The sequence below is a fragment of the Diabrotica undecimpunctata genome, chromosome 5 (assembly GCF_040954645.1).
Source record: "Diabrotica undecimpunctata isolate CICGRU chromosome 5, icDiaUnde3, whole genome shotgun sequence".
Classification (NCBI taxonomy): Eukaryota; Metazoa; Arthropoda; class Insecta; order Coleoptera; family Chrysomelidae; genus Diabrotica; species Diabrotica undecimpunctata.
In genome coordinates this window covers 73,715,192-73,787,280 of record NC_092807.1, presented here as the reverse complement: position 1 = coordinate 73,787,280, position 72,089 = coordinate 73,715,192, and the positions used below count along the sequence as shown (strand labels likewise).

The following is a 72,089-nucleotide window of genomic DNA, read 5'->3' as shown; positions in this document are numbered from 1 at the left end:
ATTAGTTATTGATCTTACCTGGTCATTGTAATAGACTATTTTGACTTGTTATTTCGATATAAACGATTAAATAATTTTATTATTTTTTCTTTTAGTTTCATTTTCATATTTTTGAGTATTGAAATTTCTGTTATTGAATTTTAATAAATAGTACAAACTTACGGCTAAATAAAGTTGTACAATATTTGAGAGGACTTTGTTCAAAAGGTGACTAAAAGTTATGGTACTAAATCGAAAAACATGTTTTAATAATATTCGCCTGTACAGCTAATATGTCAAAATTCTTTTGAAATAGAATGTTGAGTATACCTACTTATAAAGTCAACAGAATCACCAGTAGGGATTTTTAGATTACCAAATGTGTCACCGGTTCTATTTTTATATACATTAACATATGAATATACAGTTTTATCCGACAAATTAGTTACACTTTTTGAGTAGCTGTCTGGTATATTATTTTTAAATAATATATTAGGGCTGGTTAAATAAAATTTGCTACACAAAACATTTTTGTAAAACTTTTGGCCCCTTGAAGTACATTAAGAGACATCCTGTTTAAACTGATTACTGAATCTTCTACCTCTTGCCTTTTTTCTAGACTGTAAAATTTGAACATTTATGAAATAAGCTAAATTTAACGAAGGACAAAATTTAGATGTAAGTGCCATATAGTATTCAATTGTCACATTATCGACACATTTCTTTTCTGTAGAATGTAACGTCTGAATGAATTTTTTATTTAAATAATGGTTTTCCTTCCATAATTTCATAACTGTACTTCATAACACAATTTTTCTTTAAGTTTTTTCTTACAATCCTTGTTGATGTACATTAGACGTCTAACGGAATCGTACAAAGTGCTAAAAGTAGCGTCATCCTGTTAATGTTAAGAATGTATTTGTGGAAATAAAAATGTTAAGAATGTATTTGTCGAAATAAAAAATAAATTTTTAAATGAACATTATTTATTATTACATATTACATTAAATATTACATTTATTTATTTATTAATAACAAAGGTAACAGACCCACTGTCAAAATTATACAAAAATACATTGTAGATAAATAAAATTACAGATAAAAATCAAATATACATGTATAAAATAAGTACACATTAAGTTTACAAAGTATCATTTTGTAGTTTAAAATTTCAGAAGTTAAACACATTATATCTCATGATCACTGATTTGCATGTATGAGAAGTCAGATCGTTCTCAAAGTAGTTGCAGTGGCAGAAGCAATGCTAATAAAAAGCCTTCAGGAATAACGTTTTACAGGTTAGTGTACAAATATGTAAACAAAGTAATGGCCCGTAATTCAGAGAATAAATTAATAGTATTTGACTGTATTAATTTATCTTTATGTATATTATATCGTATTTTTAGTGTTTACCGCGGGATAAATAAATCATAGTTTATTAAAAATGTATTGCACTTTGTAGATTATAATTAAATCTTCTGAATAACTAGTCATATTTTTATAGTAGTTTTAATATTATTGAGTCCGGTCATGATCCCACCACCATATTGGTATCACCGTTAGCCACTCCTATCTATGCCGTTTTTAATACACACGTTAATATGCTCATAGCTTCTCCCATCGGGTTAGAATCTATGGAGAAGCTATGAGCATATTAACGTGTGAGCTTGTGTTGTAATAAAGTTGCTATGAAAGACACCATAGCGTGAAAAGTATTCCTATATTATGTAATCCCTTGTTGGTTCTAAATATTTACTTGAAATTGCTTAGGGCATTGAATGGAACGAATGAATGTATGGTTTTTTGTCAATCTACTGATTCTTGTGATACTGATGTTTGTAATGTTTTATTGAGACAACTATTGTTAGTTTAATCTTTATTATTTAGACTTCTACATATCTTTTACAATGTCCGTTCTCTAGTGACAAGTGACAGACGTAACACCGACAGGTGAACTAACTCATGTTAAGGTTGGTTCACACTAAGCTGTTTATGTTACATCTCCCTCTTTTACAAAACTCAAAAACAACTGAAAACACTAAACTAAAAAATACAATATTTAAAATATGATTATTCTCTATATCTAGTTGGTTTTATAATGCAACGACCAGAGCGGGTTTTGTTAGGGCCTGTTACTGGTATAATTGTTTTGAGTTTTATCTGATTTTTCATTACTAATAGATGTTTCTGTTTGAATCTCAAATTTTGATTTAGAGACATCAGTTTTGCACATAGGTAATAAATCCTCATTATTGGATTCCAGAGACACCGGATTTGGATTAGGTCTCAAGAACGATGAATTCCGTCTTAGAACCTTATCCCTATCCTCCCTCACCAAATATGATCTAGGAGTACTATGTTCTTGAACCACTTCACCTGGTACCCAATGATTGCCTTTCTTTATCATTACACTCTGCCCTTCTACAAATGAAGGTCTTTCGTGAGCTTGCTTGTTATATAAAGTTTTCGTTTTAATCCTCTTTTCTTTAATTTTTTCAAAGTCAAAATCAGCTGTTTCTGTTAATAACATCCTAGTACCCCTCTGATGGGGAAATATTTAGACCAGAGAGGGGGGATGTTCTATATTCTAATAAGGCTTTATGAATGTCATTACCTGAATCATAACATTTTTAAGGATATTTTTACAAATACTAACAGCTTTTTCACTTAGTCCATTTGATTTTGGGTATTTTGGACTGGAGGTTATCAAATTTATTTCCCAACTTTTAGCAAAGTCTTTAAATTTCTTACTGTTAAATGGTTGGTTATCAGACATAAATTTAGTTGGTATGCCATGAGTAGAGAAAACAACTTTAAGCTTGTCAATTACTTCCTCTGCAGTTTTATTTTTTAAGGGAATAAGTTCTATCCAATTACTAAAGTAATCAACCAAAGTCAAATAATCTTGACCTGCATAAGTTAAAATATCAGCCCCCACTTCTTCAAAGGGAATATTTGATCTTTCATGCTGAATGAGTGGTTCTCTAAGAATTTTCCGACTGTATTTTAAGCATGTTTTACATTTCGATGCAAAATTCTGTACATCTTGTGATATACCAGGCCAATAAAATATTTTCCTGGCTCTAGCTTTGGACTTTTCTATTCCAAAATGCCCTACATGTAATTTATTTAACATTCGCTGTCTTATTAATTTAGGAATGACCAATTTAAATTTATGAAAAATTAGATCATTGTTAATATGTATGTCCTCCTTAATATTGTAAAATGCTTTGATATCACGTTCTAAAATCGATTTTCTATTTGGCCATCTGTTTGACAAAACTTTTTTATCTGTGACAAAATCTGATCATTGTTGGTTGCAGCTCTGATTTCTTGAATTCTCTCCACAGACATGGGTAGATCAAACTCAACTGAGTGAACAATTTCTCTCATCTCTTTATCATCTTTAACTGGGGTCTTTATAAATGATCTTGATAGGAGATCTGCTATGTACATATGTGTTCCAGGCAAGTATTGTACTTCAAAATCATATTTAAGCATTTTTAATTTTAATCTTTGTAAACAAGAACTTATTTTACAAATGTCTTTTTTGTTAATTGCCACCAATGGTTTGTGATCAGATTTTATTATTACTTTTCTACCATGCACAAACTGATGGAACTTATTTAAACTATAGCAAATTGCCAGATACTCCTTTTCAATCTGAGCCCATCTAGTTTCTGTGTCAGTCAGGCCTCTAGAAGCAAATGCTACTAGCCTACCTTCCTGTAGCAAACAGCAGCCAATACCATGCTGGCTTTTTTTTAATATAGGTATTTTAGAGACTATATTTTTAATTTTTTGGAAGACTGCCAAGTGATCTTCTGTCCACTTATATTCTACATTATTTTTAATCAAATTTCTTAACGGTGACAACAATTCAGAGAGATTCGGTAAGTATTTAGACAAGTCATTAAACATACCTAATACTTAACAATTCTTTTTTATTTTTAGGTTCTTGAAGCATCAGAACAGCTTTTATATATTCAGTGTCAGGTTTAACACCTTCAGAGGAAAAAACCTGACCAAGATAACTAACTTCAGAGACTTTGTATTGAATTTTATTTTTATTAAATCTTATACCAGACCTCTCTGCTCTCTTAATTACATCTTTAATGATTTCATCATGTTCTTCTTCTGTTGAAGCACTTATGATGAAGTCATCAAAGTAGATCCCAATCGGCAAATCCCCAAATATTTTCTCATTCATGCGCTGAAATACCTCAGGACTAACATTTAAACCGAAAGTCAATCGATTAAAGCAAAATTTTCCAACATTGATGATCTTATACCTAAACTAACTTAAACTACTACAAACATAATCTGTTAAATGAACCGGTTTCTTCACAAGTCTTTTTGGCCTGCTAGGCTTTACGCACTCAAAGTCCGATACACTATCAGTGTCACTATCACTTTTATCCTGACCCGATAGAGGTAAAACATGATTTCCACTTTGTTCGATTTTGTCGAAGTGTCGAAGTGTCCATTAAAATGGGAACAAGAATCATAGGAGACTTCACCACAACAAAAGGGCTCCTGCAGGGTTGTTCCACATCTCCAACCCTATTCAAAATATACTTAGAAAAAGCCTTGACTACATGGAAAAGAAAATGCGAAGACATGGGAGTACCGGTACGGAACGAATACCTATATACGTTAAGCTTTGCAGACGATCAGGTAGTGATTGCACAAGACCAAGACGACCTCAGCTACATGATGAAGAAACTACAAGAAGAATATACCAAGGCTGGCCTAGATATTAACCTAGCGAAAACAGAGTACCTATCTACAAGTGAAGAAGACATAGAAGATCTACAGATTGATGACAACGTAACAATCAAAGGAAAGGATAAATTCAAATACCTGGGGTTTATAATCACGAAAAAGGCAACAACAGAGGAAGAAATTACACAAAGATTAGGACAAACAAGAACAGCAATCCGACAACTTAACTCAGTATGGTGGGATAGACACCTAAATATGAAGACAAAAACGCAGATTTATAAAACATTAGTGCGAAGTTTTATGACATATGGGGCTGAAAATTGGATCATAAACAAGAAAAACAGCAGTAAGATAGTAGCAACAGAGATGGAATGCCTGCGAAGATGCTGCAGAGTAACAAAAATGGATAGGAGAAGTAATGACGAAATAAAGCAAAGAACATCAATAGAAACAGACATACTAACATATATAGAACAAAAAAGATTAAAGTGGTATGGACATGTAAGAAGAACTAGCGACAGCAGATGAATAAAGAGAATAACCGAATGGAGCCCCATAGGAAGAAGGAAAAGAGGACGACCCCGAAAATCCTGGAGGAACGAAGTAGACGACGCCATGAGTAAGAGAGGACTAAACGATGGAGAATGGAACAACAGAGAGAGATGGAAACGGTTGAGCGAGGGAAGGCAGTGAATACTGTAGAATCCCTATATATATATATATATATATATATATATATATATATATATATATATATATATCGATTTTGTCCGGAAATACACTGGGTTCCCCCCTACTACTTTCCTCCATAATTTTACCCTGTATGTCACCATTGCTTTGATTAGAGCAAGGCATTAGCTTTGTGTTACTAGAAATTGGCGGAACATAATCATTTGAGGATTCTGGTTGGGTGCCCAATACAGGGAAACAGTGGGGTGCATGAATCAAATGCCATCTATTTCTTCTAAATTTCCCAGTTTCAGTTTCAATTATATAGGACCTGGGTTCCTGACAGATCGCAACAACTTGCCCATATTTCCTGATATCAACCACCCACACAGAATCACCAACCTTAAGAGGATCTAAATCCTTGGCATTGTGTCGCTTATTGTAGTTTTTCACTTGTTTATCCTTTATTTCGTTCTTTTTATTTTCAGTGTTTGGTTCTTTTGAAAAGTTTATTAAGCTTGGAAGCTGGGGCAAGTTAGATCTTAATTTTCTATTCATTAATAATTCAGAAGGTGAAACACCACATTCTAGGGGTGTACATCTGTATGCTAACAATGCCAAACTTAGGTCCTCTTTTTTATTTTTCTGAATTAATCTTTTTGCAATTTGTACAGTGCGTTCCACTCCACCGTTGTTCTCTAGCCAGTGTGGACTGCTCGTCTTATGAACAAAATTATATTCTTTTGAAAACTTTATAAATTTTGATGAAAATTGAGTACCACAGTCGGATCTAACTTCCTCTGGGATACCATAACGAGAGAAAATATCTTTAAGTTTAGGAATAATGGCATCTTCCGTCATATTGGTTAAAGTAAAAATTTCAAACCAATGGGAAAAGTAGTCAGTGGCAATCAAGTACCACTTATCATAACATTTAAACAAATCAACCCCCAGTTTTTGCCACGGCCTTTGTACAGTATTGTCTTTATGAAATGTTTCTCTATGATTTACTCTGTGTTCAACACATTGGGGACAATGTGTGACAAGGTTATTAATCTGTTTTTGACTTGAAAGGTACTCACTTCTGCTATTCTGCATTGATTTTCGGCTTCTGCAGCAGTTAGGTTTGGAATTCTTAAAAGTCTTTTTTGCAAAGCTTGGTCTCGAATCCCACTAACTAGTCTATTTCTTCAAGGAGTCTTCAAGAGAATCAAAATTGCAATTTTTTGCCAGCAATTTTACATCCTTCATAAAGTTATCAAACTCTTCGTCTTCTTCCTGTACCCTAGTGAAGAAGAGGAACCTATCGTAAGTTTCATTTTTCAGTGGTGAGCAGTATGTTTTAAACGCATTTATTACAACATTATACTGTTTCCTCTTCTCATCACTGAGCTTAAATGTTTTAAATATGTCTTGGGCTTCTTCCCCTGCTAGATTTAAAAATATTGCAATCTTTCTGCTCTCTTGTTTACTGCCCAAATCCGCTGCTTCCATGTATATTTTAAAGCTATCTAGAAACTTCTCAAAATTTTGACTTGCATTTTGATCAAAACGGATCCCGTTAGGCGGTTTAAAATTAGAATCCATTGTATTTAACTACGGGTTCAGACACCTGACACCATGTAATGTTTTATTGAGACAACTATTGTTAGTTTAATCTTTATTATTTAGACTTCTACATTCTACATCATCGAGTTAGAATCTATGGAGAAGCTATGAGCATATTAACGTATGTACTAAAAACGGCGTAGGTAGGCGTGGCTAACTGTGATATCAATATGGCGGTGGGATCATGGCCAGACTCAATAGTATTAAAACTACTATAAAAATATGACTAGTTATTCAGAAGATTTAATCATAATCTAAAAAAGTGCAATACATTTTTAATAAACTATGATTTATTTATCCCGCGGTAAATACTAAGAACACGATATATTATACATAAAGATAAATTAATACAGTCAAATACTATTCATTTATTCTCTGAAGTACGGGCCATTACTTTGTTTACATATTTGTATTATACTATCCTGTAGAACGTTATTCCTGAAGATTTTTTATTAACATTGCTTCTGCCACTTCAACTATGTTGAGAACAAGAAACCATTATTATGCACTATCACAATATATTATTACAGTTTCTATAAAAGTATTATAAAACTAAAAATATTCGAAAAACAACAAACGTAAATAAACATATACGATCTGTCAAAAGTGGCAAAACAATATGGCCGAAGTGAGATCGTTTTTAGTTACGTGATGCCCTCTCCATAGATTCTAACTCGATGTTCTACATATCTTTTACAATGTCTGTTCTCTAGTGACAAGTGACAGACGTAACACCGACAGGTGAACTAACTCATGTTAAGGTTGGTTCACACTAAGCTGTTTATGTTACAATGTTTTCATTATATTTTAATTTACCTATATGTGAAGTACTATTTTGTTAACAAATGCGATAGGTCAATACATCATTAACATAATATATTCAAGTAGTCAAATACATTATCGTGGCTGAATGGATCAAGTTATCCAAAGCCATTAATTAAATAAAAAAATAAATAAATAAATAAAAACTGTTTTAGGTGTGGGTCTGAGCAACACTTAGCAAATAAATGCCCTAAAAAAGAGTTACAATGCAATAGATGTAAGAGGAAGGGACATTTGAGCAAGGTATGCATGAGGAGGAACGATACTAGTCAGGTAAATGAGGTAGATAAAGGTCAATTTGATGAAATTTTATATATTTTAAGCGAACAGTCCCAATACAGAGAAAAATTTATCATAAAATTACAGCTAAATAATGTTAATTTAAATTTTGAAGTTGATTCAGGAACAGCAGTTACATTAAAAAATAATACAGATTACCAATATTATTTTCCAAATTTGCAGCTATACAATACAAATTTAAAATTATTTTCTTATGGAGGTCAGCCACTAAATATTTTAGGCATGGCGGGGGCACAGGTCAAGTACAGGAAAATAATTAAAAACTTAAACATTTATGTAGTAGAGTCAAATAAACATCCACTGCTAGGCAGGGAGTGGATTAGGCAATTACAGTTGAATTTACAAAATGAAATCTTTAGTGCAGATTTAAATGTGCAATTAAAATTACATAGTTTATTTAAAAAATACAGTAGAATTTTCAAAAAAGATATAGGAAAGTTTGTAGGCCTACAGGCAAAACTTCAGGTAAAATCCAATATTCAACATTTTTTTATTAAAGCAAAAAAGGTACCACATGCATTACTACCAGAAGTAGAAAAAGAGATACAACATTTACAAGATGAAGGTGTATTTAAAAAAGTAAATAGCTCTGAGTTTGCAACACCAATTGTACCAGTGATTAAAGCAAATGGGTCTGTTAGGATATGTGGAGATTTTAAGAGTACATTAAACCAATACATAGTAGTTGATGAGTACCCATTGCCCACAATTGAGGAGTTATTTTCTTCCATGGCGGGTGGTGAAAAATTCACAAACATTGATCTTAAACAGGCTTATTTAAGTGGAAGTAAGAGAAGAGGATCAAAAATATTTGACATTGAGTACTCCAAAAGACTTTTCCAAAGTACACGATTAATGTATGGATTAGCCAGTGCCCCAGCAATTTGGCAAAAGGAGATTAAAAACTTACTTAAAGATATACAGAAGGTATCGGTATTCCTGGATGATATCAAGATTAGGGGCCAGATAACATTACACACCTTCAGAGGTTGGAACTAGTCCTGAGCAGACTACACGAACATAATGTACGGGTAAATTTTGAAAAATGTCAATTTTTAACTAATTCAATTGAATACTGTGGCTATGATATCGATAAAACCGGTATACATAAAACGAAAGAGAAAGTGGATGCAATAGCCAATGCAAGAGCACCTACAAATAAAAAGGAAGTTAGAGCTTTTGTTGGTCTGTTAAACTATTATGGACGGTTTTTAAGAAATATAAGTCACATATTACATCCAATATATAATCTCCTTAAAGATGTTGTAACATTTAGATGGAGTAGGGACTACCAAAAAGCATTTGAGAGGGCAAAAGAAGAGATTCTCTCAGAAAGAGTTCTTGCTCATTTTGACCCAACTTTACCTCTAGTATTAGCTACAGATGCTAGTCCATATGCTGTGGGGGCAGTACTTTCTCACATCTACCCTGATGGGACCGAGCGCTCTATTCAATTTGCTTCCCAGATGCTGAGTGAGGTACAACAAAAATATGCGCAAATTGACAAAGAGGCTTATGGTATTGTTAAGATAATTATGGCGTATAAAACTGTAAATATATTATGACTAATTCTTTTTTTGTTCTAGTCCTTTCGCCGAAAGACCTGAATTATGATGAGTCACCCGCGACTCGAAATTTTCAGGCGGGCCGATAAAACCAGCATGGGTAACTTTCTCGGCGCATTGACTCATCGCCAGAACTTCGAAGAATAACGGCATTTTATATTTAATAAAGGAATCCTGTTGTAGGGGAATAGTTAGTTTCTGAAGATTCGCGCCGCGTTTTAAATTGTAACGCATGAATTATAATAAATTATATAAGTGTAAAATAAATTAGTTCAAATAAAGACTTTAATAAACTTTTAAGTGTTATAAGTGTAGAACCTTGAATAATAAATAAAAACAATAAAATAGACTTATAATAACATAATAAATGGTGTCAGAAGTAAAATAATAGGCAATAAAAGTGGAGGTCGGCAATCATCATAGCTATTCGGACTTTTGAGACGGCTGCTCTGAAAAGTTCATTTGATGTACATCCGTACCACTCTCTCAGGTTGCGCAGCCATGACATTCTACGCCTCCCTATGCTTCTCTTTCCTTGGATCTTTCCCTGCATAATAGGTTGGAGCAAGGTGTATTTCTCTCTACGTGTAATATGTCCGAGATATTCAAATTTTCTTGTTTTTATTGTATTTAACATTTCCATTTCTTTGTTCATCCTTCCCAGAACCTCTTTGTTCTGTCCATGATATTTTCAGAATTCTTCTGTACACCCACAGCTCAAATGATACCAGTTTTTTCATTGATGTCGCATTCAAGGTCCAAGATTCCATTCCATAAAATAAAGTCGAAAAAACATAGCACCTCGCCAACCTAACTCTTAGTTCCAGTTTTAAATCCCTGGTACATAGCACTCTTCTCATTTTGTTGAAATTTGCTCTAGACTTTTCTATTCTTATTTTGATCTCCTGATTGTAATCATTTGTGGAGTTAATCATTGTTCCCAGGTATGTATATTTGTCCACTTGTTCGATGTTGGTTCCGTTTATTACCCTAATAGCACACGTACGTCCATAGTACGTCCCTTACGGAGTTTAAGGACGTCCGCTTTGGTCCCAATTACGTCCATTTAACGTCCTATATTGGTCCGAATGTCGCTGCGCCGAACGTTCTATGGACGTCCATTTTACGTCCCGAGCGGACGTAAAATGGACGTACCGGGACGTTAATTGGACCTTAATCGAACGTCCATAATACGTCCGGAGGACTTACTGGATGGACTTTTGTGATGTTTTCGGACGTCTATTTTAGCGCTGAGGATGTAAATTAGACGTCAACTCCACTGTATAAAGTACTAAAAGTGGCGTCATCACGTGCATATTAGGAATGTATTTTGGGAAATAAAACGTAAATGTTTAATGGAACATACATTTATTATTACATTTATTTATATTTATTTATTATTAACAAACGGGACAAATCCACTGTCAAAATTATACAAAAATGCAATATTATAGGAGTATAAAATCATTTTGAGTAATAAAACATACACATGTTTAAAGGACCTTACATTTATTATTACATATATTTATATTTATTTATTAATAACAAATGGAATGAAATGGAACAAATTCACTGTCAAAATTATACAAAAATGCAACATTATAGAAATATACACAAAATTACAGATAAAAATAAAATATACATGAATAAAACAAATAAGTACACATTTATAAAAAGTATCATTTTGCATTTTAGTGCTTCAAATAGTACCTAAAGCTATTGATACAGAAGATTCAGACCATACCTATACTTGAACCGTAATTAGTTCTGCGGTAAGAAACATGGAAATGTGAATTCTAACGCAGTGAATGAGGAGGAATATGAAAACTAGATGAAGCAATTCAGGAGATTGATTATTTTATAAAAAACCTTAAAAATAAAGATTGAAAGGTAACTCTTCTGGTAAGAGAATCCAGATTCAAGAAATTGATTATACCAGAATAAGAATATGGTCTACATAATTTAGAGAAACAGTAGATGCGTGTAGACAAGTAGTATAAATCTAATCGACATAAAAAATGTTTTTTAATGCAATTATAACATAATCAGTGTAAATTAGTAGAAGTTGAACGACTAGACAGTAAACCATGCTGACCAATATGAAGCCGATTCTTCAATTTACTGTCAAAAAATCAATCAGTAAAGCCTCAAAAATTTTAGGAATAGCAGAAAGAATTATAATGGAACGATAATTAAGAATCAATGAGTTAAGGATAAAATCAATAAATAAATTGTGATGAAAAGTGACCCTTAGTCAGAGATATATTAAAAATAAGCCATAGAGGCCTACATAAAAAGAATGCACAACTCCTTAAAAATAAGTTAAGATATTCCGTCTAGACCAAGACCTTTATTGGTATCAAGACACTGTAAGCATGCTAGAATGTCACAAATTTTAATAGTTAAAGAGTGAATATGGCTGTGACTGATATGGGATCTTTGATTACACTTGTTTACACAGGAGAAAGAAGGATTGCAAGTACTGCTAAAGAAATTGGTAAAATCGTTGAAACTGTGGCTCACTAAAAACAGAACCATTCAACTTCCCTTATCCTTTCCCATTCTGATTTCCCTTACAATTGTGTAGTAGGCAATTAAAATCAGACAAGTCAGTCAATTGTTGAGTTTTAAAGTTGAAATCATAAGTATGAAAAAGATCAATACTTAATATGGAACTTTGTCTATTTTATTTCAGCAGTAGATAAATTTTTAGGTACCTATTTTTAATAAATAAAAATGTCTCAAAAACTGACTGTCCCTTTCTGTTCACCAACCACACAATTTAACCATTACAAAATTATCGTATTTGCTAATACAACATACAAATTAAATTTTATCTGCCCTCTCTTCAGATCTCCTCAAATATTTCATTATCAAGTTTCAATTGCCTTGCAACGCTGGTTTTGGAGTTTTTCCAAGCAGCATCTGAAAACAAAATTAATGTACATTCATAAATTGAACAAACTAATTTCAGATGTAGTTCATTATACTTTGCTTATTGTGAATAAATCATCATTCAAAGGCGTAAAATTAAACACATGAATTTCAAGTGCTGTGGTTTTAATGAATCTCACCTGAACTAGAAGAATACCAACCCAACCATTGGTATTTATTTCTAATGACCAAATGAGCAGTAATTACACTTTGATACTTAAAAAACAAAAATAACAGTGTATAAATAAAATATAAGGCCAACAAAAAACCTTCATCTCATATAGCTAGCTGTTGTTCTTAAAGCAATCTCATAGCCAGACCTGAACATTTGTGAGTTGGTAAATTTTGCCATCTAAATTACATATTGTCCAATATCAAATCTTCAGAATTCATATCCGAATTTGGACAGTATAATTTTATTACCCAGTAGACCGAATGAATTTATTTGTTATTAAATACACACACGTAGTTAATTAGGTTACATACACATTTGGTCAATTATCAATAATATAATTTGGACATCAGTCAAAAGTGCTGACAAAGTTAAACAATTTACATAAATTAGATACACATATCACGCGAGGTCCGCGAAAATATTGACCCAATTAAAAAAACTTATATAAAACTAAGATCTCTTGCCTAGAGAAGCATTCAATCAATATTCACTCAACAAACTTGATAGTCTTCAACGATCAACTTCATCAGTCTCTACTCAAAGTAATCCCGGGTCAACACCCATAGTGTACGTCTCATCAATAAACTCTGCTACTATTATTTGGTGTTTCCATTACAACTGAACGAACATCTTCACTGAGCCAACGAAGGGAATTTGTTCATGGTCCTTATCATTATAAGAGTGTGCTGATTACATCTCGACCTACCTCAGTACAAAGAATAGCACAGCAGGCAAGGTCAAACTCATATTTCGCTAAATTGCACATTCCGATAGAAAAGAAAGTGTAATAGTACAGGTATATTTAATAAATAACGTACATTTCGTATTGTCTAATATATTTACCGCTGAATGTAAAAATTTATAAAAATAATCATGGACAGTGTATACGTTAAGCAAGCGGAAATAGGAGCAGAAATAGCGAAACTCGTTTCAAATACAAAAAAGGATTCCCAATCTCAGAGAAATCAACAATACATCCGGGATAGACAGGAAAAATTAGAAGAATATTGGGCAAAATTTTTGAATAACCACGAAAAGCTGCTAGAAGGGGGTATAACGAAAGAAAAATATTTTGAAACAAAATATTATGATCAGGTATTTAAGACATACATTGAGGGGAAAACCCTTTTGGAAGAATATGGAAGGGTGCCGAAAAGAGGAAAAGCACCGAAAGTAAAGGAGATACAGATAAGAAAACAAAGAATCGAGGAATTATTACGGCCAGAAAATGAACAAGACTTGCAGGAGGATGAAGAATTGCAGTCAGAGTTAAGAGAATACATGGAAAAGGTGAATACACTAATGATTGAAGCAGCAGTAAATGGGGAACTAGACGCTACAGATAATGGAGAAGTAGAGAGAATAAATCATCTTAAGAGGAAAGTCAGGGAAGTTTTAAAGAAAATAAGGCCAGGAATGCAACGGCCAGAAAGCACACAGAGGAGGGACGGTGTGACATTACCGCAGGTAAAAATCCCTGTGTATGAAGGCAGATATGAAACGTGGAGAACTTTCCACGATCTGTTTACTAAAGTAATACATGAAAACGACCAGTTATCAAACGCAGAAAAAATGCAGTACCTAAAAACTCAAGTAAGAGGGGAAGCCAACAGAATGATACAACACTTAAACATATCCGAGGCCAACTACGAAGTGGCCTGGAACATGCTAAAAGATAGGTATAAGAACCCAAGGATGATATTGTTTAAATTAATAGACAGGATGCTACTAGCGCAGGAAGTAAAGGAATCTTCTGCTAGAGCATTGAAATCACTACATGACACCTTCCACGAAAGTCTGGAAGCCATAGGAGGGTTAGGAACAGACACGAAAGCGTGGAGCCCATTGATAGCCCGAATTATCATAACGAAATGGGACAATGAAACTAGGAGGCTGTACGAAAACCTCATTGGAGACAGTAGAGAGATACCGACGTACAAATCGACACAAACATTCTTACAGCGAAGATTTCAGACACTGGAACTGCTGGAGTCAGAAAAAAGACAAGAGAAGCAAGGAGGATCTCTTAGGAAACCAGGAACATGTTGCGTAATATGCAACGGAGATCACGGAGTACCGAACTGCGGAGAATTTCAGGAACTCAATGTAAGAGACCGGAATGACAGGACAGGATGATAAAAGAAAAAGGATTGTGTACAAACTGCCTAGCACATAAAAAAGAAAAACAATGTTATTCACAATATAGGTACAGACACTGTGGCGGAGACCACCACCATATGTTGCATTATGAAAAAGGAAACACAAGCAACAAAAGAAACTCCAATGAAACGAAAGGAGAACAAACACAAGAAAGAAATGGAAGAGATTCGAACAATAGAAGAAACGGGTACTAAGCTGATAGGTACAGAAGAGGAAATAATAATCCATACAACGCCAGAGAACAAAATAACGGAAGGCAAGAAAATACAGAAGATACCAATGGGCATAGGAATAGCAACGACCAACAAAGAGGGCAGAATTCAGTAAACTGTGCAAGCCATAAGGAAGGTGAAGCATTACTAGCGACAGCTGTGGTACGCATAAGAGATGCGAAAGGAGATTCACACATAATGAGAGCACTAATCGACCAAGGGTCACAATGCGCATTTATAACGGAACAAGCTGCGACGACGCTAGGAACAACAAGGAAACCCATACAGGCGACCATATCCGGGATAGGCTCGTCAGGAGAAAAAACAGCCAACTGGAGTATGAAACTTTTAATCGGAACTCATTACGAAAGTGACTTCGAGATGGAAATAGAAGCACTAGTACTACCGAAGATAACAAGGAATTTACCGGAACAGGATATAATTCTACGGGACTATAACGAGAAAAATGCAATACTGGCAGATCCAAGATATTACAAGGTAGGGAAGATAGACTTACTACTAGGAGTAAAAGAATACAGTTACATATTGACAGAAGGGATGCACAGAATAAGTAATGGACTCCTGAGTCAAAACACCAAACTAGGATGGATAGTTTCGGGAATAGCACGAGAAAGGGAGAATATAAAAGCAGAAGTATGCTGTATGATATCAAGACAAGAAATGGACGTACAAATAAAGAACTTCTGGGAATTAGAAGAAGTAAATCAGGACACAAGTTTCTCAGTGGAAGAACAAGAATGTGAAGAACTGTATCGACAGACTGTAAAAAGGAATGAAGAAGGGAGATACGAAGTAAAAATTCCATTTAGGGAAGACGTCGCAAAGTTAGGAGAATCTAAACAGCAAGCATTCGCCAGATTGATGCAACTAGAAAGGAAGTTTGCAAAAGACAAACAGAAGCGAATTACAGACAATTCATGGAAGATTATGAAAACCAAGGTCATATGGTAATAGCAGAAAACCAGGGAGATGGGTACTACTTACCTCATCATCCAGTGAGAAAAGAGGACAGTACTACAACGAAAATAAGAGCCGTGTTTGATGCATCAAGCAAAAGCTCATCGGCAGTAAGCCTGAATGATATTATGCACACAGGGCCGAAATTACAACAAGATTTGACAAATATACTATTACGATGGAGATCCAATAAGATAGCATACTCAGCGGATCTTGAAAAAATGTTTAGACAAATCAGAATGGCAGAAGAAGACCAAAAATATCAAAAAATTTTGTGGAGAAAGGACACAAAGGACCACATACAAGAGTATAACTTAACGACGGTGACATACGGCACGGCCGCAGCACCCTTTTTAGCGTTAAGAACAATACAACAATGACAAGAAGACGAAGGAGCGAGGTTCCCGTTGGCATCGAAAATTGTAAAAGAAAACATGTATGTAGACGATATACTAGGAGCAGCTGAGACAGTGCAGGAAGCAGAAACAGCCCAAAAGGAATTAATACAACTGTTCAGAAAAGGAGGTTTCATTCTTAGAAAATGGTTGAGCAACGAAGAAAAAATAATGGAGAACGTACCGGAGGATATGAGGAACGTAGACTCCAAGGCATTCAAACAAGAAGAAGTACGGAAAACGTTAGGAATACACTGGTCCCCTAAAGAGGATATAATCACATTCAAAATAGGGATAACGACGGCAAAGAAAATAACGAAAAGACACGTACTGTCAGAAGTAGCAAAACTATACGACCCACTGGGATGGATAGCACCTGTAGTAATTCAGGCGTAAATGTTCATACAGGAATTATGGGAGCAAAAGACCAGTTGGGATAAAGAATTAACTAGCAACCAACAAAGCAGGTGGAATACATACCAGGCGCAATTAGTAAATCTGGAGAAAATGACATTGCCCAGGTGGAACAACTTAAGCAAGATAAACAGAGTAGAACTACATGGATTTGCAGATGCGTCTATGAAAGGATATGGAGCGGTAATCTACTCAAGGGTATTAGGCCCAGAAATCAAAACGAATCTAATGATAGCAAAATCGAAAGTCGCACCATTGAAAGGGAAAACGACGTTACTGAGGCTCGAGCTGTGTGCCGCGGTACTACTAGCAAATTTAATGAAGAAAACCCTACAAGCATTGAACAGGGAAAACATTGAGGTATATGCATGGTCGGACTCAACGATAACCCTGGCTTGGATAAGGGGATCATCAAAAGGGTGGAAAATGTTCGTCGCCAACAGAGTAGAGGAAATAAGAAGCGTTATAGGACCGAAAAAATTGGCATACGGTAGATACAAAGGAAAATCCAGCGGACATCCTCTCACGTGGAAGTACCGCATCAGAATTATTAGAAGCAGAGTTATGGTGGAAGAGACCAACTTGGCTGACTAGTAACAACACTTTAACGCAGGAATCAGAAGAAATACCAGAGACAAATGAGGAGGAAGTCAAAACGAAAATAACGGTGCACACGACAACGATAAAGGAGGACATATGCGAGAGATTCTCAAATTTAGAAAAAATGAGAAGAGTACTTTCATACTGTAGGAGATTTGCAGACAAATGCAAAAAAAAGAAGGACAATGGACAAAGTCAGCTTACAGTCCAAGAATTAGAGGAAACACTAATAAAGGTGATAAAGCACACACAGCACGCCTACTTCAAACAAGAAATAAATAAGCTGGAGAAGAAACAGCAATTAGACAAGAAAAATAAATTAGCGTCATTGGTACCATTCCAGGATAGACAAGGAATTCTAAGAGTCATCGGAAGACTGAGACACACGAATCTAAAGTACGGAGAAAAACATCCGATATTTTGCCAAAGGATAGTGCATTAACAAAGTTACTTATAGCAGATAGTCACGCAAGAAATCTACATAGCGGATTACAACAAACACTACAGTACATAAAAAGGAAATACTGGATAATCAACGGCAGAAGAACCGTGAAAGATCATCTAGCAAAATGTTTAAGGTGCAGGAGGTATAAAAGCCAAGCAGCACAACAATTAATGGGAGATCTACCGAAAGACAGAGTGAACCCGAGTCATCCCTTTACTAACACAGGGATAGATTATGCCGGGCCAATAAAAATAAGTACCACGAGAGGCAGAGGACAGAGGAGCTATAAGGGCTACATCTCAGTATTTGTGTGTCTGTCAACGAAGGCAGTACACCTTGAGGTAGTAAGCGATATGTCTACGGATGCATTCATCGCAGCGTTCAAGAGATTTACGGCACGCAGAGGACAGTGAAACAACGTATACAGCGATAACGGAACCACATTCGTAGGAACAGCAAATTTGTAAAGAAAATCAAAAAATAGATGACGAGATAAAACAAGGATTACTGGCACTAGGTACCCAGTGGCATGTCATACCTGCATATGCACCACATTTCGGAGAATTATGGGAGAGCGCAGTGCTAATAATGAAATATCACTTGAAAAGAATGATCGGGGAAACAGTTCTAACATATGAAGAATTGAGTACGGTGCTGACACAAATAGAAGCATGTGTGAACTCGAGACCATTATGTGGGTCATCAGAAGACCCTGAAGGGAAAATAGCCCTGACACCAGCTCACTTCCTTATAGGGAGAGAAATTATATCACCAAATCGGGAAGAAGAGCTTACGACTTATTTGAAGATGCCGACGAGGTGGAGATTATTGGAGAAAATAAAAAGAGACTTCTGGAAAATTTGGAAACAGGAATAGCTGCGCCAACTACAACAGAGAAATAGATGGCATAAGGCGCACCCTAACATTAAAGAAGAAGAAATAGTTATAATTAAAGAAGAGGATACACCTAAAGGCAGATGGCCATTAGCGAGGGTAACAGAAACACAATCTGGAGCGGAGGGATTAACCAGAGTAGTAACAGTGAGAAAGGCAAACGGGAAACTGACTAAGAGACCCATACATAAGCTAATACGACTGGAAAAAGAGAAACAGGAAAAGCCGAAGAAGGCAGCAGCACTAAGATGGAAGAAAATACTAGTAGCTATAATGTTTTTAACGATGTTAAAACCCATAAAGGCAGAACAGTATAAAATATATAATCCGGTACCAGGATTTTTCACAGAAGACCTTGGAGAGGTCGTCATAGATCGGGGAACATTTCGAATAAAGGTGTTACTCGAAAAAGGAAGAATTCGAACAGAGCACCAACTAATAGGAAATATGATACAAGGCGTACGAGAACTGTGTCATGAGATAAAAATCGTGAATTGTAAGGATATAATAGGGAAGTTAGAGGAAGGACAAAGAAAGGCGGAGTCAGTAAGCGAGGGGTTGACAGTAGAAATAAAAGGAAGGAAAAGAAGAGGAATATTAGGAACAACATTAATCTCAGTATTTGGAGTCAATGACGAAGCCTACAGTAACATTGAAGCATTAGATAATAACCAAAAGAAGCTAATAAAGGGATCACAGCACCAGGCGAAGATAATGTTAGAAACAATAACATCAATCAATCACACAGAGAACAGGATAAACGAGCAAATGAACAAGTTTGACAAAGCACTAATCACAGGTCTACAAGAAATATCTAAAGGACTTAACGAAGTAGAAGACAGAGCACAAAGACTAGAAACCGAATATAGCACGTTACGAATACAAACGATAGCATTACAAGTTATGGACTTCATATACGAATATACTCAATTTTACGAGGGAATATTAAACCTTCACTATAACCACGGACACTTCATTGATATAGTGAAACCGGGTGAAATAAACAAATTAATAGGGAAAGCAGGGCAGATACTGCCTCAAGGGGTCGAAATACGATGAAAACCCATTATAGAAACAGAAGTCAGTCATGACGACAGATATATAACAGTCATCGGCTACTTCATAGTGACAGGGAAAAATAAGTACAGCATGCTCAAAGTCACGGCCATACCACTTAACGTTGAGGGGTCGGTGTTGCGCACTTTTGTCGCCCCAAGGAATCTACTGGTCGTAGATTATAACACACTGCACTATTTCTAAATGACCGCGAAAGATAGAGAAAGGTGCTTACTGTTGACAAAGGCGCAGATAGCGTGCTCACCAACGGCTATAAGAAACATGGATACCCAACCAAACTGCATACTTGAAGAAATTTATGAGCGATCTAAGAATAGCACATGTCCACTGGTAGCCAGGACAATACAGACAGCTCAATGGAGTAAGATGGGTACTCCCAACCTCTGGCTAGTTATCACGCCAGTCACGATACACATATCCATTATTTGCGATGGAAATCGGAGCGAAAGAGTACTGGAACGAGTCACATTCCTGAAGCTTTCACCCAAATGTATCGCCCAAACGAAAAATATTACATTACTCCCCACTAGCAGTGGGGTGGACAGAGCAGTGACGAGTTACCTGAAGTCGCCAATCACTCCCGTGGTCCAACTGGTGGCGAGGACACCCCGCAGGTTTAACACGCCTCTAAACACCCACCTTGACATACCAGGAGGAGAGCTACGTCATGTGTTACTTGAGGAGGAGAGTCTGGAACAAGAAATGACGCATACGCAGTGGAGATCGATCCACGAATCTAATTGGCATTATTTTGTGCCCACCGGGACCATTACTATAATGGTAATAATTGGGATACTCACGATATGGAAGTACCGTCCTGTTGCACGACTATGTCGTTCAGGGAATCCACAAACTCAGACCAACGAACAGGAAGTACCTGTATTAGTTAGCAATCGGCACAACAATGTACCGTCGACGTCCCAAGCTGACATCCCACTCTCCACTTTTCATCCAATTGCCCTAATTTTAATCTAGAGATAGAGTCGGACATTGATAGCTAGGGTACGGTTGGAAGATTATTGATTATTCTTAAACTATTTATAATTTATCATGTTTGAATTTTACTGTTATGTAATACTTATATGTAAACTTTGAGTATTGACACTTGGGCCAGATTGCCCGATTCCGCAGTATGTCCAATATCAAATCTTCAGAATTCATATCCGAAATTGGACAGTATAATTTTATCACCCAGTAGACCGAATGAATTTATTTGTTATTAAATACACACACGTAGTTAATTAGGTTACATACACATTTGGTCAATTATCAATAATATAATTTGGACATCAGTCAAAAGTGCTGACAAAGTTAAACAATTTACATAAATTAGATACACATATCACGCGAGGTCCGCGAAAATATTGACCCAATTAAAACTTATATAAAACTAAGATCTCTTGAGTAGAGAAGCATTCAATCAATATTCACTCAACAAACTTGATAGTCTTCAACGATCAACTTCATCAGTCTCTACTCAAAGTAATCCCGGGTCAACACCCATAGTGTACGTCTCATCAATAAACTCTGCTACTATTATTTGGTGTTTCCATTATAACTGAACGAACATATTCACTGAGCCAACGAAGGGGAATTTGTTCAGGACGGTACTTCCATATCGTGAGTATCCCAATTATTACCATTATAGTAATGATACCGGTGGCCACAAAATAATGCCAATTAGATTCGTGAATCGATCGCCACTGCGTATGCGTTATTTCTTGTTCCTGACTCTCCTCCTCAAGTAACACATAACGTAGCTCTCCTCCTGGTATGTCAAGGTAGGTGTTTAGAGGCGTGTTAAACCTGCGGGGTGTCCTCGCCACCAGTTGGGCCACGGGAGTGATTGGCGACTTCAGGTAACTCGTCACTGCTCTGTCCACCCCACTGCTAGTGGGGAGTAATGTAATATTTTTCGTTTGGGCGATACATTTGGGTGAAAGCTTCAGGAATGTGACTCGTTCCAGTACTCTTTCGCTCCGATTTCCATCGCAAATAATGGATATGTGTATCGTGACTGGCGTGATAACTAGCCAGAGGTTAGGAGTACCCATCTTACTCCATTGAGCTGTCTGTATTGTCCTGGCTACCAGTGGACATGTGCTATTCTTAGATCGCTCATAAATTTCTTCAAGTATGCAGTTTGGTTGGGTATCCATGTTTCTTATAGCCGTTGGTGAGCACGCTATCTGCGCCTTTGTCAACAGTAAGCACCTTCCTCTATCTTCCGCGATCAATTCGAAGTAGTGCAGTGTGTTATAATCTACGACCAGTAGATTCCTTGGGGCGACAAATGTGCGCAACACCGACCCCTCAACGTTAAGTGGTATGGCCGTGACTTTGAGCATGCTGTACTTATTTTTCCCTGTCACTATGAAGTAGCCGATGACTGTTATATATCTGTCGTCATGACTGACTTCTGTTTCTATAATGGGTTGTCGTCGTATTTCGACCCCTTGAGGCAGTATCTGCCCTGCTTGCCCTATTAATTTGGTTATTTCACCCGGTTTCACTATATCAATGAAGTGTCCGTGGTTATAGTGAAGGTTTAATATTCCCTCGTAAAATTGAGTATATTCGTTTATGAAGTCCATAACTTGTAATGCTATCGTTTGTATTCGTAACGTGCTATATTCGGTTTCTAGTCTTTGTGCTTTGTCTTCTACTTCGTTAAGTCCTTTAGATATTTCTTGTAGACCTGTGATTAGTGCTTTGTTAAACTTGTTCATTTGCTCGTTTATCCTGTTCTCTGTGTGATTGATTGATGTTATTGTTTCTAACATTATCTTCGCCTGGTGCTGTGATCCCTTTATTAACTCCTTTTGGTTATTATCTAATGCTTCAAGGTTACTGTAGGCTTCGTCATTGACTCCAAATACTGAGGTTAATATTGTTCCTAATCTTCCTCTTCTTTCCCTTCCTTTTATTTCTACTGTCAACCCCTCGCTTACTGACTCCGCCTTTCTTTGTCCTTCCTCTAACTTCCCTATTATATCCTTACAATCCACGATTTTTATCTCATGACACAGTTCTCGTACGCCTTGTATCATATTTCCTATTAGTTGGTGCTCTGTTCGAATTCTTCCTTTTTCGAGTAACACCTTTATTCGAAATGTTCCCCGATCTATGACGACCTCTTCAAGGTCTTCTGTGAAAAATCCTGGTACCGGATTATATATTTTATACGGTTCTGCCTTTATGGGTTTTAACATCGTTAAAAACATTATAGCTACTAGTATTTTCTTCCATCTTAGTGCTGCTGCCTTCTTCGCCTTTCCCTGTTTCTCTTGTTCCAGTCGTATTAGCTTATGTATGGGTCTTTTAGTCAGTTTCCCGTTTGCCTTTCTCACTGTTACTACTCTGGTTAATCCCTCCGCTCCAGGGTGTGTTTCTGTTACCCTCGCTAATGGCCATCTGCCTGGAGGTGTATCCTCTTCTTTAATTATAACTATTTCTTCTTCTTTTATGTTAGGGTGCGCCTTATGCCATCTATTTCTCTGTTGTAATTGGTGCAGCTATTCCTGTTTCCAAATTTTCCAGAAGTCTCTTTTTATTTTCTCCAATAATCTCCACCTCGTCGGCATCTTCAAATAAGTCGTAAGCTCTTCTTCCCGATTTGGTAATATAATTTCTCTCCCTATAAGGAAGTGAGCTGGTGTCAGGGCTATTTTCCCTTCAGGGTCTTCTGATGACCCACATAATGGTCTCGAGTTCACACATGCTTCTATTTGTGTCAGCACCGTACTCAATTCTTCATATGTTAGAACTGTTTCCCCGATGATTCTTTTCAAGTGATATTTCATTATTAGCACTGCGCTCTCCCATAATTCTCCAAAATGTGGTGCATATGCAGGTATGACATGCCACTGGGTACCTAGTGCCAGTAATCCTTGTTTTATCTCGTCATCTATTTTTTGATTTTCTTTACAAATTTGCTGTTCCTACGAATGTGGTTCTGTTATCGCTGTATACGTTGTTTCACTGTCCTCTGCGTGCCGTAAATCTCTTGAACGCTGCGATGAATGCATCCGTAGACATATCGCTTACTACCTCAAGGTGTACTGCCTTCGTTGACAGACACACAAATACTGAGATGTAGCCCTTATAGCTCCTCTGTCCTCTGCCTCTCGTGGAACTTATTTTTATTGGCCCGGCATAATCTATCCCTGTGTTAGTAAAGGGATGACTCGGGTTCACTCTGTCTTTCGGTAGATCTCCCATTAATTGTTGTACTGCTTGGCTTTTATACCTCCTGCACCTTAAACATTTTGCTAGATGATCTTTCACGGTTCTTCTGCCGTTGATTATCCAGTATTTCCTTTTTATGTACTGTAGTGTTTGTTGTAATCCGCTATGTAGATTTCTTGCGTGACTATCTGCTATAAGTAACTTTGTTAATGCACTATCCTTTGGCAAAATTATCGGATGTTTTTCTCCGTACTTTAGATTCGTGTGTCTCAGTCTTCCGGTGACTCTTAGAATTCCTTGTCTATCCAGGAATGGTACCAATGACGCTAATTTATTTTTCTTGTCTAATTGCTGTTTCTTCTCCAGCTTATTTATTTCTTGTTTGAAGTAGGCGTGCTGTGTGTGCTTTATCACCTTTAATAGCGTTTGCTCTAATTCTTGGACTGTAAGCTGACTTTGTCCATTGTCCTTCTTTTTTTTGCATTTGTCTGCAAATCTCCTACAGTATGAAAGTACTCTTCTCATTCTTTCTAAATTTGAGAATCTCTCGCATATGTCCTCCTTTATCGTTGTCGTGTGCACCGTTATTTTCGTTTTGACTTCCTCCTCATTTGTCTCTGGTATTTCTTCTGATTCCTGCGTTAAAGTTTTGTTACTAGTCAGCCAAGTTGGTCCCTTCCACCATAGCTGTGCTTCTAATAATTCTGATGCGGTACTTTCACGTGAGAGGATGTCCGCTGGATTTTCCTTTGTATTTACCTTATGCCAATTTTTTCGGTCCTATAACGCCTCTTATTTCCTCTACTCTGTTGGCGACGAACATTTTCCACCTTTTTGATGATCCCCTTATCCAAGCCAGGGTTATCGTTGAGTCCGACCATGCATATACCTCAATGTTTTCCCTGTTCAATGCTTGTAGGGTTTTCTTAATTAAATTTGCTAGTAGTACCGCGGCACACAGCTCGAGCCTCGGTAACGTCGTTAACCCTTTCAATGGTGCGACTTTCGATTTTGCTATCATTAGATTCGTTTTGATTTCTGGGCCTAATACCCTTGAGTAGATTACCGCTCCATATCCTTTCATAGACGCATCTGCAAATCCATGTAGTTCTACTCTGTTTATCTTGCTTAAGTTGTTCCACCTGGGCAATGTTATTTTCTCCAGATTTACTAATTGCGCCTGGTATGTATTCCACCTGCTTTGTTGGTTGCTAGTTAATTCTTTATCCCAACTGGTCTTTTGCTCCCATAATTCCTGTATGAACATTTTCGCCTGAATTACTACAGGTGCTATCCATCCCAGTGGGTCGTATAGTCTTGCTACTTCTGACAGTACGTGTCTTTTCGTTATTTTCTTTGCCGTCGTTATCCCTATTTTGAATGTGATTATATCCTCTTTAGGTGACCAGTGTATTCCTAACGTTTTCCGTACTTCTTCTTGTTTTAATGCCTTGGAGTCTACGTTCCTCATATCCTCCGGTACGTTCTCCATTATTTTTTCTTCGTTGCTCAACCATTTTCTAAGAATGAAACCTCCTTTTCTGAACAGTTGTATTAATTCCTTTTGGGCTGTTTCTGCTTCCTGCACTGTCTCAGCTCCTCCTAGTATATCGTCTACATTCATGTTTTCTTTTACAATTTTTGATGCCAACGGGAACCTCGCTCCTTCGTCTTCTTGTAATTGTTGTATTGTTCTTAACGCTAAAAAGGGTGCTGCGGCCGTGCCGTATGTCACCGTCGTTAAGTTATACTCTTGTATGTGATCCTTTGTGTCCTTTTTCCACAAAATTTTTTGATATTTTTGGTCTTCTTCTGCCATTCTGATTTGTCTAAACATTTTTTCCAGATCCGCTGAGTATGCTATCTTATTGGATCTCCATCGTAATAGTATATTTGTCAAATCTTGTTGTAATTTCGGCCCTGTGTGCATAATATCATTCAGGCTTACTGCCGATGAGCTTTTGCTTGATGCATCAAACACGGCTCTTAATTTCGTTGTAGTACTGTCCTCTTTTCTCACTGGATGATGAGGTAAGTAGTACCCATCTCCCTGGTTTTCTGCTATTACCATATGACCTTGGTTTTCATAATCTTCCATGAATTGTCTGTAATTCGCTTCTGTTTGTCTTTTGCAAACTTCCTTTCTAGTTGCATCAATCTGGCGAATGCTTGCTGTTTAGATTCTCCTAACTTTGCGACGTCTTCCCTAAACGGAATTTTTACTTCGTATCTCCCTTCTTCATTCCTTTTTACAGTCTGTCGATACAGTTCTTCACATTCTTGTTCTTCCACTGAGAAACTTGTGTCCTGATTTACTTCTTCTAATTCCCAGAAGTTCTTTATTTGTATGTCCATTTCTTGTCTTGATATCATACAGCATACTTATGCTTTTATATTCTTCCTTTCTTGTGCTATTCCCAAAACTATCCATCCTAGTTTGGTGTTTTGACTCAGGAGTCCATTACTTATTCTGTGCATCCCTTCTGTCAATATGTAACTGTATTCTTTTACTCCTAGTAGTAAGTCTATCTTCCCTACCTTGTAATATCTTGGATCTGCCAGTATTGCATTTTTCTCGTTATAGTCCCGTAGAATTATATCCTGTTCCGGTAAATTTCTTGTTATCTTCGGTAGTACTAGTGCTTCTATTTCCATCTCGAAGTCACTTTCGTAATGAGTTCCGATTAAAAGTTTCATACTCCAGTTGGCTGTTTTTTCTCCTGACGAGCCTATCCCGGATATGGTCGCCTGTATGGGCTTCCTTGTTGTTCCTAGCGTCGTCACAGCTTGTTCCGTTATAAATGCGCATTGTGACCCTTGGTCGATTAGTGCTCTCATTATGTGTGAATCTCCTTTCGCATCTCTTATGCGTAGCACAGCTGTCGCTAGTAATGCTTCACCTTCCTTATGGGTTGCACAGTTTACTGAATTCTGCCCTCTTTGTTGGTCGTTGCTATTCCTATGCCCATTGGTATCTTGTGTATTTTCTCGCCTTTTGTTATTTTGTTCTCTGGCGTTGTATGGATTATTATTTCCTCTTCTCTACCTATCAGCTTAGTACCCGTTTCTTCTATTGTTCGAATCTCTTCCATTTCTTTCTTGTGTTTGTTCTCCTTTCGTTTCATTGGAGTTTCTTTTGTTGCTTGTGTTTCCTTTTTCATAATGCAACATATGGTGGTGGTCTCCGCCACAGTGTCTGTACCTATATTGTGAATAACATTGTTTTTCTTTTTTATGTGCTAGGCAGTTTGTACACAATCCTATTTCTTTTATCATCCTGTTCCGGTCTCTTACATTGAGTTCCTGAAATTCTCTGCAGTTCGGTACTCCGTGATCTCCGTTGCATATCACGCAACGTGTTCTTGGTTTCCTAAGAGATCCTCCTTGCTTCTCTTGTCTTTTTTCTGACTCCAGTAGTTCCAGTGTCTGAAATCTTCGCTGTAAGAATGTTTGTGTCGATTTGTACGTCGGTATCTCTCTACTGTCTCCAATGAGGTTTTCGTACAGCCTCCTAGTTTCATTGTCCCATTTCGTTATGATAATTCGGGCTATCAATGGGCTCCACGCTTTCGTGTCTGTTCCTAACCCTCCTATGGCTTCCAGACTTTCGTGGAAGGTGTCATGTAGTGATTTCTGCTCTAGCAGAAGATTCCTTTACTTCCTGCGCTAGTAGCATCCTGTCTATTAATTTAAACAATATCATCCTTGGGTTCTCATACCTATCTTTTAGCATGTTCCAGGCCACTTCGTAGTTGGCCTCGGATATGTTTAAGTGTTGTATCATTCTGTTGGCTTCCCCTCTTACTTGAGTTTTTAGGTACTGCATTTTTTCTGCGTTTGATAACTGGTCGTTTTCATGTATTACTTTAGTAAACAGATCGTGGAAAGTTCTCCACGTTTCATATCTGCCTTCATACACAGGGATTTTTACCTGCGGTAATGTCACACCGTCCCTCCTCTGTGTGCTTTCTGGCCGTTGCATTCCTGGCCTTATTTTCTTTAAAACTTCCCTGACTTTCCTCTTTAGATGATTTATTCTCTCTACTTCTCCATTATCTGTAGCGTCTAGTTCCTCATTTACTGCTACTTCAATCATTAGTGTATTCATCTTTTCCATGTATTCTCTTAACTCTGACTGCAATTCTTCATCCTCCTGCAAGTCTTGTTCATTTTCTGGCCGGAATAATTCCTCGATTCTTTGTTTTCTTATCTGTATCTCCTTTACTTTCGGTGCTTTTCCTCTTTTCGGCACCCTTCCATATTCTTCCAACAGGGTTTTCCCCTCAATGTATGTCTTAAATACCTGATCATAATATTTTGTTTCAAAATATTTTTCTTTCGTTATACCCCCTTCTAGCAGCTTTTCGTGGTTATTCAAAAATTTTCCCCAATATTCTTCTAATTTTTCCTGTCTATCCCGGATGTATTGTTGATTTCTCCGAGATTGGGAATCCTTTTTTGTATTTGAAACGAGTTTCGCTATTTCTGCTCCTATTTCCGCTTGCTTAACGTATACACTTTCCATGATTATTTTTATAAATTTTTACATTCAGCGGTAAATATATTAGACAATACGAAATGTACATTATTTATTAAATAAGTATACCTGTACTATTACACTTTCTTTTCTATCGGAATGTGCAATTTAGCGAAATATGAGTTTGACCTTGCCTGCTGTGCTATTCTTTGTACTGAGGTAGGTCGAGATGTAATCAACACACTCTTATAATGATATATATATATATATATATATATATATATATATATATATATATATATATATATATATATATATATATATATATATATATATATATATATATATATATAGAAAAGGATAATGCGAGTGAATAATAAAAGTAAAAAGTAATGGCATGTCTCGCAAAACAGAAAACCAAAAATGGTATATCGATGGAAGGCAACCGTATATACGTATTTCTGACTATTGGTCGTCTTCAGTACGGTGCAGCCAAGTTAGAAAAGGAGCATATTAACTTGGGAAAGGATCAATACAGGAACAATGCAACCAATTTGTGGCATTAGAGTTAGAAGACCCTGATGGTTTCCAGGGCAACAACTAACACCAACCACGGAGGAAGCTACAGCTACCTGAGGAAAGGAATGCCAAACGTTGAAACGTTTAAAACAAATGGAAAAGGATAATGCGAGTGAATAATAAAAGTAAAAAGTAATGGCATGTCTCGCAAAAAAGAAAACCAAAAATGGTATATCGATGGAAGGCAACCGTATATACGTATTTCTGACTATTGGTCGTCTTCAGTACGATGCATCCAAGTTAGAAAAGGAGCATATTAACTTGGGAAAGGATCAATACAGCAACAATGCAACCAATTTGTGGCATTAGAGTTAGAAGTCCCTGATGGTTTCCAGGGCAACAACTAACACCAACCACGGAGGAAGCTACAGCTACCTGAGGAAAGAGATGCCAAACGTTGAAACGTTTAAAACAAATGGAAAAGGATAATGCGAGTGAATAATAAAAGTAAAAAGTAATGGCATGTCTCGCAAAACAGAAAACCAAAAATGGTATATCGATGGAAGGCAACCGTATATACGTATTTCTGACTATTGGTCGTCTTCAGTACGGTGCAGCCAAGTTAGAAAAGGAGCATATTAACTTGGGAAAGGATCAATACAGGAACAATGCAACCAATTTGTGGCATTAGAGTTAGAAGACCCTGATGGTTTCCAGGGCAACAACTAACACCAACCACGGAGGAAGCTACAGCTACCTGAGGAAAGGAATGCCAAACGTTGAAACGATTAAAACAAATGGAAAAGGATAATGCGAGTGAATAATAAAAGTAAAAAGTATTGGCATGTCTCGCAAAACAGAAAACCAAAAATGGTATATCGATGGAAGGCAACCGTATATACGTATTTCTGACTATTGGTCGTCTTCAGTACGGTGCGTGCAGCCAAGTTAAAAAAGGAGCATATTAACTTGGGAAAGGATCAATACAGGAACAATGCAACCAATTTGTGGCATTAGAGTTAAAAGACCCTGATGGTTTCCAGGGCAACAACTAACACCAACCACGGAGGAAGCTACAGCTACCTGAGGAAAGGAATGCCAAACGTTGAAACGTTTAAAACAAATGGAAAAGGATAATGCGAGTGAATAATAAAAGTAAAAAAGTAATGGCATGTCTCGCAAAACAGAAAACCAAAAATGGTATATCGATGGAAGGCAACCGTATATACGTATTTCTGACTATTGGTCGTCTTCAGTACGGTGCAGCCAAGTTAGAAAAGGAGCATATTAACTTGGGAAAGGATCAATACAGGAACAATGCAACCAATTTGTGGCATTAGAGTTAGAAGACTCTGATGGTTTCCAGGGCAACAACTAACACCAACCACGGAGGAAGCTACAGCTACCTGAGGAAAGGAATGCCAAATGTTGAAACGTTTAAAACAAATGGAAAAGGATAATGCGAGTGAATAATAAAAGTAAAAAGTAATGGCATGTCTCGCAAAACAGAAAACCACAAATGGTATAGCGATGGAAGGCAAACGTATATAAGTATTTCTGACTATTGGTCGTCTTCAGTACGGTGCAGCCAAGTTAGAAAAGGAGCATATTAACTTGGGAAAGGATCAATACAGGAACAATGCAACCAATTTGTGGCATTAGAGTTAGAAGACCCTCATGGTTTCCAGGGCAACAACTAACACCAACCACGCAGGAAGATACAGCTACCTGAGGAAAGGAATGAAAAACGTTGAAACGTTTAAAACAAATGGAAAAGGATAATGCGAGTGAATAAAAGTAAAAAGTAATTGCATGTCTCGCAAAACAGAAAACCAAAAATGGTATATCGATGGAAGGCAACCGTATATACGTATTTCTGACTATTGGTCATCTTCAGTACGGTGCAGCCAAGTTAGAAAAGTAGCATATTAACTTGGGAAAGGGTCAATACAGGAACAATGCAACCAATTTGTGGCATTAGAGTTAGAAGACCCTGATGGTTTCCAGGGCAACAACTAACACCAACCACGGAGGAAGCTACAGCTACCTGAGGAAAGGAATGCCAAACGTTGAAACGTTTAAAACAAATGGAAAAGGATTTCCATCAGGTTCTTCTAACTCTAATGCCACAAATTGGTTGCATTGTTCCTGTATTGATCCTTTCCCAAGTTAATATGCTCCTTTTCTAACTTGGCTGCACCGTACTGAAGACGACCAATAGTCAGAAATACGTATATACGGTTGCCTTCCATCGATATACCATTTTTGGTTTTCTGTTTTGCGAGACATGCCATTACTTTTTACTTTTATTATTCACTCGCATTATCCTTTTCCATTTGTTTTAAACGTTTCAACGGTTGGCATCTCTTTCCTCAGGTAGCTGTAGCTTCCTCCGTGGTTGGTGTTAGTTGTTGCCCTGGAAACCATCAGGGACTTCTAACTCTAATGCCACAAATTGGTTGCATTGTTCCTGTATTGATCCTTTTCCAAGTTAATATGCTCCTTTTCTAACTTGGCTGCACCGTACTGAAGACGACCAATAGTCAGAAATACGTATATACGGTTGCCTTCCATCGATATACCATTTTTGGTTTTCTGTTTTGCGAGACATGCCAATACTTTTTACTTTTATTATTCACTCGCATTATCCTTTTCCATTTGCTTTAAACGTTTCAACGTTTGGCATTCCTTTCCTCAGGTAGCTGCAGCTTCCTCCGTGGTTGGTGTTAGTTACACGAAATATTTAGGTGGTAGATGTGTTCTTTTTTAGAATCACTTTGCCGAGTACACTGGCATTACAGCCACTATACATATTTTATTATATACGTATTTTATTATATATTTTATTATATAAATATTATTTAAAGATTTTTGTTAATGTTAACTTAAAGAAATACACAATAATATGTTTCATTTAATTTGTATAAATGCATTATAAAGCGTTTTTATGAAAAACATTTGTTCGGAACACACTGTAACTGTAATCGAACGAAGGTGATATTTTGGCATAAATTGGTAACACTTATTTGACAGTTGCAGTGTTGACACTTTAGTTTTGTTTTTATTATTTACTATTTATTAAACTATGTTGTTTTTTAAACAAGCGGCTCAAATTGATTTTAACAAGATTATTTTTTAACTCTTATTTTGTTTCTATTTATATTCATTAAATATTAATTTATTTTGTTGTATAATCCACTGTTGCAATAATTATGTGACCTATTTGATTTAAAATAGATTCAGGAATTTTTTATACTTTGGCAACTATGTCAACTTCAATCTCTGACGTAGATAATGACGTGCAACGGTATGTAAATTAGATGGACTGTATAAGACACAGTTAACAATATGCTTCATCGGCTATATGTGGCCACTTAAATGTACCTTAAATTGATTTATGTTTACAAGTTACAAACCTTTTAAAATCAGAGCTATATGTGTGTCTTCAAAAGCTTTATATTGATTTTTCCCTAGCCAACTAGATTTTCGTTGAATTTTATTGATCAGCTTCTTATGGCTTCTCCTAACAAATTCGTCTCATCAATTTTGGAAAGCTCATTATCCTAAAATATAAATCAACATGTAATAGTAATCTAACTACTCCACAAACTTGATCATCCATGCTTAATTATTTTAGCTTAAACTATCTAATAAAAAAACAGCCTCTGTTACAAAATCAATAAAACATTCATTTGCAAATTTTGGTTTCTCATAACCATGGTAAATGCCTATTAAACCTATAATTTTAGGATATATAAAAAATTGCACAAACTAGGATAAAAATGACTACTAAAACTCTTTTTAAGTGGGATTGCATCAAAATTTACATAAATATAACATTGTTTTTTGCCAAGATAAAAATACCTTTGAAATTTGAATCATGTGGATCAGAGTATTTGTTCTCTGGGTGAAGCAAGAAGGGTTCTAGCATCTGAAGGCAAATGAGAAAGATCAGGAACTTCTTTATGAATTTTTAATAAATCACCTAGTATTAAAATCAAAGTCCAGTTGCACAACTTATTGGAAAAATTGAAAACATCTCGATAAGGTTCTCCAGAATTCTCGTTACAACCATATTTAGACCCTTCTTCTCGATAAGGTTCTCCAGAATTCTCGTTACAATCATATTTAGACCCTTCTTCAGTTTCATTGAAAGAAAAGCTTTGTAAATGATCACCAGAATGGTCGTCCACGTGGTAATTTGGATTATTTTAGGTACTTAAAATGTTAATAAAAAGTTTAAATCGAAAGTATTGTAACCTGAACTATTTGAACTGAAACTCTCATCAAAATGATCAGTTAAGGATTCCGAAGAAAGGTTTGAAGGAGATGGAATATCGGGGCTACTAATAATTTCAACAATATTATCTACGTTTTTCGTACCCATTCTCTGTTGATGACGCTTAGAAACAAATCGTTTTCTTTTAAACATAACTAATTTTAGAAAAAATTACACTTACCTTTTTGTAATGAAATAAAAACCAAACTCGGAAGTAACCTAACTAATGGTACCAAACCTTTAACGATATACCAATGCTATAACCAAAACAAGCATCAAAGAAGGTTGCTAATTCACACCATTTGCACTTTATACTGCTTTAATAGAATTCTTTTAAGCATTAATAATATTATAATTAAACTGCGCCATTTGTTTAAATACTTCATCGAGTTAGAATCTATGGAGAGGGCATCACGTGACTAAAAACGACCTCACTTCGGCCATATTGTTTTGAAACTTTTGACAGATCGTATATGTTTGTTTACGTTTCTTATTTTTCGAATATTTTTAGTTTTATAATACTTTTATAGAAACTGTAATATTATATTGTGATAGTGCATAATAATGGTTTCTTGTTCTCAACGTAGTTGCAGTGGCAGAAGCAAAAATCTTCAGGAATAACGTTCTACAGGCTAGTATAAAAATATGTAAACAAAGTAATGGCCCGTACTTCAGAGAATAAATGAATAGTATTTGACTGTATTAATTTATCTTTATGTATAATATATCGTGTTCTTAGTATTTACCGCGGGATAAATAAATCATAGTTTATTAAAAATGTATTGCACTTTTTTAGATTATGATTAAATCTTCTGAATAACTAGTCATATTTTTATAGTAGTTTTAATACTATTGAGTCTGGCCATGATCCTACCACCATATTGGTATCACCGTTAGCCACGCCTACCTACGCCGTTTTTAATGCACACGTTAATATGCTCATAGCTTCTCCATAGATTTCTAACTCGATGAAATACTTAAATAGGTATGACATGACAATGACAATTAATAGAAAATATAATCACCATTCATTACTTTGCCCAGCCAGAGTATATACAACCACTTGTTCATCTTTTCAAAGATGATTTCAAGATTCATTTTGTTGATAAAAATCATATTTTTACTCATTAGAATTAGCAAACATATATCATCGTGATAACTAGAATAATAAAACAATTGTAACGAATTATCTAGAAATAAAAGGTTTTTACAATTTACCTAAAAACAAAAACATGTTTTGAATATATTAAACTATACAATTTTTAATTAATCATGATATAACCTTTTCGCTTTTAATTATTTTATTAACGTAAATAATTTATTATTCTATTGAAATATTTGTCATTTAATCTCATAATTGGTAAATGTCGGATGTCCAGAAAACGTCCGAGTTCGGACGTCCAGGGAACGTCCGAGTACGGATGTCCAGGGAACATCCATATTTAGTCCACCCAAAGTACGTCCCACTTCGCACGTCCAAAGTACGTCCATTTTACGTCCAGGGACGTCCGGACCAAAACTGGACATATATTGGACGTCCATAGGACGTCGTGTGTTACTAGGGTAGAAGATTCTCGATATTTCTTTGACTTTTCGATATTCTCATAAATTTCGTCTTCTTGACATTCATTGTTAGACCATACTCTTTTCCATACTCTGCTGTTCTGGTCACCAGTTTCTGAAGATATTCAATGTTTTCGGCTAAGATCACAGTGTCGTCCGCATATTTAATGTTGTTAATGGGAACTCCATTTACCTTTATCCCAGCTGTTTCACCCTCAAGAGTTTTTTTAGGACCTCTTCGGAGTAGGCATTAAAAAGAATTGGCGACAATACGCATCCCTGTCTTACTCCATATCTAATTTAAATTTCTTCTGACAGCTGTTCGTTAACACGTACTTTTGCTCGCTGTTTATAGTATAAATTTGATATGATCCTGAGGTCGTTCTAGTCAATCTTCACGTGTTCCTAGGCCTTTGCGAAAACCAAATTGTGTATTATTAACGTCTATGTCCAGTTTGTGATATATTCGGTTATGGATGACTTTAAGTAGTAACTTTAGCATATGAGACATGAAGCTAATGGTGCGGTAATCGCTCTTGCTTTTTTCTTTTTAGGGGACAAATAAAAATAGATGTTAACCACTCTTTGGGTAATACGCCTGAACTATAAATTTGGTTCAAGAGTGTCACTAAAACATCAATGTAGACAACAACAACAACAACATCTAGAATTTTTAGGATTTCTATAGGAAGCATATCAGGTCCAGGGCTTTTCCCACTCTTCATTGTTTTTAATGCGTGTAATATTTCTTCTTTTGTAATATATGGACCTATTTCTTCTGACGTAAGTTCTATGTGCTCCAGATCTCCTCTTTCATCATCGAACAATTCGTCGATATATTCTGCCCATCTTTGTATTTTCTCGTCCGTATGTGTTATAGCAGTACCGTGTCTATCCAGAATTGCACAAGTGGGATTTTGTTTTCTTAGTCCTGCCAGTTCTTTGACTTTCTTATGTAGGTTAAACAGATCATATTTATTTTGAAGGTCTTCGATCTCTTTGCATTGCACTTCAAAGTATTTTTCTTTTGCCTGCTTTATCGTCTTCCTAATCTCGTGGTTTATCTCTCTGTATTTATTGTTATCCCTGTTTTTAAATTATCTCCGTTGTTCCATCATATTGAGTATCTCGTCATTCATCCATTCCTCTTTTCTCCTTGCCGAAGTCTTTAGTATTTCTTTACAGGGTTCCAGTAGACAATCTTTTAGTCGATTCCAGTACTCGTCAATATCATTGGTGTTTGTGTTCAATTTGTTGCAGTTCACATGCAGTTCATGTTGGAGGCATTCTTTTACTTTAGGTTCTTTAAGTTTTCTTGTGTCTATTCTAGGGATTCTTTGATGTCTTTTAATATTTTTAAGGGTGAGTGTAATTTTGGCTATAAGTGGATTGTGATCTGAGGCCACGTCTGATCCAGGATATGCTTTCACGGCTTTAACAGCATTACGGTATCTTTCATTGATCATAATGTAGTCTATCTGGTTCCTGACTACTTTCTCCGATGTATCTGCGGGCGATCGCCATGTATATAGTCGTCTGTTTGGTAACATGAAAAATGTGTTTGTAATAATAAAGTTCTGCTCTTGACAGAATTGTAACAGACGGTCTCCTCTCTCGTTTCGATTTCCCAGACCATAGTTTCCTATACACTTTCCGCTTTGTCCCTTTCCAATCTTTGCATTGAGATCACCTAGGACTATCGTGATTTCTCTTGTTTTCGTTATTCTAAGTGCCTCTTCGATATCCCGGTAAAATAATTCTACTACTTCTTCTTCATCGGCATTCGCCGTAGGAGCATAAACCTGTATCAAATTCAGTTTGGCATGAGATGTCACTAACTTCAGTAGGTACCATTACTCTTTCTGAGATAGGGAAATAGCATTCCACCGCTCTATTATATTTTTTATTAACTATTACTGCCACGCCGTGTCTGTGTTGGTTATTCTCGCTACCGGAATAATATATTGTGGCTTCGTCTGTTGAAAAACAACCTGAGTTGGGCCACCTAACTTCACTGATACCCAGTACATCGATATTCAACCTGTTCATTTCTTGAATAACATTGTGCATTTTACCAGGCTGAAACATGCTCTGAACATTCCAGGTTCCTATTCTAGTGTTGGACAGTCTTATTTTTTCATCTGCGTTCTTTTGACAAGGAATTCGCTGATTAACGACCTGAAAGTCCTTGTCTTCTTCTCCCCTGCCGAATCTTGGCTTCCGAGGGCCATGATCAGTAACGCCGTTATTAATTTCTAAAACCATGATGATTTTACTAGGGATATCCATGGGGATCTTTAATGTAGTGGTTTCCCCTTGCCTTCTACATCCTTATGCTGTTGACCAGTACATCGCATCATTAGAGAACAAAGTTTCTGGTGACATCGCATCATTGGAGAACAAAGTATCCGGCGACATCGCTTCATTAGAAAACAAAGTTTCTAACGAGATGTCTGCCCTCGACGATAGAATGTCTTCGTTAAAAGACCAAGTTGCTGCCGATATGTTGGCCTTCAAAGAAAAGATATGGAAAGAGATGGAAGGAAGATGGAGGAAACAGGGACAGCAGAGAGAGGAAACAATCCAATTACGGTAGAGACAAAAGAAGAAGAGACGAAATGTAAGTTGGAAACACGGCCGAAATTTGAAGGAAGTGGAGGTTCTGTTCATGTGAAAGTCCCAACTTTCGATGGAAAATCGTCATGGAACAACTACATAAAACAGTTCGAATCAGCTGCAAGAGCAAATGGATGGTCTGAAAAAGAAAAGGCTGTAAACCTGACTATCGCTCTTCGGGGAGATGCCTTAGATGTGCTTGAGACCATAGTCGTAGAGGAGACGGATGATTTCGAACAACTAAAGAAGAGGTTAAATATGCGATATGGTCACGTACATTTGGAGCATGTATATCAGTTGCAGCTTAAAAATCGAAGACAGAAGAAAAATGAGGCTCTTCAAGAATATGAGGTAGATATTACCAGATTAGTACGATATGCTTATCCAACAGCTCCCTAAGACATAATGGAAAAATTGGCCGTTCAAACGTTTATTGATGGTCTTCGTGATCATGAAATGCAGAGAACACTGCGATTAGCTCGTCACAAGACGCTGATTGATGTCTTATCAGCCGCCCTCAAATACCAGTCAGCTACACAGGCCTCTGGCGGTTAGAGTAAAGTTCTGTAAAAGGACTGTAAAAGAGGAAGGAGATGAAGATAAACTTGACCAGCTCGTTAATATGATGAAAAGTATTACATGCAAGAAAACGAAGACCATAAAATCAAGAAACTTACCATCAGGAAAACCAGAACGAGTCGGCCTTAGGGGCGCAGCTTCGACCCGGAACTTTTCCAAAGCCCCTTTTATACTAATAGCTTCTTTGAAATGTCGTGAAGATAGTGTATATGTAGATGGAGAAATAAATGGTAGAAGGCATACATTGTTGGTAGATACCGGAGCGACCAGAACCATTATACGCCCGACAGTTATAAACATAAAAATGTTGGTGAAATGCAATTCGGATTCCGCAATTCCATGGGTACACGTGAAGCACTTTTCACCTTACAAGTCCTACTTCAGAGATGCCGCGATGTCAGTTGTAATGTCTATATTTGTTTTATTGACTACGCCAAGGCATTTGACCGTTGTCAGCACCAGAAGATGGTCACCGCACTACAAAGAGTAGGATTGGATAAGAAGGACATTCGGATCATCATGAATTTATACTGGAACCAGCGTGCTCAAGTCAAGGTCGAAGACCAGCTGACCGACCAAGTGAAGATCATGCGAGGAGTAAGGCAAGGATGTGTGCTATCGCAGACTCTTTTCAATATATACTCTGAGGAGATTTTTAATGAAGCCCTCACAAACCTAGACATGAGAATCCGAGTAAACTGTACCTCAATATTAAGAAAACTAAATTCATGGTTGTCAGCCGTACAAATTTAGATCCCGGGGCACTAATGGCAGGTAGCGAAGAGATCCAGAGAGTCGACAGATTCACTTATCTCGGAACTACCCTCAACGTACAATGGGACTACGCTCAAGAGATTAGATCCAGAATTGAAATGGCACGGTCTACATTTATTAAGTTAAGATCCTTGCTGTGCTGCAGTGATCTCAGTTTGGGAACCAAGATGCGGATAGTGAGGTGCTACGTTCTTTCAGTGTTACTATATGGAGTTGAAGCCTGGAGTGTTACTATATGGAGTTGACACTGACGCAAGCCACTGAAAAACGAATTGAAGCCTTCGAGATGTGGATATACAGAAGGATACTAAAAATATCTTATGTGGACCATGTCACCAACGTTGAGGCCCTACAGCGCATGACAAAAGAAAAAGAAGTGCTTAATTTAATTAAATAACGTAAGCTTGAGTACCTCGGCCACATGATGCGGAACGAAGAAAAATATCGAATTCTTCAACTTGTTATGCAGGGTAAAGTATTTGACAGAAGAGGACCGAGACCTCTCAAGGTCCGGATTGGATTCGACGTATATCCGAGCGATATATAAATTGTACGAAAATGCAGTTAGTTGTGTAAAAATTGGAACCAGAACCTCAAATGAATTTAAAGTCACTAAAGGCCTAAAGCAAGGATGCTGTTTGTCACCGACACTCTTTAAAATATACGTCCAAGAAGCATTGAGGAATTGGAGAAATAAATGTAGATTTATGGGCATCGAAGTGGGACAAGAAACTCTGTATACATTGTTGTTTGCAGATGATCAGGTGGTGGTTGCAACCGATGAGGAAGATATAAATTATATGAATCGAAAATTATTTGAGGAATATGCCAAATGGGGGCTTACTGTAAATATAAGCAAAACAGAATATTTAAAAATTGGAGGAAATACCACAGATCTGAGGCTTGAAAACGCAGTCATAAAAGGCTGCAACCAGTATAAATATCTAGGAAGCATCATATCAGCAGATGGCAGAGTTAAGATAGATGTACAAAACCGAATAACCCAAGGGAAAAAATGCATCCGAATACTGAATTCATTACTGTGGTCTAATAAAATAAAGATGCATACCAAACTTCGCGTATACAGAGCAATTGTAGAACCAATTACCACATATGGTGCCGAATGTTGGACGATGACAAAGAATGAACGAGATAAAGTAGACGTTGTGGAAATGGATTATCTTAGAAGGTCATGTCAAGTATCGAGAATGGAAAGAATCAGGAATGAGGAAATACGAAACCGTACAGGAATTAGAGATACTCTTTCAGGTAGAATACAAAGAAGGCAATTACAATGGTATGGTCACGTGATGAGAATGGAGGAGGAGCGGTGGCCAAAGAAAGCCTTAATGTATGTTCCGCCAGAAAGAAGGAAAAGGGGAAGACCACCAAATTCCTGGAGAAGAGAAATTACAAAAACAATGCAATCTAGAGGCTTAGAAGAGGGAGATTGGAGAGATAGGAAAAGATGGAGGCTGAAATGCGGGAAGCGGCAATCGCCGTAGGACCCCCGTTATATGATGATGATGATGAGGACCGAGACGCCGTCGTATCTCGTGGTTGAAAAATCTCCGACAATGGTTTGGGATGACCTCAGCGGAGCTGTTTCGCAGAGCAGTCAACAAAACCATGATAGCCTTGATGATCGCCAACATCCGGACCGGATAAGGCACTGAAGAAGAAGTTATAAACAGCCGTAAAAAACTGTTACCAACGAGGTTGCGACTTCGGACCACTACAGGTGAAAATGCCAACATTCATGGAGAAATCCAGGTACAATTGGGAATTGGAGCAGAAAAGTTCGTCCATACTGTTATAGTTGCTGACATCGAAGAGGATGTTATATTAGGAATGGACGTAATTAATATGCATGGATTCCAATTGGATTTTAAGAATAAAGTAATCAAAGTTGGCAACGAGGAGGTATTTCTTTATCCACATAATGACAACACTATGCAAGCAGCCATTAAAGAAGATACAGTCGTGCCTGCGAGGAGCGAAACGATCATAATAGCGCGGCTACAGGGAATTGTAGACGAAGGGACACCTGTTATAATGGAGCCTTGGAACCATGACGACGAGGTTGGCAGTGGAATCATAATTGGAAAGGAATTGGTGACTTCGGCTAAAGAAATTCCTGTAAGACTTATCAATGTCAATGACTACCCAGTGACCATCAAGAAAAAGACAAAAGTAGGAACTTGTGTACCTGTGACATCCATAATCCGTCGGGCGACAACATCTGATAATTCCAACGACAAATTCGACCAAATGGTTGTAGTTGCAGAACAGTCTCTAAATCAGATGGAAAAAAGGAAATTAAGAGAATTTCTTCGGCAGTAGGAAGAACTACCACTGTTAAGCATAAAATTGATACTGGTAATGCTAAGCCAATTCGTCAAACAGCTCGACGATTACCACAGGCGAAAAGAGAGGAAGCCGAAACGATTGTTCAGGAAATGAAGAAAGACGGGGTGATAGAACCTTCTAAGAGCCCATGGGTCTCTCCGGTGGTCCTGGTTAAGAGGAAAGACGGAACGACGAGGTTCTGTGTGGATTACCGTTTGCTGAACAACGTTACCAAGAAAGATAGTTATCCTCTGCCTCGGATCGACGATACATTGGACACACTGAAATCTAGATACTGGCAGGTAGAAATGGACCCAGTAGATAAAGAGAAGACAGTCTTCACCACAGGATCTGGATTGTGGCAATTCAACGTTATGCCATTTGGACTCTGTAATGCTCCTGCGACATTTGAGATGCTTATGGAAAATGTGTTGAGAGGGTTATCTTGAAAAACATGTCTGGTTTACCTAGATGACATAATCGTCTTGGGGGAGACATTTGAAGATCATCTGAAGAATTTAGAAAACGTTTTTAATCGACTTAAAGCTGTCCGATTGATGTTAAACCCCAAGAAGTGCCAGCTATTTCAAGATAAAGTCAATTATTTGGGTCATATAGTCAGTAAAGAAGGAGTGGCCGTGGATAAGGGAAAAATCGATTCCATTAAGGAATGGCCAGTACCAACGGACAAACATCAAGTGAAAAGTTTTCTTGGACTATGTACTTACTACCGAAGGTTTATTAAGAAGTTTGTAGATAACGCTAAGCCATTCACGCGACTTACAGATGAAGCAAGAGACTACCGCTGGGATACAAACTGCCAAAATGCTTTTGAGACCTTAAAAAAAACATTTAATCACAGCACCAATTTTAGGGTATCCACTGCCAGAAGGATAGTTCATCTTAGATACAGATGCAAGTAATGTGGGAATTGGAGGAATGCTGTCTCAGATTCGAGGAGGACAGGAACAAGTCCTCGGATATTTTAGTAAAGTTCTCTCAAAACCTGAGCGGAATTATTGCGTCACGAGAAGAGAACTTCTAGCAGTAGTGAAATCAGTAGAGCACTTTTATCAATACCTCTATGGAAGGAAGTTTTTAATCCCAACCGACCATGCCGCCCTTAAGTGGTTGATGCAGTTTAAGAATCCAGAGTTTCAGATAGCCACATGGATCGAACTACTCCAAGAATACGATTTCAAGATTAAGCACCGGGCCGGAGTTAGCCACAGAAACGCTGATTCTCTTTCCAGAAGGCCATGCCCAGCAGAGTGTTCCCACTGCAACAAAACGGAATCCAAGAAAGCAGCAGTGCTAAGAACAACGATGGTCAACGACGACTGGACGCCTACTAAGATCAGAGAAGAACAAGAAGGAGATCCAGTTATACAGAAAATTCGAAAATGGAAAGAGGTTAACCGTCGACCACCTTGGCAAGAAATATCAAACCTATGCTCAGTAGTTAGGACGTATTGGGCCCAGTGGGACTCATTTATCATTAAAGATGGCTTACTCAAACGAGTACTGGAAAATGATGACGGTTCAGAGAAGAGAAGACAGTTGGTGATCCCAAAGAGCAGAATAGCCGAAGTACTTCGTCAGTTACACGACAGTCCATCAGGAGGGCATTTTGGTGTAAAGAAAACCCTTCAGCGAATTCAAGAATGGTTTTATTGGATGAACAGTTCCGACGACGTAAAAGACTGGTGTATGAAATGTACTATTTGTGCTACGAGTAACGGGTCTTACCGAAAGAGGAGAGCTCCTATGAGACAATATAATGTTGGAAGCCCGTTTGAAAGAATAGCTTTGGACATCACTGGGCCATTTCCAGAAAGTGAAAATGGAGGCAAGTACATGTTGGTAGTAATGGATTACTTTCCCAAGTGGGTCGAGATTTACGCACTTCCAGACCAGAAGGCCGCCACCATTGCAGATAAGTTGATCCAAGAATATATCAGCCGATTTGGAGTGCCTTTGGAGATCCATAGTGACCAAGGCAGGAACTTCGAAAGCGATCTATTCCAAGGAATATGTGATTCACTAGGCATGAAGAAAACAAGAACTACAGCATATCATCCGCAATCGGATGGTATGAGAGAACGGATGAATCGGACAGTTGGCAAGTATTTGACAAAGATGGTGTCCGATCATCAGCGAGACTGGGACCAATATCTTCCGTTCTTCACAATGGCCTACAGATCTGCTGTTAACGAATCAACAGGCCAGACACAAGCCAGAGTCCTATTCGGACGCGAAATGCGACTACCTTGTGATCTAGAGTTTGATTGTCGACCTGGATAAGATGTAGCAGGCGAAGATTATGTGATCGAATTACGAAGAAGAATGGACGATGGACACGAGTTAGTCCGTTTCCACCATCAAAAGGGTTGCTTTAAAAAGAACGACAAAGTCTGGCTCTATAATCCCAAGAAGCGAAAAGGTTGTTCTCCCAAATTGCAGCAGTTTTGGGAAGGTCCATACCTCATTATGGAGAAGATCAACGATGTCATCTACCGAATAAGCAAGATTCCGAGGGGAAAGCCGATGATAGTACACCATAACCGGCCGGCGTCTTTCGAATGTGACCACGACGTAGATGAAGAAGTGGAAGTAAACCAAGTCCAAGATGTGTCTGACCTCACGTTTGAGGAATTCATGGGTGCCTATGGAGGTACCGGTAAAGCAAGACATGGTGTTACCACTGAAGAAAAGCAAGATCTACTTGCGCTTCCCGATAACTACTCGCTGGCCCTTACCATCCCGGCCAGTATCAAAGACGCACCAGGGTTGGCATCCGTATTTCGTAGGAAGTTTGGTCGAGTTGCAGAACTTCAATGCCAAGTGCCAGCTCCCGGGAAAACTTTGAAACTCCAAGAAGCGTCACGTTACCTTTTCTACCTGGTAACAAAAGACACTGCCCGTGACCAACCTACCTACCGAGATGTATGGGAAGCCTTACTTCAATTGAGAGAGCACGTACCAGAGTCCGACGTGCAAAAGTTAGCCATGCCAAAGTTAAAGTGCCGCCAATTAGATTGGAGGGTTATCCGAAGTATGGTGCGCATAGTTACTGGTTCTGAGAGAAAACCGTCCCTTGTCATTTTTATAGAACTGGAAGTTGTAAAAGAGGGTCCAGTTGCCGATATCAGCATACCGTTCCAGTTCCGGTAACCAGCATGGGTAACTTTCTCGGCGCATCGACTCATCGCCAGAACTTTGAAGAATAACGGCATTTTATATTTAATGAAGGAATCCTGTTATAGGGGAACAGTTAGTTTCTGAAGATTCGCGCCGCGTTTTAAATTGTAACGCACGAATTATAATAAATTATATAAGTGTAAAATAAATTAGTACAAATAAAAACTTTAATAAACTTTTAAGTGTTGTAAGTGTAGAACCTTGAATAATAAATAAAAACAATAAATTAGACTTATAATAAGATAACAGTATAACTTATGGAGTAAAAAAATTCTACTATTATCTATTTGGCAGACCTTTTACATTTCTGGTTGATAATCAACCACTAATACAAATCTTGTCACTTTCAAAAAGTTTGCCTACACGACAAGAATGCAACATTATGCATTATTTTTGCAAAGTTTTCAATACAAGATAAAATACAAAAATACTAAAGCACATGGACAGTGTAGTTAAGCCGACTCTGTATGCGGCATCTACGCGCCGACCGACTCGTAGCAAGATGTCAAGAGAGACAGAACCAAGATGGAAACAAGAACTGACAGTTTTTACGTTTTTTAGTTTTACATATAAGTTTTAAGTTGTAATATGTATTTTTAAAATAATAAAAACCAAATATACAGTCCACTTAAGTCGTACGGATTTATCATACCCAACTACGGCTATCCACACAAAACATGGTCTTCGAGACGAATTAATGGATTTTTACACACAATTGGAGCCATTTTCGTCCAAAAAAACATTTTAGAAGTTATAAAGGAAATATACTATCACACATTGGGAATCGAAGAAAGTCGATATTCACACATACACAATTATAGAAGTAAAAGCAAAATTCATGATTTAGGGCAAAGGTAACCAGAAACCAACATACATACATAAAAACACCACGTGAGTACACAGTATCCTTTTTTAAACAAATCATTTCCATACCTATTATTGAAACAAATTTACATGATCAGTCCGTGTCAGTTTCTTGTTTCTTTATTATTAAGTTATTAAAACATCTCTGGGTCATATACTACTTGTAATAGATAGTATAAAAAGGTAATAAATTCAATAACAACTATGGCAGAACTCGCAAATTTAAAAAAAAAGAGGAGCACAATTAAGGCTCAAATGACACAATTTCAAACATTCTTAAATAATTATTCAGATGCTAGTGCATCACAGCTACCAAGTAGAATTGAAAAATGTAGAGAGTGGTGGAGGGATTTTAATATTGTACAAGAAAACATTGAAAAATTTGCATCTGGCGAGGGCATTGATATTGACTAAGATTTTGATTCACAGATAAATGAAAGATTAGATTTTCAGGATTTATATTTCGAATTAATTGGCATAGCAGAAGGATTTTTGAATAAAACTGACTCTGTTTCAAACCAATCAGATACACAATCTGATACAATGAAAGCCTCATCAAAAAATGTAAAACTACCTCCTTTAGAGGTACCAACATTTAACGGATCATTTCATAGCTGGTTAGAGTTTAGGGATGGGTTTACAAGTTTAATAATCAATAATTCAGAATTAACTGATGTAGACAAACTACACTATTTGAAAAAATCATTAGTTGATAGGGCAGTTGGGGCATTGGATGAGTTACCAACTACAAACACAAATTTTAATTTTGCATGGCATTTATTAGGTGAAACATATGAACGCAAAAAGTTAATAGCACCCAGTCACATTGATAAGTTAAATGAATATCCACATATAAATAATGAAACCTCATTCGAATTAAAAAAATTCTCTACTTCAATTAAAAAAGACTTGAAGGCATTAAAGACATTGGGTTATTCAGTAGAACAATGGGATGTTATTTTAATTTGTATATTAGAAAAAAAAATTGGATAAAAACACAAAAAGGGAATAGCAAAAAATAGGGCCACTTAATGAGTTTCTGACAATCACAGAGTTTTTATCATTCTTAGATCAAAAAATACACAGCCTAGAAAACTCAGAAGATGATAAAGATAAACCCAAGTCATCCTCTGAGACAAAACGTAAGTATGAAAAGGCTCCTTTTTCAAAAACATTTTTAGCATCACACAGTGTCATCTTTGTGGACAGTCACATTATCTTTATGGGTGCAAATCATTTCACAAATTGTCTATCTCATTAAGACGAGCGAAAGTTGACAAAGTCAAGGGTTGTTGGAATTGTTTACGGGAAGGTCATACAGCTCAAAATTGTACAATGCGGGGTTGCAAAATTTGTGGTAGGAAACATAGTACACCTCTACATTTAGATTCACATTCATCAGGGCACAATGAACACAACTGGGAACGAAATACACAAGGCAAAGATAGAATACATCCACAGGTTCAAAATTCATCACATTCATCAGGGCACAATGAACACAATTGGGAACGAAATACACAAGGCAAAGATATAACACATCCACACGGTCAAAAGTCACTTCAACTTCAAGGTTCACAACCACCAATACCACGGACACATAATCAAACTCAGGGTATACATTCACAGGGACAATTTACACATTCTCGAACACTAGAGCCAAATAAGCAAGGGCAAGTTACACATATTCAGGCACATGAGGTACACTTACAGGGACAAATCACAAATTTTAAGGGGCAACATGATTTAGGTGATGGGGTACCTCACTCATTGTATTCGGGACAGGTTAAGACTAAGGACTATAGCACTATAGAAGATAGGGTACAAGTTAGCAAATGCAATCATACCAATTCAATTCATACAAAAACGGAGATTTTGCTTTCAAGAGCATTAGTTTACATGCAAGACAATTTTGGAAACTTTCATGAATGCAGAGCCTTGTTAGATTGTGGGTCTCAATCAAACTTTATTTGCAAATCATTGTTAGAAAAACTCAATATCCCAACGGAAAAGGTAGACATTCCAGTGGCAGGTATCAATCAAGGTATTACAAAAATTACACGGGCCATGAAAGGTATAATACAATCTAAAACATGTAGTTATAAAGTAAGTGCATTTATGTTAGTTATAGATAAGATATCTGACAATTTACCAGCTTTTAATCTTAATTTAGAAACGATTGACATACCAAAAACATTATGTTAGCTGATAGCTCTTTTGGAGTTTCAAAACCTGTTGAATTATTGTTAGGTTCATCTATATTTTGGCAATTACTATGTGTAGGGTAAATAAGACTGGGAAAAGACAAACCTATACTTCAGAAAACCAAATTGGGATGGGTGGTATCAGGGCCTGTGAGAACAATTGACAAAGGGGTACATTTTTCGGGTATGGTTTCATGTGACTTTTCTGCACTCAGCTTGAATGAACAGATGGACAATTTTGGAGAATTGAAGAATTGGATATACATAAAAAACCCTTATCAGTAGAGGATAAACATTGCCAGGAACTGTTCAACTCAACCACAACTAAGGATTTACATGGACGTTATATAGTACAATTACCACTTAGAGAAGATATTACAAAACTGGGGGATTCTTACAGCACAGCAATGAAGAGATTTCAAAACTTGGAGAAGAAACTGAACAACAATTCATAGAAATTAGAAAACATAAAGTTGTAAACATTTATTTAGAAAACATAAAGTTGTTATTGCTTTTGATATTGAAAAGATGTATCGGCAAGTTCTTATTTCTTCAAAACAAAGGGATTTACAAAGAATTTTTTGGAGATTTTCATTGGACCAACCTATAAGCACATACAAATTAAACACAATAACTTATGGTTTAGCACCATCAGCCTTTCTCGCAATAAGATGTATACAACAAGCAGCATATGAACAAATGTCAAATTTACAAGAAGCGTGTCAAACTATTTTGAAGGATTTTTATGCAGATGATCTATTATCAGGAGGGGACACAATTGAAGAGGTTAGGAAGTTAAAACAGGACATCAGTTTCATTTTGAGCTCAGCAGGATTTCAGCTCAGAAAATGGGTCTCAAATAAACCAGAAGTATTTGAAGGGGACTTACAAAATAATCAAAAAGTTGAGCATTATTTGTATGAAGACATCACTAGTAAAACTTTGGGGTTGTACTGGAATACTCAATTGGACATCTTGCAGTACAATATTAATTTTAATATACAATCTTAGACAACCAAAAGATCAGTATTATCAATGATTTCTCAAATATTTGACCCTCTGGGTCTTGTGGGACCAGTCATAATCACGGCTAAGGTTCAATCATTATGGATACTCAAATTGGATTGGAATGAGTCATTACCTCAGGATCTTCACACAGCTTGGAACAAATTTAAGGAAACAATTTCAGATTTACACCAAACACAAATTCCAAGACATGTGTTATTCTTACAACCAAAGGACATTGAACTTCACTGCTTCAGCGATGCATCGGAAATTGCATATGGGGTAGCAATTTATGTACGGTCAATAAGTCACGATGGGTTATATCATGTGCATCTACTATGTGCTAAATCAAGAGTAGCTCCGTTAAAGACAATCTCATTACCAAGGTTAGAGTTGTGTGGGGCGTTACTCAGCGCAAAACTTGCCAGGGAAGTTATACATACAATGGACATAAGATTTAATAAAGTGCATTTTTGGACAGATTCGACAATTACATTACATTGGATAAAGGGCGAGGCTTCAAAATGGAAAACATTTGTGTCACATCGGGTTTCAGAGATTCAAAATTTGACTAAAACATATGAGTGGCATCACATCCACTCCAAAGAAAATCCAGCCGACATCATATCCTGGGGGATGGAACCAAAATTACTTAACGATTCCTCACTTTGGTGGAATGGTCCAAAATGGCTAATGGAAGATAAGGAGAAATGGCCTTATTTTAATATAAATGACTTAAGTACTTTGGAAGTGCCAGATAAAAGGCCAGTTAAATTTTCATTAATTGTTACAACATTGCATACAATTTGGGATAGATTTTCAAGTCTTAACAAGTTACAAAAAACCACAGCTTATATTCTGCGATTTATAAACAATTGTAGATTGCCAATAGGTGAACGTAAATGGGGTATACTTACTGTTGATGAAAGGAAGGGCGCACTAATAATTCTAATCAAAATGGCTCAATTGGAAACATTTGGTTCAGACATTTTGTCAATAAAAAGATTAAGCTCATTATGTAAGACAAGCAGTCTCATCTCATTAAACCCTTTTTTAGATTCAGAAGGTATTTTAAGAGTTGGTGGACGTTTACAAAATTCAGATTTACCATTTTCACAAAAACATCCAATTATCTTACCAAAAAATCATGTGCTCACACGGCTTATCGTTACTTCATATCATCTTAAACATTTACATATGGGACAACAACTTTATTATCTATTTTACGGCTAAAATTTTGGGTTCTTTCAGGGCGTAATACAATCAGACATATTCTGCACAAGTGCATAACATGTTTTAGGGCAAGGCCAGTTACGATAAATAATCTAATGGGTCAATTACCTAGATCACGAGTAGTAGCATCCAGACCTTTCCTTAATTGCGGTATTGATTATAGTAGTCCCGTTCAGTTAAAAACAAGCAACCTAAGAAATTGTAAAATTGTTAAGAGTTACATTTGTATATTCACTTGCTTTACTACTAGGGCAACTCATATTGAATTGGTTTATGAGTTAACTACAGAGTCATTCTTAAACTGTTTCAAACGTTTTGTTGCTAGAAGGGGTCTCTGTCAAAACTTGTACTCTGACAATGCTACAAATTTTGTGGGGACAAACAATCATTTGAAAGAACTGTACTCATTTATAAGTGATACAAATATCAAGTCAAAGTTTCTCCAGCATTTTGTTGATCACCAAATCAATTGGAAATTCATACCTCCCCACTCTCCTCATTTTGGCGGGGTATGGGAGTCAACTATTAAGTCTGTAAAATATCATTTAAAAAGGGTATTGGGGGAAAACAAATACACATATGATGAGATGTATACTCTCCTGACACAGGTTGAATCATGTTTAAACTCACGATTCCTCTTACCATTGTCCAATGATCTACTTGACCTTGGTGTACTCACGCCAGGACATTTTTTAATTGGAGATTCCTTAATGGCTGTACCACAAGAGGATCTCACAGATGTCCATACAAACAAACTCAAGCGATATCATCACCTCACGCAAGTTATTCAACATTTTTGGGCTAGATGGTCGCGAGAATATTTGTCATCTCTTCAGCAACGTACAAAATGGAAAGCAGCAAGTCCTATTATCCAAAGGGGCTCGATGGTTATTCTCAAAGATGACAAACTTCCTCCAATGAAATGGGAACTAGGAAGAGTAGTCGATGTGTATCCGGGCAGCGATGGGATAAAGCGCGTTGTGTGTGTTCGTACTGCTCATGGTACATTCAAAAGAGCATGCGCGAAACTATGTGTTTTACCGATTAGTGACAATTAGCTCGTCCGGTTATATAGTTGTTGACACTATTTCGGTCTGTTGAAAGGCATGTGTTACTTCAGCCTTTCAAGGGGGGCGGCATGAACAGTGTAGTTAAGCCGACTCTGTACGCGGCATCTACGCGCCGACTCGTAGCAAGATGTCAAGAGAGACAGAACCAAGATGACGAACAAGAACTGACAGTTTTTACGTTTTTTAGTTTTACATATAAGTTTTAAGTTGTAATATGTATTTTTAAAATAATAAAAACCAAATATACAGTCCACTTAAGTCGTACGGATTTATCATACCCAACTACGGATATCCACACAAAACAGCACATTTAAATGCAGATTCTTTATCTAGACTACCAGCAGCCAATATTTCAAATGTAATTTATGATGTTGCGGATAAATTCGAAATTATGCAAATTGAAACCCTACCCGTTACAGTAGAAGGAATGGCAAAAGCAACACAAACTGATACACATTTACGTAACTTACTACAAGGACGAGGCATAAATATTGAACCTTCACAACGATTTTATATACCCCAAATAGAATTTACGGTACAGAGCGGTTGTATCTTACGGAACGACTGTGTTATAATACCAGGGAGCCTTCGAAAAATAATATTACAGGAACTACATACTGCTCATTTTGGGGTAGTGAAGATGAAATCTCTTGCACGAAGCCATTGTTGGTGGCCAGGTATTACTAAAGACATTGAAATATTGTGCAAAAACTGTTCTGTTTGCAATGAACACAAAAATAACCCTAGTAAAGCACCAGTCCACCCATGGCAGACATCTACAGCACCATGTGAACGTGTCCATATAGATTTTGCAGGACCTTTTATGAATAAATATTTTTTAATACTTGTGGATGCATATACTAGGTGGCCTGAAGTACATATAGTAAATGATATGACAAGTAAAACTGCAATAAATGTGCTAAGGAAGATCTTCACAACTTTCGGGATTCCATTTTACTTAATATCAGATAACGCCCAAACTTTTGTTTCATATGAATTCAAAAGATTTTTGAATGAAAATGGTGTTTTACATCAATTAAGTTCACCATATCATCCTGCTACAAACGGTTTAGCAGAGAGATATGTACAAACTGTCAAGCAATCTCTGCGTAACCGGAATTTTAGTACAGGTGATAAAGAGCTAGAGTTAAATATATTTCTATTTCAATATAGAATTACACCTAATACTACTACAGGTTTAAGTCCTTCAACCCTTATGTTTGGTAGAGTGATACGGTCAAGGTTAGATACTTTTAAACCAAAAGTTGTTTGTGACAAAGCTCAAGATGATAGTTACAGAGTTTTAAATTAGGGGGAAAGAGTGGAAGCTAGAGATTACATACATACAAACAAATGGAGATTTGGACGGGTAGTAGAAAAACTGGGAAAGCTGCACTATATAATCTTCACTTGCAGGATTGCAGGAGAACTTCACTTCAAGTTCTCCTGCAATCCCACGAATAGCAAATCAATCTCAGTCTAATGATGTCTACCGAGCATCACCTCTCTCTACACTCTCAGGCAAAAAGGAGGTTCTACTCCAAACAGCATGTGTTACAATTTATGATTCTCATAATAATCCCGTTAAGGTTCGCTGCCTTACAGACTCAGCTAGTCAGCTTTCGTTTATCACTGAGGAATTAGTAAGTCGCTTGAAATGTATTCCTTACACAAAAAGTCTTCAAATTTCTGGGATATCGGAAATCTGTTCGACGTCGAATAAAATGGTGGATTTAAATATTTTCTCAAATGTCAATCCCACAAAACATTTTACACTCTCTTGTGCGATTCTCCCAACCATCACTTGTATGAACCCTCAAATTACATTGGATTTTAATGCTCTCAAAATTCCACCAAACATTCACCTAGCTGATCCAGAATTTTGTACTCCTGCCGAAGTTCAAATGCTGCTTGGAGCAGATGTTTATTTCGACTTACTTACGGGTTAATAAAATTAGGCCCTAATCTTTCTACCTTAACAAATACTCATCTCGGATATCTTGTAGGTGAAAATGTACCTTAATCCTCTGGGTCAATTGACTCATATTCCACACTTAACATTCAAGAAAGTACTCAACCTCGAAATGAAGTATCCTTGTTCGTTCAAGTTCAAAATTATTATGTTATGGGAAATAGAAGAAATCTCGTCTTCTGCTTTTCCTCGAAAAATCCTAACTCATTCGGAGCAACAGGCCGAAGACATTTTTAAATCGTCACTTAAAATATTATCATCTGGTAGATTCCAAGTAGATCTCCCTTTCAAATCTCCCAACGAATATAAAAAATTGGGCGAATCGTTTTTCCTCGCAAAGAAGCGATTCCTAAACCTCGAACAGAAACTGATCAAGTCAGATCAATTATACGCACAGTATAAACAATTTATTCATGAATATATTGCACTTGGACATTGCAGATATGTGCCTCTCTCTACTCGAAATATTCACTCTGATTTAAAATACTTTATTCCTCACCATTCCGTTTTAAAGGATAGCGTAACAAATAAATTGCGTGTTGTCTTTGATGGCAGTATGAAAACTACCTCAAATCTAAGTCTTAATGTTAAATCCCGAACAGGTCTTTCTATTGAACATCTTATGGCGTGATTCACCTCAAGAGGATTTGAAATGTCTTCAACTCGAAACTGTTACTTATGGATTAAATAACTCCAGTTTTCTCAGCACTAGATGTCTTAAGGAGTTAGCTCAAAAATATTCCGAGAAATTTCCCTTGGCTAGTGATGCTCTTTTAAATTGCTATTATATCGATGATGTGCTGTATGGCTGTAACGATTTCGAAACACTCTTAGAAATTCATCGTCAATTAACCGAATGTTTAAACCTCGCTTGTTTCTCGCTTCATAAATGGTGTGCAAACTCACCTGAATTTCTCGCAGGTATTTCTCATATCTCGAATGAAGCTAGTTATGTAATCAATCCTGAAAATCACACGAACAAAATTCTCGGCCTATGTTGGAATTCTCATTCCGATCATTTTTCAGTTCTTGTGCCAAAGGTTACCGTTAAGGATACCTATACAAAAAGAGAAGTCCTCTCTTTAATTGCTTCCATTTATGACCCTATCGGATTGATTGACCCTGTAGTGGTATCTGCCAAATTAATTATGAGAAAGATTTGGTTAGAAAGGTTGAATTGGGATGACCACCTCAGTCCAAATTTGCTTACAGAATGGAATCTATTTTTACAAACACTTCCTCACCTCTCCAATCTCAAGATTCCTGGGTTGCTGCAAAATTCTAGCAATGTAACAAGTTCTCAAATACATGGATTTTCGGATGCAAGTCTTAGCGCGTATGGTGCTTGCGTTTATTTAAGAACTTCACATGAAAATGGCTTTATCTCTTGCAATCTAATCTCTTCAAAGAGTCGTGTTAGTCCTGTAAAAGTTGTGACTCTTCATCGATTAGAACTTCTAGGAGTATTATTACTCTCTAATCTTGTTACGAAGATTCTTTCTGTCTTGATTCCATCCTAATCTCAGATAAATTCTGCCAATTTATGGACAGATTCCGAAATCGTCCTCGCATGGATTAATTCACACCCTTCTCGTTGGTCTACCTTTGTAGCCAATAGACTAACTCAAATTCAAGAACTCACCTCCAACCATACATGGAGACATGTACGATCGAAAGACAATTCTGCAGATATATTATATCTCGTGGTGCTACACCCTTGCAGTTGCTTATTTGTGATTTTTGGTTTAATGGTCCTCAATTTTTGTCAGATCCACACTTTGATTTCAACCTCTTTGCATCTAATGGTCCTTCGAGTATTAATGTTGATGAACTGCCTGAACTCAAAAGGGTTACTCATCTGATTAGAAAACCATATTCACAAGTGTATGATGCCCTCTGCAAATTTTCATGTTTCACTCGACTTCAGAGAGCTTTTGCATACTGCCTTCGTTTTATTCACAATGTAAGAGCTAAGTCTCATAGACGTACAGGTCCTCTCACTCCACATGAACTCTCTAGTTCTAAGTTAATGATTATTAAATTGACCCAGTCTCATTTCTTGAGTTCGGAAATCCAATTTTTAATGGATAATCATCTGCTTAACGATAAGTCTATTCGTAAATTAAATCCCTTTCTAGATTTGTCTCAAATGATACGAGTAGGCGGTCGTCTTCTCCTTTCAGATGTTTCTTATGATCAGAAATTTCCTCTACTGTTACCCTCAAAATCACATATTGTCAATTTATTACTTACCCGAGAACATCGAAGACTTCTACATTCTGGCCCTCAAAATACACTGTCCAATGTTAGATTGAAATTCTGGCCTCTTGATGGTCTTCGACAAATCAAACGTATAATACAAAATTGTCTCACTTGTTACTGTTTTAACGCACAAGTCGCTTCCCAAATCATTGCTAATCTCCCGAGGGAAAGAGTTCAAATTGCATGTCCATTTATAAACGTTGGAGTTGATTTTGGTGGTCCATTTCCAATCAAGACCTCTAAACTCAAGAGAGCTCCCCTTACTAAGGCCTATATGGCAGTGTTTGTATGTTTAGCTACTCGCGCTGTTCATGTGGAATTAATTTCCAGTCTTTCTACTGAAGCGTTCTTATTGACTCTGAAAAGGTTTATCGCCCGAAGGGGTAATCCGAGTATCATTTTCAGCGATAATGGCACCAACTTTCTAGGTGCGAAAAATCAATTGAAAGAACTTTATGAGTTGCTTCTCAAAGGTGATACCTCTGAAGCTATTCGCTCTTTCGCTACTTCATGTCAAATTCAATGGAAGTTTATCCCTCAACGCTCACCACACTACGGTGGTATTTGGGAAGCTGTCATAAAGAGCTTCAAATATCATCTCGTAAGAATAATGGGTAACTCCAATTTTACTTTCGAAGAACTATCCACTGTACTTTCGCAGATTGAAGCTGTGCTCAATTCACGCCCTATCTGCGCGCTCTCAGATAACCTGTCCGATTTTTCCTTTCTTACTCCCGGACACTTCCTTATTGGGTCTAACTTAATGTCTTATCCCGAATCAGATCTCTCTGATATTTAAGAAAATAAATTGTCTTTGTGGAATAAATGCACAAGAATTCAGCAGCATATGTGGAAGGTTTGGACCCGCGATTATCTTAATAGGCTTCAAAATAGACCTAAATGGTTCACTCCTCAGGTAGGCATAAAGTCTGATAATCTCGTCTTGTTTAAGAACGAAAACTCGCCTCCTCTCAAATGGCCTATAGCACGGGTAGTTGAGACATATCCGGGAAAGGACAATAAGGTAAGAGTTGTTAAGGTCAGAACTCCTGAAGGGTTATACGTTCGCTCTATTGCTAAACTGTGACCTCTTCCTATGACTCACCTTCAAGAATTTTAATAGTTTGTTAGTTTAGTTATATCTTTCTTCAAATTGTACATAAATATTTTTTTTTGATGCGTTCACATCAAGGAGGGAACTATGTTGCGCAGCGCAACCTAAAATTATGGTCCAAATGACGAGCACCCTTCTTTCAGAACAAACAACTACTTTTGGTTTTAAGTCGAGTTGTACCCGAGAATGCACGATAGATGTTGCTTATATTCTTTGCACAGAATTGCGAGATTATCACGTACTCCCTTTTCAATTGTATTAGAAAAAACATCAGTCATTGTCACTGTCATATTTGTTATTAAAAATTATTCGCTCATTTTTCACCTGAGAATGTTTGTATCATAGTGCAAAATAAAGTTTTTCAATTCCTAAGTGTTTTTAAGTGTAATCCGAGAATTGTGATCGCCAACGTAAGGTAACGCATTTTAATTATTTATTATCACTCGAACCAGATCGAAGGTAGGTACATGTTGGTAGTAATGGATTACTTCACTAAGTGGGTCGAGATTTACGCACTTCCAGACCAGAAGGCCGCCACCGTTGCAGATAAGTTGATCCTAGAATATATCAGCCGATTTGGAGTGCCTTTGGAGATCCATAGTGACCAAGGCAGGAACTTCTAAAGCGATTTATTCCAAGGAATATGTGATAGACTAGGCATGAAGAAAACAAGAACTACGGCTTATCATCCGCAATCGGATGGTATGGTAGAACGGATGAATAGGACAGTTGGCAAGTATTTGACAAAGATGGTGTACGATCATCAGCGAAACTGGGACCAATATCTTCCGTTCTTCACAATGGCCTGTAGATCTGCTGTTAACGAATCAACAGGCCAGACACCAGCCAGGGTCCTATTCGGACGCGAGATGCGACTACCTTGTGATCTAGAGTTAGGGTGTCGATCTGGAGAATATGTAGCAGGTGAAGATTATGTGATCGAATTACGAAGAAGAATGGACAATGTACACGAGTTGGTCCGTTCCCACCTCCAGATCGCTAGTGACCGAATAAAGAAACGATACGATACGCAAGCCGAAAAGGGATGTTTTAAGAAGAACGACAATGTCTGGCTCTACAATCCCAAAAAGCGAAAAGGTTGTTCTCCCAAGTTGCAGCAGTTTTGGGAAGGTCCATACCTCATTATGGAGAAGATCAACCATGTCATCTACCGAATAAGCAAGATTCCGAGGGGAAAGCCGATGATAGTACACCATAACCGGCTGGCGTCTTTCGAAGGTGACCAAGATCTACAGAACTTCAATGCCAAGTGCCAGCTCCCGGTAAAACCTTGAAACTCCAAGATGCATCACGTTACCTTTTCTACCTGGTAACAAAAGACACTGCCCGTGACCAACCTACCTACCGAGATGTATGGGAAGCCTTACTTCAATTGAGAGAGCACGTACTAGAGTCCGACGTGCAAAAGTTAGCCATGACAAAGTAGGAGTGCCGCCAATTAGATTGGAGGGTTATCCGAAATATGGTGGAGGAGATCTTTAAAGACACCGAAGTCCAGGTGTTAGTCTGTTGCAATCCGCATAGATACTGGTGCGGAGAGAGAACCGTCCCTTGTCATTTTTATACAACTGGAAGTTGTAAAAGAGGGTCTAGTTGCCGATACCAGCATACCGTTCCAGTTCCAGTCCCGACAAGGTTCCAGGAGGAACCATCTTTTAAGAGGGGGGCAATGTTACGTAAAAATATGAGTCATATTAAAAACCTGTAAACATGTTTATTCACTAATATGTTGTAGATTCTACGAGACCCTTCGATCAGCTGGCAGAAATCTACCTGAAACGGAAGCTTCCAGAAACCGGTCGAAACGATGACCCGGATTTACTTCTAGTATAATCAGAGGGATTCACCTGAATTCTCGACCGGTTGTATTTTTATATATAATAACGGAGCTTTCATTGAGGGAAACAGTTAATTTTGAAGATTCGCGCTCGCGATTTAATTGTCACGTTCGTATAGATAAATTATGTAATTAATAGTCAAATAAATTGTACAGTGGTTTAATAAATTGATATAAATTATCGTGCTTTTTAATAAATTAAAATAAGAACAATATAATAAATTAATAAATAATAAAGTAACAGTATTATGAAAAATTTTACAGTATGCAATATAATATATACATATAATATAATATATACATATAATATTACAGTATGCAATATAATATAATGACAAGAATACTTTTATATCTTTGCTTATGGCATATTTTTGAAGCGCGGCTTCTATACTGGCATTGTATTACTTTTTTCTCTCTACAGTAAAATGCTGCGGTGAGCGTCACGGAACTAGCGCCACAAGATGGCGTCGTGAAGGGTAGCTTCATAGAATAGCGGCTCTTGGCATCGATTCACTACTCTTGATCAATTCTTTTTTAGTCATCATATATTTACTCTAAAAATAACTAACAAAATATAGACATTAAATGAGAATTAAAAATTAAAAGAATAATATGTCACTAAAATACTTGATTTGTAACGATTATCAAAATTTAATAAAAGTCATAAATATCATCCGATTAATAACAACATTAAATCGTCTGTCAATAAAAAATGTGAAAAAAAATTGAACACATAGTTTGAATTTAGAGGTGGATTGGAAACAAAAGAGGAATTGTGCGCAATGGTGGTACTATTACAAAAATGCAGAGATTATAATGAAAACGTATTCATATCTAATATAGATTTTCAAAAGTATTTGACATAGTTCAACCTGGTAAGCTCATACATGCATTAAAACACATACACCTAGATACCAAGGATATTAATTTAATAAAAAATCCACTAAAATCAAACAGCGGTCATGCGGGTGAAAGATAGTGAGACAAGTCAAGTAGAAATTCAAAAAGGAGTCAGACAGAGATGTGTGTTGTCACCACAATTATTTAATGTGTACTCCCAACTAATATTTTAGAAGACACTATGGGAAAGAACTGAAGATGTAAGGAATGGAGTGAGCATCATTAATAACATAAAATTTGCAGACGAAACTCCAATTATGACAGAAAATATAGACGATTTACAAATTCTTATAGAAATCATTAACAGATAAAGCAAAAAGATAGGACTAGCAACGAATATAGATAAAACCAAATACATGATGACCTGGAAAACCCCTGTTGACAACATACATCTGACATTGGAGATTAAACCGTTAGAGAGGGTCGACCAGTATAAATACCTCGGAACAATTATAAACTAAAAGAGGAGATAAAGGTCAAAATTAAAATACCTTAAAATATCGTCGAATGTTATGTATGGTCGCAACTGCTATATGGGGTAGAAGCTTGGACCCTGAAAGCCCAATCTGTAAAAAAATTAAAGGCATTCCAAATGTGGCTGTATTCTTAAAATTCCTTGGAGTGTAAAAGTCTCAAACGAAGAAGCGTTAAGACGAATTGTCTATCTGGACATCGTATCTGGGCCACATAGTTCGAAACGATAAATACTCTCTTCTACGCGTCATCATGCAAGGAAGAGTAGAGGAAAGAAAAGTCTTGATAAGAAAGACAAAATCTGGCAGAGAAATATCAGAGATTGGACTAACCTCAATGTTGAAGAAATATTAAGTATATCTAAAAAATCTAAAAGAATAACTAAAGTCAAATTTAACACGCTTCCGTACCTTGTAGTGAAATTTTGTTTCTTATTACGATACCGGATCCTGTAAAATTTTAAATACATTAAATTAAATCTCTCGTAAATTATAAAGCTTATTCTTAGATTAAAATAACAAACTTCTTAGTATTATGATATGTAATATTGTGATAATGTGTAGGTGTCAGTATTCTTTTAAAAGAGATTTATAGATTGGTATATAAATTAATAGTCATGTTTCATACAGTTTCATCTTTCATATAAACATTAAAAACCTTAAAAAGTTTCATTTTACATACAATTAGGTACCTCTCATTTTTAATCACTACTTTTTTTACCTTTTTCCATAGTTTTCCTCATTTTCTTTATTCATATCGTTTTCACTCATAACAAATATTGGGTAGTTTATTGTTTCATTAAACTTTCTCCTTATATGTCCGTCTCATAAAAGTTGTCTAGTTATTATAGCGTATTATAATGTCGTATGTTAATTACAATTATTAATCCATTTATTTAACAACAAAATAGTAAAAACATTGTTTTCAAAACTTACACAAAATTAATTGTATCTTATCACTACAGCTGTTTCGGCAGAGTGCCTTTTTCAATTCTCAAGTTTCTCTAATCCATCAATCATCTATTGTATTTCTTATCAAGATTTTGAAGCAGCTGTGCTCCATTAGTCCATTTTTGTTGTTTTTTGTCACTGTTTCTCTTTTTTCTTTATCGTCATCATTACGTAGCGCTACAACACTTGGTGGGTCTTCGCTAACTACATCTTTTTTCCAAGTTGATCGATTTTCCACGAATCTGCAATCAAATGAAATTTTAATTTTTTAAGATATGAATGGATGTTTTCTCTGCATTGTATACTGAGACTCCCAAGTGGCATTCTTCTGTGCTAAGTTTCTTCCATACCAGTTTTACAAGTTTGACATCTTGACGTCTATGCATGTGTCCGATCTACCTTAAGCAATTTATTTTCCTGAACAATATCGTTATAAGAGCTTTCTTTATTCAGTATATGTTATTATTCTATACGGATTTGTAAGGATATAATAATAAGGTTAAAAAATTTTAGAAGAATTATGCTCTGTATTTCTTTAGTGACATTATTGTTAACCGTGATTATTGATCTAAGATATTTAAAGTGTTTCATACTTTCGAAATTGTAGTTGTTGACTTTAATATTTTATCTAGATGTATTGAATTGCTCTCTTCTCTTGATTCGCTTGTATTTGGTTTTCATTTTGTTGATTTTAAGTGAAACATTTTTCGTGCTCTCTTCACTTTGTTAAAGATGTCGTTTGCGGACGGGAGAGAGTTTCTTATGAGAACAATATCATTAGCATATGCTAGGGGTACTTTGTACCTTGGTCCATTAATGGATTGCATCTTAAATAGGCGTTATTTCTATTTTAGTAAGCTGTTCATTAATTTTTTGAATATTTAAATCAAGAATCTGTATTTTATTCGACCGTTTTATAACACAGTTTCTTGGCGCCTATTTTAATCTCTGTTTTTTTTTTTGGTTCGGTTATCATTATTACAAAGATTTTGCTGGATATCGACATAGGGAACTCTGTGGTATGTACATAACGTTTCCATAACCAACGTTCGAAAATTTGTCTTACTGTAAAGTCATGACGATTTTACTAGGAAATATAGTGCTATTTAATAATAATAAAGTTCAAGCAACAATTAATATATGCATTAACTTGGTACTGATATCTCTGCTCCCCGATACCAGGTAGCAGTCAGGAAAACATTAAAACTGCTACACTCATGCTTCTTATTATCCAATGATTAGCCAGTCCAGGACTATACGCCTTATTATAGTACTGATATTGCTTCTGTCCCTCATAAGTGAATATAATATTTTTAGGGAAGGTTTTGGAAATTTAATAGGATTTTGTATGTTGGAATATTATTTCTCTAAAAAAATGAAGAATATCTATTTGCTATCCGGTTTAATCCATAGATTAAATATTAGAATGCTATAGAATAATGCTACAAGCAGCAAAAAAACGGTCTAAAAGTCAGTAATCAGAAAACCAAATAAATGTTCTTTAACATACAAAAGAAAGGATGTAGAGTAGGGCATAACGTAACAATAAACCCATATACTTTTGAAAGATTGCAGCATTTTGGGTATCGTAGATAACGTTGTCACATAAGAAATAAAATGGAATATTCAGGTAACTAACTGATATATATATATATATATATATATATATATATATATATATATATATATATATATATATATATATATATATATATATATATATATATATATATATATATAATAACCCTCATAACACTTTTAAATCCAGAAGTCTAATACCAATCCCTAAAATCAGGATATATAAAATTGTGATTAAACCAATGCTATTGACTGGATATATGACGAGAACGCTGACAAAACAATGTAAGTAAAACTCAGGTATTAATTAGATCAGTATTACTAGAAAAGCCATCAGAAGTATTGCCAAGAAATGTAGAGCATTATAGTGAAATCTAAATATCGTAAAATAAGATATTCAGACAGTATCGAGCGAGAACATTATTGATGAGTAAAGGGAGACCGATCGCTGAGAAAGTGAGAAACTAATTGCCAAAAGCAAAGGGTACTTTGTAATAAAGTATCCGTACTCTAAAGCATAAGCATGTCTTTTCCTACTCTTTAAGTAAGTGATGGATTCGACCATTAGTTGAATGGAAATTTATTTTATCTGACAATAAAACAGGTATGCGTTTACATGTTATAGCCAGTAACTGAATAAGTTGAAGAGGGGACAACTGTTTGTCTCAAGTTGGCCAATCAAAATTATGGCTGTATTTTTTAATTTTCTGATTTCCATAAATTCTAATTTCCATATAATCTAAAGATACCTTAAGGCTTTTATTTTAAATATACTTTTTTAGTAATGAAAATACGTAAACAGAACCTCTAATATACATGTAACCTTTGATCTCTGGGATAAACCCATCTGCTGAACAATAGCGCCCATATATTTATTTAAAATTTTGTACACTTATTTTACCCGTTTATGTCCTTATTATCCATATATGAGTTGTGACCGATATTATAAACTCACTTATTTTTCACAAAGGGACTCTATATTAAGTACGGTGATTACTATACATATCTGATTCGAAATATCGTCGAAAAGTAACAGTATGTAAAATTTAAATTTTTAATGAAAAGTTAAAGATTAGCCATTTCTTATGGGGTTCAAAAGAGAAGCCTTTACGAAAATTTAAGTACTAATAAGACCACCGCAATCGGACGTACCCTGGGTAATGAATAATTAATTAATCGGCTAATCACCCGTTCAATATGATTTTTGTCAAATCGGTCCTTTTTAGGACCAACTATTCTAATTATGTCTATAAATATTAAGGGCATATCTAGAGATAAAGACACTTTACTTTACTTAACCTTATCAGACATATGCGCTTAGCACAAATGTGACGTATTTCTAGTGCAGGAAACATATAGAGGGCCAAACCTAGGGTATTTGGTATTAAGCTGATCGCTGAAAATCACATAATAAATGTAAAAGTGCTATCTCTGCCGGTAAAGAAGTAAAGAAAAACTTAAATGAGAGAGGACAAAACCAGTCAGCTGAGGGAACCTTTCAACTATGTTGAGCTTGGATCCACTATATAGGTATGTAATGAACAATCTTACGGTTCCTGACTGAGGATCTGAGCACAAAGCTTATTATAAAATTTGTACCAAAAACACAACAATTACTGATATCCAAAGTCTGCAGACAAGCAAAGCAAAGACAAAGACCTTGCTTAAACCTGGCAAAAACTCCAACGACCACAAAAGTTATCGGTCAATATATTTATTTTGTCAGCTATATAAACTACTTCTGCACATAATCCTTAATATAATTTTACCGATAATAGAACATTTACACACCCATACCAGTAAATACTAGGACTTTTATTACGTAGACGATACATCTCTTGTTGCACAACCAAAAACTTTTGTTGCTGAAGCGGAAAAAAATCTAAATCATATCTTAAACACAATAAAAAAAATAGATACAAGGTTGAATGCTCGAATATATGAACTTTGATAAAAATAAAGACAGATATCGAGCACAGTTTTATTAATTAAATCTTGCCCAAGTACTTTCGCTCCCTAGAGCATCTTCAGGGGCACCTGAAATAAGCCAAGAAACGTTTTTTTAAATGAAGAAATTGATTAACCTCGATAAAGACTCGAAGTTAATGGATAATAAAAGTTTTTTGTGATTAACGTTTTAGACTTACTTCGTCAATTTTGGGCTATCCAGCAATAATTGCAGAATGTCATAAACATAAAATTAAACATAAAGTTGAACATAACACTACACTAGACAAGGACAAACAGTTTAAAATTATTTAAAAAAGTCGAAGATACATTCTGGTCGGCAACAGGAGAGAGAATGGCTCCCGGTATTAACAGAAATGTTAAGGTGACATGTGACATGTGACACCTTGTATGGGCAGTCACAATCATGTAAATGTAATCTGCACATTTTAAAATTCTATGTAACTAAGCATTGACCAAAAGTCCAACTGACACTACTATAGGAAATTAACTAGATTAATCTAGTTAAAATATTCTATATGGACCTTTGGTCAATGCGTAGTTACATAGAATTTTGATATGCCTAGATCAGATCTACATGATTGTGACTGCCCATCCAAGCTGTCATATGTCACATGTCACCTTAACATTTCCGTTAATACCGGAAGCCATTCTCTCTCCTGTTGCCGACCAGAATAGCTCCGACTTTTTTAAATAATTTTAAACTGTTTGTCCTTGTCTAGTGTAGTGTTATGTTCAACTTTATGTTTAATTTTGTGTTTATGACATTCTGCAATTATTGTTGGATAGCCCAAAATTGACGAAGTAAGTCTAAAACGTTAATCACAAAAAACTTTTATCATCCATTAACTTCGAGTTTTTATCGAGGTTAATCAATTTCTTCATTTAAAAAAACGTTTCTTGGCTTATTTTAGATGCCCCTGAAGATGCTCTAGGGAGCGAAAGTACTTGGGCAAGATTTAATTAATAAAACTGTGCTCGATATCTGCCTTTATTTTATCAAAGTGCAATAAAAATAGACTATGAATCAATTTTAAGCCAAACCCCGGAAAGAGTCAGGTGTGCTTTTTCAATGTCCCTAACAGAGACGCTTTTACAAATTTGAACATCCAATAGTGTCATGAAATTCCTAAACTCTGAACTTGCTATAAATACCTTGAAGATAATTTGTATCGCACCTTGTCATTCACAGAACTTTGTTTAAAACTAAATGGCAAACTACAACCAGAAAAATAATATTCTTCGCAAACTTTTCAGCTAAAAATGGGAAGCACATCCTTCAACCCTTAAAGCGTAGACGTAGACGCTTGCACTCTACGCTTTTGCTGCCGAATATACCTTGCCAGTATGGATGACACCAACACATGCTTAACAAGTAGATTTTGCTATAAATTAGTCAGCCAAATTCAGCGGATATTAAGACTCATATCCATACATAAACTCTAGAATATCGTAGCTATCAATCCACCTAATATCCAAAGATACGTAGTTAGTGAACGAAAGAAACCAAGTCTAGATTCGCAACATCCGCAAAAGAATAAGCTGTTCCTCGCCATCTGAACCCTCAAGAGGAATTTCCTTATGGTAGTGATCTTCCTAAAATCTTCCAGGACGGCTCTTGCCTGCAAACACCGGTTAACCTGTGTGAATGTGGGGTGGTACAAGATTTATCCCACCTTCTTAGATGAATTTGCCCTTCAAATCGCTCTTTTCTGAAGTGACAAGGTTTAATTATTTGAACTGAACATATAAAGTACAGTCAGTAAGCTATTGCTCATAAAAATCAGTGCTGTTGGCGAAATAAATTCTCAACACAATATATGGACGGCCTCAGTGCAAAAGGTAACAAGCCATTTTTCGGATTTTTTTTATCATGTGATATTCATTGGTTTACCAATGTCTAACTCTGTGCAAAAAGAGACAAGTCTACTACCACTGAAAGGCTACATTTTTTTTACGTGTAGAACGTAATAAGTTAAATATATGAAAAACTTCATTTGTGCAAAAGGAAATAAGTGGACTTGTTACATTATGGACAGTATTGAATTCACCATAATCACTGGCTGGTTGACTTGTTTCCAGTTAGTAAAATTACATTTTGGTTTGGTTTGGTATCGTTTGTCCGTCCTTGTTTAAGACAATACTACTCTGGCAACCCTGTTTTTAATGACATGTGCATAGATTAATTTAACCTTCGTAGGAGTGTGCTGTGGACATGTGCTTGGCGCCACGTAAAGGTTACGTATTAGAGAGTTATTGCAAAGTTAACAGTGCCTGCGTTGCACTATTTACACCGCGCTATTTCGACAGTTTTGATATACGGCTGACACGTCACAAATAGAGATATTGCTTGAGCTTATGCATACTTTGTTGCGTTATTTACGTTGTTTATGTTTTCTTTTCATTTTTTTCGCAAAATATTGAAAATGGATCATAATTTAGAAGCACTTATTTTAGCAAATTCTCATGATGATGATGTAGAGTTCATCATTTTAAATAACATTGTGGGAGAACATGTATTACATCCACAAAATCAAGAATTTAATTTAGAAAACATGTTGCAAGCAGATGTAAAAATAAATTTTAGGTTTAGCAGACAAGATATTCCTACATTTGCAAGAGCTTTACGCCTACCAGATTTTATTCGTACGAATACTAGAAACTCTGTTAGTGGTAAATGCATTTGCATTCTACATTACTTGAGTGATGAGAAGGCTCGCATATCCCAGCAGGCGCAAAGATCTTCAGCTTTTATTCAATTTGTCACCTCAATCATTATCTCAAATTATTAATTATATTGTTGCATTATGCTACTGTCTGATGTACTCATTTTAGAAAATTATTACTAATAAACTTGGTTTAGATGAAAGACAAATAACATACATAACCTAAGAAAGAAAATAGCGCAACGAATTCCGCACAGCGTAACGGCTCCCCTAACAACGGCAGGCCGTATTTTATATAGAGCAGCGTAAACCAAATATCACATCTGCGCATGCTCTACTGTCAAAATAACGCGTACTGTAATACAGCAAGTGCAAAATTGACTCTGCAATATCTCTCTATTGTTGGAGGTTACTTTTGTGCTTTATATTTGAGTTTGCTTTAACGTTTGGTGTTATGTTTATTTTAAATAAATAGGAATAATAAATAAAAGAAGCACTGTAATATTAGATACTTACTTAATAATTTGTACTCATTTTAAGAAAAATGTTTGTGTCAAGATCACAAAAAATTATGCAATTAGTGCAACCAATGGCAGAAGATGTTAAAAAGCTGGGTAAGTCTGACTTTTTATTGATATACTTTTAATTTTAAAACTATATAACTAATTATAAGGTAGCTACTCGCTATTTTTGAAGTTAACACTATTAATTTATTTATAACTATTTATAAATAAATACCGACCTAAATAGTTAGGTTAGGTTATTGTCTGTTATCACACTCTGATAAAATAAAAATTCTTTTCACTTATATCTGTATATGCATGATTTTGTTTTTGTTCGACTCAATAAAATCAGCCGATTGTGCTGAACGTTTTGGTTTTGAATATGTGATTAGTGATAATAATGTCAGAAACATGTTACACAGAACATCACTATTTTTAAGAATTAGAAAAGTCTATCCATATTAAATTTCAAATGTGACTACTCGGAAGATTCAGCGATTCATATGATTATAAGTTACTTCAAAAGTACATATTAGTAGTTTATTTTGAAAAATATTTTTTATTTTTATTTCAAAAAATTTTTAATTAGTTTTAGTTTTTGTTTTAATTTTGGTTTTATTTTTAAATTTAAACTAGTCGCCGTTCCAACAAATCTGTTGCAGTCTTTAATAAATGATATTGACTTTAACTTTTAATTTCTGCTAAATCATAACTTTTTTGTTTTAAAAAATTATTTATCGGGTGACACAGTCTGCTAAAAACTAATAATCATATTTTATTTGGTTTTCAGATCTAGAAGCCTCTACGAGTACAACCGGAGTATGCCAGCTAGAACGAAAGAAGATAGCTAGAGTTGTCAGAAGGATCAACTTCGAAAGTGATAATAATGAAGATCCTACCTCCCTACCATGAATCTTTAATAATGGCGTAAAAGATTGGGTAGAAAATGAGGATCACAACTTCGAAAGTGATAATAATGAAGATCCTACCTTCCTACCAGGAATCTTTAATGATGGTGTAACATATTTGGTAGAAAATGAGGCTGACAGTGATGACAGTGATAAAGACCCCACCTTTCTTCCGGATACCAGCGATGAAGAAGTCATTGGCAATGTACAGAAAAACGAGAATATTGGCGCTAAAGATCCAGTCTTACTTCCTCAGATCGTCAATGATGTAATAAATGAAGAGGAAAATCTATCCCAAGAAAAAGTTAAAAAGCGAGGCTCAAAAGGTGATACTAGAGAAGAAAGAAAAAAAAAAAAAGTTATCACGAAATCAAGGATTAGCATATGTTACGGGGCAAGGTATAAAAGTTGCTGAGCAAATTTGGCTACCACTGCCTTCTTGCAGAAAAAAATGCAATGAGAAAATTTCACTTGCAGATCAAAAAAATATGTTTGTATTGGAATTTAAAAACACGTGACCGAAGGGCAGCCTATCTGTGCGGTCTCTTAAATACAGGTGATAACCTGAACCAGGGTAAAAGGACGCGACGAAATACGCATGAAAAACAGAAGAAAAGGATAACTTTAGTTCATTACAATTGGCAGACAAGCAGAAGAGTCAGAATGACCCAAACTTTACTTCAATTGCATTTGATTTACAGGCATGCTTGCCAACTCCACTTCTGCAAACCAGTGGCGCACCCAGAATTTGTCTTAGGGGGGGGTTTTGAAATTTTTTTATGCTACCTTCATTTTGAGTCCCTAAAATTTGGGTTTTAGTTTAATTTAAAGTACTAAAGATAGCGGTGCCAAAGATTCAGGTATCTATTATCCTGCCTAGCAACTAAAACCACCCTCTCTTACTTGTGGGCAGTTGATTGTCGCACGTACCGTACTCCGAAAGTGGGGTGGCCACTGTAAGGCTGCCGACATTTTTGGAACACTCCCTTTTCGTATCTAGATCTTATCTATTGTTCTGAAGCTATTTTCTTGTGGCATTTTAAAGTAATAACTATTTTAATGGGAATAAGCCACAATTGAAGGTTAAAATAAGGTTATTGACGTTTGACATTAATCCAACTTGTAAATACAATACATTTTGGAGACGGCTATCGCCGTATTCCCGTTTTCCTCCGCCAATTCTCCCGGTCCAAGGCATGCTTCTCCTCCAAACCTCTCGATTCCATCGCTCTTTTAATTCTTTTATTCCATGATCGTCGAGGTCTACCTCTTTTGTTCTTCCAAGGGCTTCCATTTGTGAAGTTTTTGGGGCCAACGTTCGTCAGGCATTCTCAATAGATGTCCAAACCATTTTGAACCTCTTCTTTCTATTCTGTCAATGACCGTTTCTGTAGCATTCATGTTATTTCTTATAGATTCTTTGGTCTTCCTTTCCTGCCTTGATGCTCTAGCACTTCTTCTCAAATAATCCATTTCAACTGCCAATAATCTTCTTTTCAGGTCTGCATTAATTGTCCATACTTCAGAGCCATAACAAAGAACTGATTCAACCATGGTTTGCTCTATTCTTTTTTTGTTCCTTTTGGAAATGTTGTGATCCCACCATAAGGAGTTCAGATATCCTACAATTTTACGTCCCTGATTAATTCGTGTTTAATTTCGGTTTCTTCCAAGCCGTTCTTAGGAATAAGTGGACCTAAATATTTAAAATTTTCCACTTGTTTGATTTCCACGTCCTCATCTATCAGCACTTCAAACCTTGCATCTGAATTGATAACTAAGTAAATATTCTGTTTTCTTCATGCTGACTTGTAACCCCCATTTTATATATTCTCTCTATAGACGCTTTATCATAAATTCTAGATCATAAGCTTGAGCTAGGATGACTTGGTCATACGCAAAGTTCAGGGAGAACAGTACGTCATTTTCTATGGGGATTCCCATTCCCTGGCAGGGGTTTTTCCAATTTTGGAGGGCTACCTCAATATATAAATTAAACAGAGTAACATACTGCATCCTTGTTTTAGTCCTATAGTTACTTTTATTGGCTCTGATAGTCTATATCCGATTTTTAGGTAAGTAGTGTTATCCCTGTATACTTCTGTGATTATTCCTAAAAGGTATGTACTAATGTCGAGTTGTTGTTAAGCTTGCCACAATTTAAGTCTTGGAACTATATCATATGCCTTTTCTAGGTCGATAAAGGCTAGATGTACTTCGGTACCAACCGCTATTCTTTTTTCTATTAATTGTTGGAGTATAAACAAATTATCAGTGCAAGATCAAAGATCAAAAAGTCAAACGTCAATAAACTTATTTTAAAGTACTAAAGATAGCGGTGCCAAAGATTCAGGTATCTATTATCCTGCCTAGCAACTAAAACCACCCTCTCTTACTTGTGCGCAGTTGATTGTCGCACGTACCGTACTCCGAAAGTGGGGTGGCCACTGTAAGGCTGACGACATTTTTGGAACACTCCCTTTTCGTATCTAGATCTTATCTATTGTTCTGAAGCTATTTTCTTGTGGCATTTTAAAGTAATCACTATTTTAATGGGAATAAGCCACAATTGAAGGTTAAAATAAGGTTATTGACGTTTGACATTAATCCAACTTGTAAATACAATACATTTTGGAGACGGCTATCGCCGTATTCCCGTTTTCCTCCGCCAATTCTCCCGGTCCAAGGCATGCTTCTCCTCCAAACCTCTCGATTCCATCGCTCTTTTAATTCTTTTATTCCATGATCGTCGAGGTCTACCTCTTTTGTTCTTCCAAGGGGCTTCCATTTGTGAAGTTTTTGGGGCCAACGTTCGTCAGGCATTCTCAATAGATGTCCAAACCATTTTGAACCTCTTCTTTCTATTCTGTCAATGACCGTTTCTGTAGCATTCATGTTATTTCTTATAGATTCTTTGGTCTTCCTTTCCTGCCTTGATGCTCTAGCACTTCTCAAATAATCCATTTCAACTGCCAATAATCTTCTTTTCAGGTCTGCATTAATTGTCCATACTTCAGAGCCATAACAAAGAACTGATTCAACCATGGTTTGCTCTATTCTTTTTTTGTTCCTTTTGGAAATGTTGTGATCCCACCATAAGGAGTTCAGATATCCTACAATTTTACGTCCCTGATTAATTCATGTTTAATTTCGGTTTCTTCCAAGCCATTCTTAGGAATGAGTGGACCTAAATATTTAAAATTTTCCACTTGTTTGATTTCCACGTCCTCGTCTATCAGCACTTCAAACCTTGCATCTGAATTGATAACTAAGTAAATATTCTGTTTTCTTCATGCTGACTTGTAACCCCCATTTTAAATATTCTCTCTATAGACGCTTTATCATAAATTCTAGATCATAAGCTTGAGCTAGGATGACTTGGTCATACGCAAAGTTCAGGGAGAACAGTACGTCATTTTCTATGGGGATTCCCATTCCCTGGCAGGGGTTTTTTTAATTTTGGAGGGCTACCTCAATATATAAATTAAACAGTTAGAGTAACATACTGCATCCTTGTTTTAGTCCTATAGTTACTTTTATTGGCTCTGATAGTCTATATCCGATTTTTAGGTAAGTAGTGTTATCCCTGTATACTTCTGTGATTATTCCTAAAAGGTATGTACTAATGTCGAGTTGTTGTTAAGCTTGCCACAATTTAAGTCTTGGAACTATATCATATGCCTTTTCTAGGTCGATAAAGGCTAGATGTACTTCGGTACCAACCGCTATTCTTTTTTCTATTAATTGTTGGAGTATAAACAAATTATCAGTGCAAGATCAAAAAGTCAAACGTCAATAAACTTATTTTAACCTTCAATTGCTACTTATTCCCATTAAAATAGTAATTAGATCTTATCTCTGTCGTTAACTCGGTTGGTGTTTCTCTTCTTCTTCTTTCTTTTTATTGACTGCTCGGATGTAATTGTGAACACTATTCCATCCCTCCGTATTTCCCGTCATCTTCACGATCATCTCTCTTACAGTCACAGGGTTCATACCTATTTCTTTATACATTCTGTTTCTCTCCACTGTACATCTATTACACTCCAACATTGTGTGAGTAACA

The 72,089-nt window shown here is 36.4% G+C and overlaps 3 protein-coding genes across 3 annotated transcripts; all 3 read left to right on the top strand.

The window, feature by feature from the left end:
* Positions 1 to 48,090: 48,090 nt before the first annotated feature.
* LOC140442278 (uncharacterized) lies at positions 48,091 to 48,573 on the top strand. The gene has a single exon (XM_072533352.1). The coding sequence runs from the start codon at positions 48,091 to 48,093 to the stop codon at positions 48,571 to 48,573; it is 483 nt and encodes a 160-aa protein (XP_072389453.1).
* A 4,853-nt stretch (positions 48,574 to 53,426) lies between these two features.
* LOC140442275 (uncharacterized) lies at positions 53,427 to 54,362 on the top strand. The gene has a single exon (XM_072533351.1). It carries the CDS (start codon positions 53,427 to 53,429, stop codon positions 54,360 to 54,362), a length of 936 nt encoding a protein of 311 aa, XP_072389452.1.
* A 134-nt stretch (positions 54,363 to 54,496) lies between these two features.
* Positions 54,497 to 55,903, top strand: LOC140442274 (uncharacterized). Its single transcript, XM_072533350.1, has one exon. The coding sequence runs from the start codon at positions 54,497 to 54,499 to the stop codon at positions 55,901 to 55,903; it is 1,407 nt and encodes a 468-aa protein (XP_072389451.1).
* Positions 55,904 to 72,089: the final 16,186 nt, after the last annotated feature.

Excerpts from the sequence above, each read along its gene's own strand:
- LOC140442274 (XM_072533350.1), top strand. The coding sequence starts at position 54,497 with ATGGAGACATGTACGATCGAAAGACAATTCTGCAGATATATTATATCT.
- LOC140442278 (XM_072533352.1), top strand. The coding sequence starts at position 48,091 with ATGTATCGGCAAGTTCTTATTTCTTCAAAACAAAGGGATTTACAAAGA.
- LOC140442275 (XM_072533351.1), top strand. The coding sequence starts at position 53,427 with ATGTTAAATCCCGAACAGGTCTTTCTATTGAACATCTTATGGCGTGAT.